The sequence below is a fragment of the Lacerta agilis genome, chromosome 17 (assembly GCF_009819535.1).
Source record: "Lacerta agilis isolate rLacAgi1 chromosome 17, rLacAgi1.pri, whole genome shotgun sequence".
In the NCBI taxonomy this organism is placed as follows: domain Eukaryota; kingdom Metazoa; phylum Chordata; class Lepidosauria; order Squamata; family Lacertidae; genus Lacerta; species Lacerta agilis.
The window spans coordinates 37,861,969-37,932,941 of NC_046328.1; the positions used below are offsets into that span (position 1 = coordinate 37,861,969).

Genomic DNA, 70,973 nt, shown 5'->3' on the forward strand with positions numbered 1-70,973 from the left:
TACAGGGCCGTCTTAAAGGGATCGGCCGCCGTGGTGCGACGATCCCTCGGCGCCCCCAGCGTGCCGCCTCTCCGCCCGCCTCCCTCCCGCGCTGGCTGCCCCTCGGGAGGGGGGGGTGGGCGAGCGGGGGATGAGGGGTGTAGCGCTGGAGTGGCAGGGGGGCTTTGCGTGCCCTTCCCAGCGCTCCAGCTGGGGCTCCGGAGGGCGGCCGGCTTGCAGCTTGCCCGCCCGCCCACGGGGGCGGGGGCGGGTTGGGGAGGGGGCGCCCGGTATGCCGATGGGCTCATGGGGGCGCCCCTGGGGGGCCGGCGCCCTGGCGCACTGCACCACCCAGCCCCTATGACAAGATGGCCCTGGCTGTGTACATGTTTACAAAGCATTTTGAGGATAAAATCACTTGCGCCCGCTCTGGTCCATGGGGTCACGAAGAGTCGGACACGACTGAACGACTGAATGACAACCATACAGTCGTACCTTGGATCCCAAACGCCCTGGAACTCGGACGTTTTGGCTCCCAAACGCCGCAGACCTGGAAGTGACTATTCCGATCTGCAAACATTTTTTTGGAACCCAAACGTCCGATGGGGCTTCTGTGGCTTCTGATTGGCTGCGGGAGCTTCCTGCAGCCACTCAGAAGCCGCGATTTGGTTTCCGAGCATTTTGGAAGTCGAACAGACTCCCGGAACGGATTCCGTTCCACTTCTGAGATACGACTGTACTGTCTTTGAATCTGGAGCCAGGCATGGCATACAAACTGGTGGTTTCCTGAGGCGGAGAGTTTCATCCGTTCTTTATGCATTGCATGGAGAACTTCCTTTTTCCTGTAAAAATAAAAAGCTTGCAAAATAATAATGGCAATGAAAACAATAAACAATAAACCAGGGATGACAATCCTGGAAGGACAAAGTCAGTATCTTTCCACTTATCTATCTGCTGAGTAGAATCTTGCCTGCACACTTGTCTTGATCATGCAAAGGACTATAGAGACTTATTTTTTAATTGTTAAAAAAGGGGGAAAGTTCAGAATTTTGGGGCAGGGGCCTCACATGGCTAAGTCCCCTGGCAAGAGTGCAATCCAATGCTTCCTGCTGGGTGCTTTGCACAGAAAACAATGAGATCTTTGTGTTTAAACCATCCGTTTTATTGAGAAAAAAATAATATACGAAGAGAGGTTCGCTCGCTTTTCCGTGTCGGATGTGGCTTGTGTTTTGGGGGGATTCACAGACGTGCTAGATTTTGGAATGTTTGGGAAGACATTGGTCTTGGTTCGGAAAGGCCAAGAAATGGGGGTGTTTCATGGTTTCGGGGGGACGCCAGCGGTGGGGGATGCCAACACCTGGGTGTGGCAAGCCTGGGCAAGGCCGCCAATGAGGTTCAAGAACTCGCCAAAGTCCAGCTGTCCATCGTTGTTCATGTCGAGCCTCTTCATCATGCGATCGAGGACGCCTGGGTCTTTCTGGTTCTGAAAGGCAGGGAGGAGTTTTAGACGAGGATTCACTCCGCATAAGGCTATGCACCATAGCTGTCAAGTTTCGGATTTGAAAATAAGGGATCAGCAGTCTCCCCTATCCCGGGGACAGTCACATGTCAGTGGTGGGCGGAGCCAGAAGCAAAAGTGGGCGGAGCAGCAATGTAAACTCCAAGCGGGCTCGGGGCTCGGAGCGGAGCAAAGAGGAGGGCAGCCAGCAAAGAGGAGGGCAGCCATGTGCTCCGCGCGATGGAGCCCCATCGTCTTCTTGTCTGATCCCATTAAAACAGGACAGGAAGCAGCAGCTGCTCAAAGGCAGCCAGGCTTCGCCCGCCAGCTAACCCTATTGGCCGGCTGAGGGGCTCTGCGGCAACGGATAGAGGCTGATGCAGGGGGAGGAATACACCCCCCTGTAAGCACGGGAAACGGCTCCCACTTGCTTTGAGGGCTGAGGCTTTTCTCTCCAAGTAGGCGAGGTCTTCCCACCCAGTCCCTGGCCAGCAGGGGAGGAGCTGCTTCCATTAAAAACGGGAAATTTAAGGGAAATAAAAAATAAGGGGGAGCAGCAGGAAACTGCTTGAAATAAGGGAGAATCCCAGGGAAAACGGGATACTTGACAGCACTGCTATGCACACCCACACGCGATGCTACGATAAACAGTCATGGCTCCCCCCAAAGAATCCTGGGAGTTGTAGTTTGTTATGGGTGCTGAGAGTTGTTAGGAGCATAGCTGTCAACTTTTCCCTTTACTTGCGAGGAATCCTATTCGGAATAAGGGAATTTCCCTTTAAAAAAGGGAAAAGTTGACAGCTGTGGTTAGGAGACCCCAAATCCCCTCCCAGAGCTACAGTTCCCAGAGTTCCCCCATGAAGAGGGACTGATCGTTTAACCACTCTGGGAATTTCATACTCTGGGAGTAGAAATGACCTTCGTGTCCTGCGCCTTTCTTGAGCGATGCAATCTGAGTTCCAGAGTATTCCTGCATCCTCAGTTATTTTTGGTGTGTGTCCCCCCTGAGTTCTTGGATTGCTTCTCGACCTTCCCTCCCTCTCTGGCTCCTTGTCTTTACTGTGGCCTGTTTCTACTTTCTCGCTGTGGGAAAGTTGCAGACAGACCTGGAGCTCCATTGGTTTACAAGTTTTGACACCTTCCCAAACCATGGATGCTGGTAGGCTGGAAGTAAGGGAGCCCAGCAGTAGGTGGCGCCACAGTGCCACAGATGGCAGACAAATCCTAGTTTTGCTCCCACCCTCCTCCCTGTTCAGTTCTAGAAGGGGTCAACGCTGAGACTGAGGAGGAGGAAACTGATAGCCAGCCCCACCCGCTGGGCTGTTCATAAGTCAGAAGGCAGGAGGGGGTTGTCTGGGGGCAGGCTGAGGTTGGCGAGGCAATGCCCAGGGGCGTTCTTAGCCCCTTGGCTGCCGGGGGCGGGAAGCCAAGAGGCACCCCTGGGGGCGGGGCATTGCGGTGCGTGCGTGCATCATGACATCATGACACACGCGATGCCCCACTCCCGGGGGTGCCGGGCGGCGGCTTCGGGACACTCCCGAAGCCTCCGCCCGGCGGCGGCACCCCTTCGTGCTGCGGCTGCTTGTGCCTGCATGAGTAGCTGCTGCACGAAGGGGTGCTGGGAGGCGGATTCGGGAGTCTTTGAGGGCTGCAAAGACTCCCGAATCCGCCGCCCAGGCTCCCTTGGTGGAGTGCAAGTCGGGGCAGGGAGGGGGACGGCCCCTCTCCATGCCCCGGCTCCGCAAGCCAGCTAGCAGCGGAGCTCGGCAAAGAGGCAAGGGGTGGGCCAGCCAGGAGGGGGTGGCACCCCACCTGGCTGGCCCGCCACTTGCCTCCATGCCGAGCTGCGCCGCTGGACGGGGGGGGGCTATTTTCGGCGCTGCTGGGGCGGAGCTGCAGGGGCGGCCAGCGAGGGGGGGGTGACACCCCTCCTCGCTGGCTGCCCCTGCGGCTCCACCCCGGCAGTGCCAAAAATAGCCTAAAAAGAATTTTTAAAAAAAGTTTAAAAAGTTGTTTAAAAGCCCAGTGGGCGGGTCCGCCCCCCCGTGTGTGTCACCCCTAGCAGGGGCGCTGCCCGGGGCCCCCCACCCCCTCCGCCCCCCTGCGACGCCCCTGGCAATGCCCCATTCACCCAAAGAGACCAACCTTCACAGCTCCAGAACCTTTAGAAACCATACCTTGCTGAAACTCGCCAGCTCGGTGTTCATGAAGGTCAGGAACTCTCTTTTGGACAGTGAACAGGCGTTGCCATCCCGGCCAGCATAGCGCTGGAAAACGGCGAGGAGCGACTCGATGCAGCGCTCTGTTTCCGTGGGACCGACGGGATACTTGGACGACTGCAGGAACGAGAGAGCGATTTGTATTTAACAGCCTTTCTTTCACGGTTGCAATTACTTAATGCTCCAGAGCAACCCGTAACCTTTTCCAAGTAAACTTTTTTAACTGGGGGTTTCCCCGCAGTTTGGTTGTCTGGTGACTGTTGAAGCTGGTAGGGTAGAAGGCGGGGAGCCCGGCAGTAGGGGGCGCCAGAGAGCGGTGACCACTAATTCTAGCTTTGTCCTCCTGCTCCTCCTCTCTGATGAGTTCGACAACAGCAATATCAAGGATAAGGAGGAGGAAGCAGACAGGCAGGGCCGCTCCCTGGGCTGGCTGTAAGTAAGAAGGCCGGCAGATGGGGGCAGACGGGGGCTGCTGTCGGGCAGTTGTTCCCCATTTACCCTAATGAGAGCAGCCTCCGCCGCCAGAGCTCCTGTAGACTGGTGGCTGGCTTTTCCATGTGTGTGTATTCTGCCACTGATGCAACGATAGTGTTTATTATGCTTTATTAGATGTTCTGCAAGGCTCACCCAGCGCTGTAACACGTAATTGCTGCCTGGAGGGGCTATAGCGCAGCAAACATAGAACACACACACAAAATATCTGTGGATGAACAAGTTAAAGGATTTCAGCAGGAAACCATGGGCCATGAGCTGATCAGAAACGAAGTAGGAACTTAATTTATTTTTAGAATAGTTGGATGTTAATCTGTGAATACTATATTTAGCTGCTAGGCACAGAATCAGAAATATTTTTAAAATCTTTTTCTGTTTTCTTTCCTTTTTCCTTTCTTTTGCTCTTTTTTCTTGTTAGATTAGATTTTAAAAGTATTTCTTTTATTCTGCCGTACAGTGGTACCTTGGTTCTCGAACTTACTCCATTCCAGGAGTCCATTTGACTCCCAAAACTGTTCAAAAACAAGGGTGTGGCTTCCGATTGGCTGCAGGAGCTTCCTGCACTCAAGTGGAATCTGTGTCGGACGTTCGGCTTCCAAAAAGTGTTCGCAAACCGGGACACATATTTCTGGGTTTGCGGTGTCCAGGAGCCGATTTGTTTGGGAGCCAAGCCATTTGACAACCAAGGTTCCATTGTATTATAAAAAGATATGGGTAATTCGTATTGGGCATGAACTTCTCTGTGTGTACAATTTTGCAGCCGCAAATGGTATTGAAAACAGGTTTGCGGATAACCATCCCGATATTGTTATCTTTAATGCATAATAAAAGGAACATCTGGAAGCAGCTCCCCCCCCCCACAACCCATAATCTGTGTTTGCATTGGATTCGAATCATTTGTAAATCTGAAGTTAGAATCATAGATTCATAGAATCATAGAATCCTAGAGTTGGAAGAGACCCCAAGGGCCATCCAGTCCAACCCCCTGCCAAGCAGGAAACACCATCAAAGCATTCCTGACAGATGGCTGTCAAGCCTCCGCTTAAAGACCTTCAAAGAAGGAGACTCCACCACACTCCTTGGCAGCAAATCCCACTGTTCGGAACAGCTCTTACTGTCAGGAAGTTCTTCCTAATGTTTAGGTGGAATCTTCTTTCTTGTAGTTTGAATCCATTGCCCCGTGTCTGCTTCTCTGGAGCAGCAGAAAACAACCTTTCTCCCTCCTCTATATGACATCCTTTGATATATTTGAACATGGCTATCATATCACCCCTTAACCTTCTCTTCTCCAGGCTAAACATACCCAGCTCCCTAAGCCGTTCCTCATAAGGCATCGTTTCCAGGCCTTGGACCATTTTGGTTGCCCTCCTCTGGACACCTTCCAGCTTGTCAGTATCCTTCTGGAACTGTGGTGCCCAGAACTGGACACAGTATTCCAGGTGAGGTCTGACCAGAGCGGAATACAGTGGTACTATTACTTCCCTTGATCTAGATGCTATACTCCTATTGATGCAGCCCAGAATTGCATTGGCTTTTTTAGCCGCTGCATCACACTGTTGACTCATGTCAAGTTTTAATGAAGAACATCAGAAGGCTAGGCCAATGGCCTGCCTAGTCTAGCATCCTGTCCTTGCCGTGGCCACATACCCCCGAGAACATAGGTCTCTGGATAGACTGCTTCTAGACCTGGAGGTTCCATAAGGACACCGGAAAACCCTGGCTGGATCAGGCTAAAGGCGGTGGGGGGCACCTAATCTGCCAGGACCTTAGCCCTCTTTCCACCCGTGGTTCCCAGCAACTGGGAAGCCTTCCTGCCTCCAAACAGGACTTTTGGCAGAGCAGGGTTCAGATTCTCGCTCGGCCATTGACCCTGAGGCCCGTCTCTGTCTCTCAGCCTAACCTACCTCACCAGGTTGTTGTGAGGATGAAATGGGGATGGAGAGAACCGTGCGTGTCCCCCCCCCCCCGCCCCTGGGAGGACAAAGGTGGAACGGTTACACAGAGATCAAATCCGAAGAAAAACAAGGTGCCCTCATTCCACCCTCTAGTGGCCTTATGTGTCCTGGCAGCCTCTGAGTGTGTGTGTGTGTGTGTGTGTGAGAGAGAGAGAAGCCCTGGGGCAGAGATAGGGTGGGGTGGGGTGGGGGGTCATGGGTGATGAGTCATTTTTGGGAACTGCTCCCGCGGTGACTCTGCCCTGCCAAGAAAGACTGTGTGAAACGGCCTGTTTGCTCAGAGCAGAGGAATGAGCGGACCGGGTGGGCGGAGGGGAAGCTTGGGCGTGCCCGGATGAAATTTGCGGGTTGCGTCTGGGGGGTGGGGAGGGGAGGAGAAGGAGGCAAATGATCCCTTGGGCCTCCTTTCCAGCCTAGCCATTTTTTTGCCCTTGTGTGACGAAAACCTGGAAGGCAGAACATACTGAGTCAGGCCGTCGAGATCTGCCTAGCTCAGTCTTCTCGGCACTGACCGGCAGCTGCTTTCTAGGGTTTTGGGCAGGGGGTAGGCACCTGGGGGTCAAACCAGGGACCTTCTGCATGCAAAGTGTCAGCCTTAGATATGCCTCTTCCCCCCAAATTAAAGTAAGATTCCAGTCCTCATGTTTCCAGGTAAAAGGGTTTTGAAGGAGGGGCATTTAAGATGTCCAAGTTTGTTTGTTTTTTTTGCAAGGGATGTAGGAAGCTGCCTTATGCTGAGTCAGGCCATTGGCCCATCTAGCTTGATACTGTCTACACTGGCTGGCAGCATCATTCCAGGGTTTCAGACAAGGGAGATTCCCAGCCCTACTTGGGTCCTTCTGCATGCAAGAGAGAGGCTCTATTCCCTGAGCTGTGGAATTTCTGCAGTTGCTAATATATGACTAGGGGTGTCGCGAGGAAATGAATAGGGACTCCTCAGTTGCGGTTCCTTCACTTCGGGTCCCTTCGAACTCTTAAAGTTCTGCGATTCTTTAAACAGGATAGGGGAAAGGACAATTCCTCATGGATTCAGGGCTCTAGGTCTTTCCCTGCCAGGTAAGGAACTTTCCAGCCTGTTGGGTTTCTGCCTGTCGGAAGCGCAGCTACGTTGCGAGGAAGTAGAAGTTGGCAACCCCTCGGATGAGCCATGCAGAGGGCAGGAACAGCTGGCACCATGGGGGGGGGGGAAGCATGTTTGAAAGGGAAGTATGACGAACAAGCAACTCTTCCTCATTCTTCCAGCCGCTATTGTCTCCTAAGTCCCGTTCCCAGGAAACGCACGTAGCTAAAATAAACGGGGCTTTTTCAGCTGAAGGTCGGAGACCAAGAGGAAAGCTGCCAGCTCCTCTCGGCGCTTCCGTAGTCCAATATCCTGGTGGCTCGAGCGAGGGTTGGGGGAGAGAACAGCAGGCTAAGATCACAAGAAGAGCCCTGAAATTGGATCAGGCCCCAAAGGGGCCCATTTGGTCCAGCACCTTGCTTCTGGCAGTGGCCAAATACACTATAGGAATCCCAGATAGACTGCCTGTGGACCTGGAGGTTCCATAAGAACATCAGAAAAGCCCGGCTTCCAGATCCGGTCTAATCCAGCATCCTATCCTCACAGTGGCCAACCAGACACCCCAGCGGGGAGCCTGAAAGCAGGATCCGGGGGGCAACAGCAACCCTCCCCACTTGGGAGTCACAGCAACTGGTATCGAGAGGCTTCCTGACTCTGAAGGTGGAGAGAGCATGGTTTCACTTGGGTGCAAAATTGCCACCCCCTTCGGAATAATAATAATAATAATATTTTTTTATTTATACCCCGCCCTCCCCGGCCAAAATCGGGCTCAGAGCAGCTAACATCAAGTGTACAACACATTAACAAAAAACCAGGCAATCAATTAAAATAAATCCTAAAATCAGATCAGGATTGGAATAAAATCCAATCAGATGGCAACCCGCAGATTAGGGTTGGGAACCTTAAATGCTCTGGGCTGGTCCTGTTTGGGGCCCAGAAGGAGTCGGGAATAGATCCATGGCGTTACGGTGCCTGGCGCAACAGCTCTTGCCAATTGGGCAATTTTATTTATTTAACTTTTTGGCTACAGCAACAGCAGACCGCTGAAAGGAGGCTTGGCCTTCTCCTGCATGTTCCAATAAGAACTTGTTCGAGGTAGAAAACTGAAATGCGGCACACTCCCGGCACATGTGCACCAAAGCAAGAGACAGACAGCTCAGTGCGTTGGTGTGGGAGATCCACCTTGGGAGAGGCTCAACAGGTGAAGCTTTTAACAGTAAGGCGGAAACAGCACCGGGGCAGGCTGTACCTGTTGAATATCTCTCGTTGCACAGATTAAATGGCGGATTGCCGCCCTCTCCTTCGTGGTAAAGGTGCCCATGCTACATGGCAGGCAGAAACCCAACAGGCCTTGCTGTGCACGCACGCAAGAAACGAAAGCTTCACCTGTTGAACGACTGCCAGAGTGGGAATCCTGCTACATGCTGATGCCTCCCTGACCTGGGATCTATGGCGCTTTGCTGGCCTCAAAATGCGCATTGTCTTCTACGGCGCATAGAGGCACACAAGCTGCTGTGCTGTGCGCGATGGGTGTGTGCATGTCTCAAGGTGGCGAATGCAGCCACGCCCTTACCTAGGTCTCCTTTGAACACAACTGAAACTAACCGGGAACGATTCCAGAGGTCTTTTCTTCTTATGAAAAGCCCTTCTCCTGATATTAGGCCAGTTTTTGAGTCCTACTCTTGAGTGGTTATGGTGGGATGAAGCCAAATCCCCTATCTGTGGCCTGAAGACCCTCAAGGAAGCCCTTAGAGGGAAGACATGCATCTCAGACGTCAGGCGTGCTCGCCATGTTTCAAAGTGTAAGGGAGGCGCACCTCTCTCCAAACATCAGAGCTCCCCCCCCCCCAGCTCACTGGAACTCCGTTCCGGCACCTCTCAGGCGGGGGCCATTGCCATTATAAGAGAACGAGGGAGGTGTTCACGGTGACATCTAGGCAGCTCATTTTCTAGAAAAACACCATGGCCATGCATGGCTCTCTGGCGCATAGCTATGCGCCGCCATGCGCCTTCCCTTCCCAATTGAAATGTTGGCTGCAGGGAACGAGCGGCGTCTTCCATGCGACAAACACGAACGAGCAAGGAAAACTAGAATTGGGGCCCGCAGGGTTGAGCTATGTGCCATGCGTGTCTTCCAGGAGCCTCTGCCGGAGAGCATGAGCTCACCTCTGGCCTGGCTCCTCTCTCCCCCCCCCCCCCAAGCCCTTTCCACTCCCCGCTTTGCCTTCCCACCAAACGGAAACTAAACTTTCCGGGCCTGCTGTCTCGTTAGAGAGAGTTCTCCCTCCCCCTGTCCCTGCGCACCGCGGCGCATAAATCCCGGTGCCCTCTTGCAGGAGTGCCAAGCGTCAGGGCGTCAACTTACCATAGCGCTGGAGAAAGAGTGTCAGTCGACAGGACGCAGAGACTTGGCTGGCTGGCTGGCTGGCTGCTGGGTTGGAAAGCTAGCTCTGAGCGAGGGATTTGATGCGCAACGGGTGGCTCTGTGGCCCCACCCCTCCCGGCCGACGCCCTGCTCCCCTCCTGTTAAAGAGACGCCCCCCCCCTTCCCCTCCTCGCTTGAGCAATTGCTTTGAAATGACAAAGCCAGACTTGCCTGTTTGGAGAGCATACAAGCGCCACCTACCCCTTTTCGCTCAGGAATGTGAGGCGGAGGGGGGAGGCAGAGAAAAAGTTTGTTTCTCTTGGCTTCCCTGTTATCTCTCCCCCCCTTCCTCCTTCCCTCTTTCTGTATATATAAATTTTCTGGTTGCTGCGCTGTGCAAGCAGGCAGGAATCCAACAGGCAAGGCTCCCCTTTTCTCAGAGGTTTTTTTTTTGGGGGGGGGGACGGGACTCTGAGATGCAACTTCTCAGCTGTAGCCTCCGTCCGGCTTGATCAAAATATTTTCCAAGTGACAACCCTTTAGATATTCAAAGTCAGCTCCGATGTTTTTGATCTTTTATATTTGTTTTATGGTTCTCTTTTTTAGGCTGTCTTGGAAATCTAGATTAATAAAATTACGTTGTTGTTGTTGTTGTTTTTTTTTAAATTAAAATAGATGAAACCAAAATGTCTACCCGTCGATGCTGCGTTGTTGTTTTTTAAACCCTGCCAGAGTTTAATTACTTGGTAACAATCATCTATATGTTTTTAGCTCTTAAAGTGAGGTACAAATAAATATAATTGTAGCAAAAGCAAGAATAAATTGAGAACGTCAGTATTTGAGATATGTGAACCAAGAAATTGCTATTTGCAGTTTATTGGAATTGTGCTAATAAAGGTTTTGAAAATATACCTGTGCCGGTTTTAAATTATTTACTTGTTGCATTTCTGTCTTGCCGTACCTCCAAGGAGCTCAGGCACATGGTTCTCCCCTTCCTTGTTTAATCCCCACAACAACCCTGTGAGGTTGGTGAGGCCGAGACTGATCCAAGGTCACGCCAGTGGAGATTCGAACCCTGGTCTCTCCCACGTCCTAGTCCAACACTCTAACCACTTCACCACACTGGCTCTCATGTGAGAACGTCCTTGACTGTATAAAGTCATGCCAAGGCACAGAGGCAGCGCGGTGCAGTGGTTAGGGCGCTGGGCTAGGTGTGGAATGGAGGCCTGCGTCCAAATCCTGACTTGGATATTATTTATTATTCATTCCTAAATTTTATACACTGCTTGATTGCAATGAAACACACACCTCAAAGTGGTTTGTAAAAAGCTGGCCAGGTGACCTTGAGACAACTGCTATATCAACAAAACGCATGGAGAGTTTTGGGACTACAGCTCCCATCATGTCTGACCACTGGTTCTGCTAGCTAGGGATGATGGGAGTTGTAGTCTCAAAACATCTGGAGGGCCGAGTTTGGCTACCGCTGGTAGCAGCTGGATCAGACCAAAGGGCCCCGATTCACAGGCTGAATAGGTGGCAAGCCAGCCCAGCAGTTTAGAGGCAATGTCAAAGCGACATTGAGACACCGTCCCAATCTCTCAGCGGCCCTCAAACTCCAGTTTTAGCTAAGGGCTGGAGAGGATCGAAGGAGACAGAGCTTCAGTATTTTGCAGGCGAAAGAGGACATTCCTCTTGAGTAACTGGACTCCTCCTGTCATCAGACCAAGAACAGTTTCCCCATCTCCACTTTTATTACCCGTTGCCAAAGGCTCTTGGTCGCCTCTGCTGTGTTCACGCATTCTGCAATAGCCAGTTCCTTATTATGTTGCCAAAAAAAGAAAAAGATGTGCGCCGAAACAAAAAGTTGCAGTACAACCTCTTGCCTATCAGAAGTGCTGGAGGCTTCTGGACAGCCATTCCTTCCAAGCAGGGCTTTCCCCTCTCTCCCCTCTCTCCCCTCTCCAGTTTCCCTCTCCCCATTTCCCCCCTTTTCAGTCAGATACCCAACATTCAGGGTCTACTGAGCATCATGGGTCATATGGCTGTGTGTGTGTGTGTGTGTGTGTGTGTGTGTATTCCATTCCTTATCATTGTGAAGATCAGCGGAACGGGCAGTCAATGAGTGTTCCCATTGTGATGGGTAGCAATTTCTTCCATTCTCATCTATAGCCCACCTTTCTTCCAGAGAAGGACTTGGGTGTGAATCAGAATTCTTTATTGTTTTGTCTTTATCTTTAGTGTGTGGCCATTTATTTAAAAGGTGTTACTTTTAAAAAAAAAATTCAAAAAGTGCATCATTAAACACGTATGTGCACTAAACATGGCGAGGCGTAAATAAAAGAGAGAAAAAGAAGAAGAGAAACAGAACCCCTGTAGAAGGGAAAATAAAGGGGGGGAGGGGGAAAAACCCCCAAAACTGTATATTTTACAAGGTTGTTATTGTACTTCACCAGAACTTAACCTGTTTACAGTCTTTCTAAGAATGGATTCCAAATATCATTGAATTTGTCTGTGTTTATATGCAAGTTATTCGTATGTTGCAAGTTTGTATAAGTCTTCAATCCAATCACAGAAGGCAGCCGAATTTTTATTTTCCCAATTTATCAGCATCAGTATCTTTGCCGTGGTAAGGGCACGGAGCGTCCACTCATATTGTCCTTTTGTAAGGTTCCACGTGCAGGGTATATCTCAGGTCGGGGACAGAGAGTGGTGCTAGGGAGGGAGTTGTCGCCGTGACACTCCTTGGTGTGTGGAGTTCCGCAGGGCGCAATCCTTTCCCCGATGCTTTTTAATATCTTTATGCGCCCTCTTGCCCAGATTGTCCGGAGTTTCGGGCTGGGTTGTCATCAATATGCTGATGACACCCAGCTTTATCTACTGATGGAAGGCCGCCCTGACTCGGTCCCGGACACACTGACCATGTGCTTGGAGGCTGTGGCTGGACGGATGCGTGGGAGCCGGTTGAAGTTAAACCCTTCGAAGACAGAGGTCCTCTGGCTGGGTCGAGACGACATGGGGTTCGGAGGCCAACTCCCATCTCTTGCAGGGGTGCAATTAGTGCCAGCGCCTTCTGTCAGGAGTTTGGGTGTAACCTTTGACGCCTCACTTTCTATGGAGGCGCAGGTTACAGCTACAGCAAAGGTGGCATTTTTCCATCTCCGCCGTATTAAACAGTTGGCCCCCTACCTCTCTCGCCCTGATCTGGCCACTGCGGGAGGCAGTGGGAGACAGGAGTGCCTGGCGTGCTCTGGTCCACGGGGTCACGAAGAGGCGGACACGACTGAACGACTGAACAACAACAACAACAACAACAATATTCTGCTTTTACAGGCTGTTTGTAAGGAAGACCTTAAAAAACAACAACCAAGAGTCGATATCTGGTAGGCGTCAACTAGCGGGAAGTCTTTGCCCTCCCCGTGACTTTTTGGGATTTGGTCACTTTGCAGAGGTCCTGCTAAGATTTCTTACCCTGCAATGTGCCCAGACAGAAGATCTTGTGGTTGTGACGCTGTTCCTCCCAGGGCAAGAGTCTTGCAAATTTCAGAAGAAATGATGAAAGAGGCCCTGGTGAAATTCAAAAGCCCCATAACGTTCTCTAAACGGAGAACCTCTATGTTATACTTACAGAAACAATGTAATGAAATGGACTCACTAGCAGGTTTTGATTAAACACAACTGCCAAAATAGACACAGAAAAATATATACAACGATGTTCAAATAACAAGAGGATAATAAGAATTAAGAATAACAAAACAAGCAGGAGAAATCAATATGTACAAAGCCAGAAGAGGAAGTTGAGGGAAGTTGTGGGCAGTGGGGGGGGGGCAAATGGGAATTGTATTTTTCTGTTATGTGATATGACATTGTGATGATAAAATTATGTAAAATTTTATCAAAATTATTTATAAAAAAGGGGGAAAAAGAGTGGAAAATTCTCACTGCCCTGGGAAAATTTCAGACATTTTTCTTTTAGCTCAACCTTCGATGTAGGGCTGGAGATGCGCCATCTGAAATCCCAGAGAGCCGCTGCCTGTCTGTGTAGACAGTATTGAACTAGGTGGGCCAATTGTCTGACTTCATTGAATATCGATTGTTCTGATGGGTTTGTTCTTTGCTTTATTTGTGTTCTGCTGTGTTTCATACGATAGCAATTGCAACTTTTTAAAAAAATGCTATTACGATTATTGTGAGCCAGATCCAGATATTAATGTGGTTTAATACAGATATTGAATCGAACCAGTGTGAAGCCACTTCTCCTTTAAACCAGCCCTTCTTAAGGACAATGAGAACTGGAAACTGGATTTATTTTCAGGGGAAGGGCCGCAGTTCAGCCTGAGATCCCGTGCTCTGCATGTAGAAGGTCCCAGACTCAACTGGCGGAGTTGGGGCGAGGCTCTGCCTGAAACCCCGTGGAGAGCTGCCAGTCAGAGTCTGGGCAGCGTAGGCCGAGATGGACCAATATTTCAGTATCCTGTGTTCCTGTAGGGAAACAAAACAAAAGAAAAACAAGTCTCTGCACCTGGGATACCTGGGCAGATTCCAAAAAAACATCGTGGGGAAAACGAGGGAGTGCCTGGCGACTGGGAGGAAACAATGGCTTGGTTTCAGAACAATGCCAGGGAGTTGGTGGAAGAAGCAGCAGGGAGACCAATTGCAGCATGAAGGAAAAGTCAAGCTACACACCCAGGAGTGTGCAATTGTGTGTGTGCGCTAGGCTGTTCTCTTGTGCATTTTTTTTTTTTTAATTCTCCGTTCCACGAGGGCAAGTCCCAGCAAGAATGAAGGGGGAGAAATCAATAAACTTCACAAAATCCCTGTGCAAACTTTCCAGTGACTCATGCTGTGAATCATCGTCTTCCCGGAGGCAATTACCGTATTTTTCCGTCTATGCCTCCTCTTTTTTGGGACTCCAAATTGAGAAGATGGGGGGTGGGGGGAATTGCCCCCATGTATTAAGACAACCCCAATTTTTAAGCTTAATTTTTCAAGAAAATAACCTAGTCTTATACACCGGAAAAATACAGTAACCAGCTGTCAGATTGTTGACTTTCTGACTCCACCTGGTGGCCGAGAATAGCCATCTCTACCGGCTCCTTTCCCCTATTATCCTTTCAGGTGGATTTCTCGTTTCTTGCCCATATCTGCATTGGATTTGAAATTGTTCTTGCGTAGGATGATACCTTTGTAAAGCGTTTTTTTAAAAGAAGAAGTTATAATTGCTTTTATGGATGAAATGCCCTCCCACCAGACGTCAAGGAAATAAACAACTATCTGACTTTCAGAAGACACCTGAAGGCAACTCAGGAAAATTTTAATGTCTGATGTTTTAGAATTTTTTATTTTTATTTTTTTTATAAGAATTTATTGACATTTTTACTTATAACAACATACAACCTTAACCACACCTACATTTATACACATACAAAACAAATACAATTACACATCTAATACAAAAATTGCCATGATTTTTCTTCTTAATTAGACATCTCAAAAAAAAAAAAAAATTCCTTTTCCCAATCTTGACAGTTGACTTCCCCTGCCTTTTCACCTTCGAGTTTATATCCATAATCTACTTTTTAACCTCTTCATTTAAAAAATTAAACTTAATTATATATATAAAATAAAACATTCATCTTAATCTTCATCTTAATCTTAATCGTCTTAATCTATAAACTTAAACCACTTAAATTGACTTTATTTATACTACATCCTCATAAATCCTCACAAATCATCCTCATCAAATCTATCTCTTCTATCCTTTGGACTGCTGCTAATAACATAGAAACTTGAAATATCTCTTTTCATGTTCAAACAAATAATAAAACAAACTATTGTTGACAGTGTTCACCCTCCGATTTCAAAATACCATAACAGATTGCTTTAGATTTTACTTAATACTTCACCCCACACCCCCTCTGTCCATTCTTCTTCTCCTGGTGGCATCAGCACTGAACTTCCATGCAACTTCCCTCTCCCAACGTCCACAGATCCAGGCACAGTCCAAAGCTCTCCTTGCCACGAGCTCCGAGGTATCCAACTCTCCCTCTCTCAGCTTCTCCGGTTCTTTGTAGCATTCCTTTTCTTCTTGTAAATACCTTAATTCTCTGTCCCTGGCCCCCGAGCTCACACCTCGGGGACTGGATATAGCAAATCTTGACATCGCCTTGGGGCTGCCACCCCCAACAAGCGAATTTCTTCTCCGAAGTAGCTCATTCATTTCTTCCCATCTTTCCATCCATCCTCTCAGCTCTTTGACAAGATTTTCTTCCAAAGTGTCAAAAGTTTTGTTAGCCTCCTCTGTGGGCAGTTGGTTCCATTTCAGACCCCCACACAAGACTTTAACTTTTCTGTAAAGTAGTTCCACCTTCAAGGCAGTGAGCCTTTGTTCATCTGTTAGTCCAGAGTTCAATACCAGTTCAAGGACGAAACCCAGCATACTGGCAGAGGAGGAGGAAGTGGGTATCATATTTCTTCCCCTGTCTCTTTGTTCGTCGCCATTTTCCTAAGCTGGAGCACAAACACCGCAACTTTAAATAGAGATATTTTCCGCTAGTTAGCTTCCCAAGAAAAAAGTTTGCCAGTCTCATGTATCGATTTTAGATACTTTATAACCAGTTCTGTGGCAGCAATCCCTCAAATTGGTTAAATTCTTAGGCTCGAAGGGAGGGAGGCAGGCTGCCTTTCTCCTTCCCCCCGGATCGTTCCAAAAACACGATTTCTGGCAAGATTGTTTACTCACGACCACCGGGTTCCTTTAGCTCCATTCTTCACAGGTAGAACTTAGACGCTCACCGCGGGCTTTGCCGCCGCATTTGCATCCCGGTTGGGGCATATCCCCGTAAGCCCGGCTCCGTTGTCCCTTCACCCCCACTCCCCCTTTACAGGGGGGCAGGGGAAGGGTTCGGAGCCTCCGCGGGCGCAGCCGGGGAGCCCAGGGTGCGGGACGCTCTTCCCGCACCCCAACCGGAGCCGCGCGCTGCGGTAGCGCGGCTCCTAACCCCCGGGATGGACAAGGCGCTTCAGACCCGAAGCAGCCTTCGACCACCCGGCGATGGCGTCGCCGCCGGAAGTCCCGTTTTAGAATTTTTTAATGTGCTGTAAGCTGCCCAGAGTGGCTGGGGAAACCCAGCCAGTTGGGTGGGTATAAATAATAAAATTATTTATGATGTTGGACATTGTTTTGAGAAAGTGAGGCATTGGGAAGGAGTGGCTAGTGGATGATCTGCACATAGCCAGTCTTGGAAGCCACACAGGCTATCTATAAAACCAGAGAGTTTGAAGCTTGTGCACAGACTGATCGGCCGCAGAGCTGTGCAAACTGGGGCTACCTGGGGGAGTCGCTTCTCCGCTTCTTGAGCGCTTCCACACGGCAGATTGAAATGCTTTCTTGGTATGTATACAGCGGCACCACGGTTTTTGAATGTAATCCGTTCCGGAAGACCGTTTGAGTTCTGAAATGTTAGAAAACCGAAAACTCAATAGCTGACAGCTAGGCCTCAGGATCTTGCCGTCAGCCAAAGCTGCGTGGCATGTTTGACTTCCAAGGTGTGTTCGAAAACCGAAGCATTTACTTCCGGGTTTACGGTGTTGGAAAACCGAAATGTTCGTCAATGGAGACGTTCGGAAACCAAGGTGCCACTGTACGTTGCTTGCTGTTTTAGAATAAAATAATCTCACTCACTTGTGTATTTTGCATTGCTTCTGAATCTCATTTTAAAAAGAAGCCCCTTGCCTTGGGCAGCCAAGACAGCCTCTTCTCAAGCCGGCCAGGTTGGTGGCAGTCACAGCTTCCTGAGGCAGTGAGTTCCTTGGTTTAACTATATGTTTAATTTTTCAGAAGGAAAGGCGCCGGCTTCCTCCCGATGGCCCTAAAAGTCTTCCAGGCAAAACCTCTAGCCCAACTCTTGTATGGCTCTCAAATTAACCTTTCTGCTAATTTCAAGATCCTCGAAATCGTACAATCAAAATTCTTAAGATCTTTATTTGGTACCCCAAAGAGTACACCTAATTCAGTGTTAAGGCAAGAGGCAGGACCCCCCAGAGTGGAATTAAAGGTATGGGAACAAGCAATATCCCTCTGGTTGAAAATCCATTACAACCCAAAGGGATTGTTACCTCACTTCCTGGCCACAGTCCCCTATCCCCCCTGGCTTATGCAAATAACTAATAAGATCAAACAAATTGGCCAGAACCGAGAATATCTTCTTAACGGAACTTTAAATAAGGCAAAAATTACTATTACTCAGAGACTTCATGATGTCGAATTACAACAAGAAGTTGCCTTACTCCCAGAGAAGTATAGATGTTTAAAATCTTGGCCTAACTTTGCAGCAGCCCCTTATTTAACTAATATCACTAACGAAGCCTATAGATGGGCCTCCTCTAGAGCCCGTTTCGAGACAATGCCTTCAGCAGTGCTGTATGGCAAATTTAGGAAGGTCCCAATGCATGCGTGTCTCTGCCCCTGCATGTCTAACAAGGTAGAATCCGTTACTCACATCCTTTTATTTTGCGAATTCTATAGTGAAGAACGTGCTCGATTTATTTTACCCCTTTTAACAAAGTTTACACCCTTACAACACTATTTGGAATCCTTCCCTGAAATTTTACGAAAATATCTTCTGAAGGATTCTTCAAGTCTAGTATCATATGATGTGGCTCAATTCTGCACTATTGAGAAGCGTAAATCTCTTGTATTGAATAACACACTGTAAAGCTCCTTTGTGTAATTGTTTTATCTCTGGTGATGTTGTTGCCGATTTTTCTCTGTTTGGATTTATGATTTTCTGTGCTGCTGGCTTTTGCCGTAATAAAACTGACTGACTGACTGACTATATGCTCCACAAAGAAGGACTTTCTCTGATCTCTCCTGAATCCCCCAACATTCAGCTTCACTGGATCCCCACAAGTTCTAGCAGGAGAAAAACATTTCTCTGTCCACTTTCTCCATGCAGTGCATTTTTTAAAACAAAAAAACCTTATGCAATATCTCCTCTTTACTTGCCTTTTCTCTAAACTAAAAAGTCTGAAGTGTTGCTGAAGGAAAAGAGTTTTATTTTCTAGTATATTTTCTAAGCTCTTTTCATTATGCTTTCTTGGATGTTAAGTTTTCTCTGTATACCTCGATCTGTAAAAGCAGTTCCTAAATTGGCGTATTGTTAAGTCAGCAAGACAAGAGGCCCCTCACTTGCAGTGCAGAAACATCTGCCAAATGTCTCAAGGTTAAGATAAGGCGAATGCACTCTGTCTGAAGGGAGGTTGAGACAGAGAACAATGCAGCTAGTTTAATGAGTCAAAAATAGACTGGACACTCTGACAAGAAGGGAAAGAGATTTCTCTTTCTGCCCGATGTATTAAGCTTCATATTTTAAGTTAGCTTTATATTCAGTATTAGCCAAATCATATTGTAAGCATCAGGCTAGATATTCCATTGAAGTTCGTTAGGGTATTTTAATTACGTTAGTATGTCCCTTTGCTATGCTCTTGTATTCCCTGCTTGGTGCAATGTTTTGCTCATACCCTGAATGGTCTCCAGAAGTTTCTTGCTAGTTAACTGAAGTCATGCTTTCTTGCTTTCTTGCTGACTGGTAAGCACAGGTGCAAATATAAATAGACCTGAGCGCTAAACCTTGAACAAACAATAGTGGATCTTTGTGCTCATAAGCCAGACACACACATAAAATGATTTCTGTGTTGCCAACTTGTAGGAGGCTTGCCAGGAAACCCCCTTCACATTCTTATGTGATGGACAAGAAGGTGGGCTCTGGGGGAGGCTTGAAGGTCGATTTCCCAGAAAACACGTGAATTCTCGTAAAACATGTGATCTAATTATGAATAAGTTTCGAATTCCTATAGTCATGTATAAAAGGATGTGCACACCAGTTCCTAGGTGTGCAGTTGGCGAATTATTGCCCTGCACCTTTTGCCTTGCATATGCAATCCAAAATAAACCTGTTGTATCCTGCATGGTGTTTTGCCTCTTTGTGTTCATGATCCTGCACTCAAGAGCACAGAAAGGTCCTACATTGCAACCTTTCCTCAAAGGGGGGTCGCTCCACCCCCTTGACCATCTAAGTTGAAAAAGAGAGAATGAAACAGAGGAGTCAATGCTTTCATTCTAGAGCCGTTTATTGTGAAACATCGCATAATACAGAAGATCTATAGCTGCAAGCCCTGCCTTCGTGCCCCTATAGCATTCAAACTCAACCCCCTTGCAAAGGAGGTCAGAGCCAAGGCTTCTGTTGTTCATCCAGCTGCCGAAGGAGGGGTGTTGCGTCCGAAGGGGGCAGAATCTAAGAGGCAGAGCCATTTAATCACAGTCCCTCTGAAGCCACAATCACTATCCCCTTGGCAGAAGCAGGAAAAGAGTCGGGCTGCCACCCGATTCAATCAACGTTAGCAGATTAATCATATATGTTTCAGTCGTGATTATTGAGTGATTATTCGATTTTCGTAAATCTGCAGAGGAGTACAAGCGTTAGCTCTGAAGGAGAAAAGCAAAATTCCATTGTGCTTACATGATCCCTGATTGGCTAGGATCAATGATGCGTGTGGGTGCCTGCATGGTCCCTGATTGGCTGGGAGAACTTTGGGAATGATGCATGTGGGGTACTGGTACTGACTTGGCCCTTGTTTGACCACATGAATGATGCTGACTGGGGTCACCTCAGGAGGAACACCATTTTTAAAAACTTAAATGGCACCGAGGCAGCAGATTATCAACAGAAACAGATGTGACCTGGGACAAACACCTCTGCAAACAAAGATAAAGAAGGGGTGTTGGTGTGTCTCTTTTTTTTGCCCCTCAGGTTTTTGCGGGCAAAAATTAAGCACAGTCCCAATTACAGGTAGTCTAGGTCCTTAATTTAGAACATTTGTTTATGCCAGGACCCAGTCCATCCTGATGTTTCAAAGCATACATAATCTGAGTTGGCTCTGCTGAATGTAGTAGGGCTTACGTCAGAGTAAACACGAGTAAGATTGCGCTGTAAGACAGAAGTGTAAGCCATGAACCACTATGCTTTTCAAGTAGGGATGCTCAGCGTACATATATGGTAGCATGCTAGCATAAATACCAATTACGTGAAGCAAAGGGCTGATTTAGAGCTGATTAGAAGAGCTGATTAGAAGAAAATCCATTGGGGGGAAACAGGCAATCTAAAATAATGGCTGTCATCTAAGAGGCCAGGGGCACATCAATGGTGTGCTCTCCCTGATTGGTTGGGACCACTGACGTAGGGCTGATGAGAAGAGTGGATGAGAACCCAGGAGGGTCATAGACAACCCAAAGCAGGGCTGGGGGACACCTATGGCCCTTCAGATCTTGCTGGACCCTGACTCCCACCAGACTGTTCATTGGCCATGCCAGCTGGGGCTGGTAGAGTCCAACAACATCTGGAGGGCCACAAATGTTACCCATCCCCGATTTCGATTGCACACGTGGATGGACAGATGGCAGAGGTGGTGGTGGTCTCAGCCCGAATCTTTCCTGGGTTGCCTATGGCTGCTCTTGCTTCTTCTGGGCCAGGAGATATTGATAGAGCGGGTTGCAAACCAGCGGCACTTTGTCGCCACACAGAAAACCCGGCTTCTCCTGGGAGCCGCCAGCCTCGCTCGATTCAGGGTTTCTCTCGCTCACGGCAGCACCTTGTGGCCTTTCTGTGCCAGGCTCGCCCACCTCCTCCAATGGCGGTTGGGCTTCTCGGGCCTCTGGGCTGCTTCTGTCACCCTCCTCGGACTGTCGTTCCATCGACCCAGGGCAGCCACTTTCTCCTTTGCAGGATGCACCCTGAACTGGGTTTGGCCGTTGTCCGGCCGCCCTGGACTGTTGTTCCCGAGCCCCTTCTCTCTCTTCAGATTTGCCCTCAGCTCTGGGTTCTGTGCTGGGTCTTCCTCGCTGGCGCTCCGTGGCCTGCGGCTCACGAGGCTGGGAGGTCTTGCCGTCAGTGGATCCAGGGTCTTGAGTCTGTTGCCTCCTTGAGTCTCCTTCCTGGGGCCCTGGTTGACGTGGCTGTGGCTGGCTTCTCTCAGCCCTGCTCCGTTCTGGGCCACACAGGCCTCTTGTGGGCTGCCTTGGCTCGGGCCCATGTGGGCGTGCTCGGCCCTGCTCCCCATCGCTCCGCTGAGGCTCACGTGACTGGGCTCTCTCCCTTTCACTCTCTCTTTGTTGAGTTCCTCCAGACTCAGCCGCCTCCTGCCTTCCCAGCACCCTCTCTGCAGGTTCCTGCTCTCGTGGCCGTGGCCTCCTGGCCGTGTCAGCACTGGGTGCAACCTCACTTGGGGGGGCTCTGCTCCCCTCAAAGTCTTGCGCTGGTGGCTCAGCTTGTCGGACACTACTTGGCTGAGCCACTTGGGTTTCTGGCACAACTCGCCTCCTCTGAACGTTGTCCCTGGGTTCAGAATCACGGGGCTGTTGTCGGGACACCCCCTGCTCAGTGTCACGTGACTCAGTTTGTCTTTGCTGCTCTCTCTGTCTTGAGCTAGCCTCACTGGTCTGGGTTTGCCTCTGGTCACCGTCTATTAGTTCAGTGTCATGTGACCGCGTTCTCCTCTGCTGTTGAGCATCTCTCGAGTCAACGTCATGGGTCTGAGTTCTCCTTTGCTGCCTGCCGTCTCTTGCGGCAGCATCCCTGGCATCCACATCCCTGTGCAATTGATTCTGCCTTTGCTCTCCATCTGTTTGTTCAGTGTCCCGCGACTGGACTCGACGCCGCTGCTCATCGTTTCTGGGGTCAGCGTCACGTGTCGGTGTTTGCTTCTGGTCAACACCTGCTGGTTCAGCGTCATGCGATTGGGGTCTCCTTTGCTGTTCACCTTCTCTCGGGTCAGTGCCACGGGCCTGGATTTGCCTCTGGTCAACACCTGTAGCATCGGTGTCCTGTGATGGTGCTCTTCTTTGCTGATCATCATACCTTGGGTCCCCTGAGCGGGTTCTTCTCCGCTCGCCATCTGTTGCATCGCTATAGTGTGACTGGGTTCTCCTCTGCTGACTGTCTCTTTGTTCAGTGTCATGCGACTGGGTTTGTGTTCGCTGGTCGCCACGTCTTGGGTCAACCTCATGAGTCCGGATTCGCCCTTCATTACTCCCTCTAACATCAGTGTGCCTGGACAGGGCTCCCCGCTGCTGCTCACTATCTCTTTGGTTAGTGTCACGTGTCAGCCCTTGCCTCTGGCCACTGTCCCTTGCATCAGTGTCATGTGACTGGGTCCTCCACCGCTGCTCACTGTCTCTTGGCTCAATATCACGTGACTGGGATCGCCTTTGCTCAGCATCTTCAGCATCAATGTCACGCAATGGGGTCCGCCTCTCCTGTCCATCATCACTTTGGTCAACATTGCGCCTCTGGCTGCGCCTCTGGCCATCAGTGTCACGTGACTGGGTCCCCCTCCGCTGCTCACTGTCTCTTGGCTCAATATCACGTGACTGGGATTGCCTTTGCTCAGCATCTTCAGCATCAATGTCACGCAATGGGGTCCTCCTCTCCTGTCCATCATCACTTTGGTCAACATTGCGCCTCTGGCCATCAGTGTTACGTGACTGAATTCTTCTCCACTGGTCACTGTCTCTTGGCTCAATATCATGTGACTGGGATCGCCTTTGCTCAGCATCTTCAGCATCAATGTCACGCAATGGAGTTCTCCTCTCCTGTTCATTGCTATTTTGGTCAACGTTGCGCCTCTGGCTGCGCCTCTGGCCATCAGTGTCACGTGACTGAATTCTTCTCTGCTGGTCAATGTCTCTTGGCTCAGTATCACGTGACTGGGATCGCCTTTGCTCAGCATCTTCAGCATCAATGTCACGCAATGGAGTTCTCCTCTCCTGTCCATCATCACTTTGGTCAACATTGCGCCTCTGGCTGCGCCTCTGGCCATCAGTGTCACGTGACTGAATTCTTCTCCACTGGTCACTGTCTCTTGGCTCAGTATCACGTGACTGGGATCGCCTTTGCTCAGCATCTTCAGCATCAATGTCACGCAATGGGGTCCTCCTCTCCTGTTCATTGCCATTTTGGTCAACATTGTGCCTCTGGCTGCGCCTCTGGCCATCAGTGTCACGTGACTGAGTTCTTCTCCGCTGCTCACTGTCTCTTGGCTCAGTATCACGTGACTGGGATCGCCTTTGCTCAGCATCTTCAGCATCAATGTCACGCAATGGGGTCCGCCTCTCCTGTCCATCATCACTTTGGTCAACATTGCGCCTCTGGCTGCGCCTCTGGCCATCAGTGTCACGTGACTGGGTCCTCCTCCGCTGCTCACTGTCTCTTGGCTCAGTATCACGTGACTGGGATCGCCTTTGCTCAGCATCTTCAGCATCAATGTCACGCAATGGAGTTCTCCTCTCCTGTCCATCATCACTTTGGTCAACATTGCGCCTCTGGCCACTGTATTCCTGTCGCCTGCCCTGATCGCACTCTCTTCGGCCACCCACGGATGGGTAGTACCTGTCTTCTCTTGGTCTAGAAAGGGACTGTCTTGCCTGGGGCCTCTCCCTCTCATCATCACCGAAGTCAGCCTGCTCAGGTCTCCTTCTCTCATCTTCCCAGGACTCAGAATAACGTGAGTGCGGCCTCCTCCTGCTCACTCTTTCTTGGGTATCAGGGTCAGAATACTGCTGCCTTCCTCGGCTACGCTCTTGTCGAGCAGCTTCTTGGGCTTCTGGCATCCTCCTCTCAACATCTCTGTCCAAGGGCTCAGGGTCATAATACTGCTGCTGCCTCTGACCATCACCTCTTGGTTCTTGTTCATGTCTTTGAGGCCTGTGGGACTCAAGCTCACCAGACAGAGGTCTCCTCCTCCTCAGATTCTCCTTCTCTTGGGCCTCATCCTGATGGTACTGCTCCCATCTCCTGCCATCTTCTGGGGTTTGTGCACGTCTTTGGGACCTTCTCCGGTCACCCTCTCTGAGCTCTGACTCATGAGATTGGGGCCTTCTTGTCTCACCGTCTGTAGGTTTACGTTCGTAAGGATGGAGCCCACTCCACTGACGCTCACTGTGTTCTGGATCACGAGACCCTCGCTGGTCTTCCAGCTCTGCTCTGGTGGTTGACTCACGTGGATAAGGTCTGGCCCACTCGTCTTGATCCACAGGCTGGCGCCTCCTCCGTTCAGATTCTCTTATGTCAGGCTCATGGAGCTCAGCCTCTCTAGACTGAGCTGTGTATCGACGCTGTCTTCTCTGGTCATCCACTCTGTAGTCAGGATCACTAGACCTGGATCTCTCTCTGTATTCTTCCTCAAGCATCTGAGACCTTCTCTGCTCTTGTTCTGCATCACGCGGCAGAGATGTCCTCTCGCCCTCTCTAGGAAATGAGTGGGATTCATCATCAAAATCTACTGGTTCGCTGGCAGATCTTTGATTCCTGCGTGCATCTGATACACGCTGGTCACGTCTGCTAGACCTCCGCTCAGCTTCATGTATGTAATCCTCCCTCCTTCCATCTTCCCATTCTCGGGGTTCACCGGCTGGGCGAGATCTTCCATAATCCGATCTGATTTCGTGTGCTGCACGTCGATGGTTGTGGCTTTCTTCATCTATCCGTGGTCCAGACACACGTGGCCTGCTCATGTTCTCCTCCTCCAGTTGACGCTCAGTCTCTCGTGCTTGATATCGCCTCTCACCTTCGTCTCTTTGTGTGGCCTCTTGGGAATATTGCTTACTTTCATCCCCTTCCCGTAGCCGAGGATCACGTAGCAGAGGACGTCTTTCACCATCCTCTCTCTGGACATGCTCCCACGATTGGCGCCGGTGGTCCTCTTCCATCTCAGGTTCTCTACGTCTTAGTTGACGACGGCCAGCTTCACTCCTACGTGGCTCATCTCCAAGAGGCTGGTGACGAGTCCCCACATCTGCCTGCTCTTCGGACTTATGTGGCCAGTCTTCGTGCTCATTTTCCGAATCCTGAGGCTCACGGGATGGATGGTCCCTCCCACGATCATCCCTCAACTCCTGATCACGAGCATGACGGCTCCTCTCAATTACTCGGGCAACAGCCTCCCGTGGAAAGGAATCTCTTCTCCCCTCGTCTCTAGTGGCAGCTTCCAGCTGACGAAGTCGTGTGCGGTCAGAGTCCTGCCTCTCACGAACATAGCTTCCTTCCCTTTCATCCTCCCTTAGATGGCGGTGGTCTCGTCCTTCCCCTCGAGGTTCCCCTTCACGTGAGGCTCTGCGGGCTTCTCCCTGCTGAAGGAGACATTCTCTGGGCTGCAGGTGGCCGTAGCAGGCCTTGGCCACTCTGAAGATGAGCAGCAGGTACTCGCTGAAGTCCACCAAGCTATCCCCATTGATGTCCAGCAGCTGGAAGGTCATCTCAACCGTCTCAGGGTCACGAGGGTTCTGAAAGATGGAGAAGGCAGAGGGTGTTACCCTTTAGCTCTGTTGAAATCCTGTTCATCAGCAAAGGTCCTGGTATCTCTAACCTTGGTCATGTTAAATATGTTTTTGGAGAATTAGATCTCAAACTTAAACAGCTGTTGAGCCGCGGTAGCTTAGAACTGGGACACCTTGCAGAATTTGCATACTGAGCAGTGACATGGAAAAGGTTGACAAAATGCTCTTTTAGATCAATCAACACAAAAGGGGACAAGAGATAAAGGGCCCATTTGAGAAAGGGTTTATTGACTATACAAGTTCAAAGGTTAATGCCTCCAGGGACCTTTTGAGTTACCTTCTTCACCTCGAAAATATACACATGATGGAAAGTATTACGATGATCTGTGCATACTGAACTGCCTTGAGCCTGTCGCGTCTGTTTTCTTTGTTTCATTTATTTATTACTTCCTAAAAATTACACACAGCTTGACTGTAACCCCCCAGACCCTCAAAGCAGTTCACAAAAAAGGTAAAACAATAGATTCATCAATAAGAAGAATGAATAACAATTTAAATATTTCCAAAAAATGAAATAAGTATAGACTAAATAAGTATAAAGAGCTGTTGGGAGAATATCAAACACAGTTAACTAAAGAACTGGGGCCAATTAATTTCCAGTCAGGGAAAGTAGATAGCAACAAACCAACTGGAAATAAAACCCAGCCTAATATCAAAGAAAGGAAAACAAGTAGAGCTAAACTAGGCCAGGGGAAAATACTGGCCACCAGGAAACCTTCATTAAAGGGAAAGAGCTCAACGCACAAGAAGAAGCCGAAGAATGTTAAAATGGGACGAAAGGCTAAGCTGCCCTCTCGGACTAGGAAAATGAATTTATCCAAGTTATAGACTAAAACTAGGTTAATTTGGAATTTTGCACCTTCGACAGAGTGCAATAAAGGTTTATTCATTTTTTTAAAATAAGAGGAACAGTCCTGATTGCACTATCCCCCCCTCCATTGGTGCATGTCTCTCCATCAGAACTCCCGCTCACCTTGATGACCTCACCAAACTCCTTCAAGATGAGCCGCTTCATCTCCCTCCTGTTCAGGGTGGAGCAGTCGCCATGCCGCTTTGCATACTTGTAGAAGACCCCAATGATAGTGCAGATGCTGCCCAGGAGGTAAGGCATCTTCACAACAGTTCTGCTGGGACTAGTCAGAGAAAGCGTCACCATTAGCACAGGACACTCCCCCCCTCCAGCGCCCCTGAGGGCTGAAACACATGGCTTAATTTAAAAAAAAAACAAAACATTTTTTTTTGAATTAAATAAATAAATTCAACAGCATACATGAATTTGGGTGGATGTAATAATGGAATCGGACCCAGGTGGCGCTGTGGGTTAAACCACAGAGTCTAGGGCTAGCTGATCAGCAGGTCGGCGGTTCGAATCCCTGCCACGGGGTGAGCTCCCGTTGCTCGGTCCCAGCTCCTGCCCACCTAGCAGTTTGAAAGCACATTAAAGTGCAAGTAGATAAATAGGGACCGCTCCGGCGGGAAGGTAAACGGCGTTTCCGTGCGCTGCTCTGGTTCACCAAAAGCGGCTTTGTCATGCTGGCCACATGACCCGGAAGCTGTCTGCGGACAAACGCCGGCTCCCTCGGCCTATAGAGCGAGATGAGCGCTGCAACCCCAGAGTCGGACACGACTGGACCTGATGGTCAGTGGTCCCTTTACCTTTACCTTAATAATGGAATACTCAATTGTTTGTTTATGTAAAATATGCAGGGACAAAATTAACCATGAAAATAGAGGAAGGGAAGTCATTGATATTCCAAGGTTGTTTAAATGAATATTTTAAAATGTAAAACAGAAAACTTAATAAAAAATAAAAATAAAAAACCTTTTTTTAAAAATTGAGATAGACTTATTGGGGGAAAATATCCCATAAACTTAAAATCTCTGTTCAGTCCAGTGCAAATGACAGGTTTTAGGCAAAATGAAAGCCTACCAAACCCTACTTAGCTTTGCAAATGTGCTAGCAGTTTTATTGCTGCACCACTAGGAGTTTGGTTTGCTTTAATATCATTTATGAATAAGGAGGCATATGGACCGAGGGTCAGTTCAATTTATGCTATAGAATGGGCTACATGAAAAGGCAATTGATAAGATACAATACACCCATGCTCTCTTATTTTATCAGATTTCATTCTTACCATATCTCTGTCTATATGGTGTACACATAATAAGTAGGCAAGGGAATTAGGATAAACATTTTCGTTTGATCCACCATGTGTTCAACATATCAGTAAAGCCCTCTGCATTTTCTTTCCCAAATACTTGTTAAATCACAACAATCATTGACCACTAATAATGAAACATATGTTGTATCAACACTTATTATGCTATTTTTGTGATACACAAATGACATGAGAAAATTTGGTATACTTATTTGTATAAGTATAAAATAATAAAATAAACTAAACATTATATATGCTGCCTTCATGTTCCATGTCTGCATTGATGCTACATAGTGATATTATTCTGGCACACACACCCCTTCTCATTCTTATTTTCCTCTGTAAGTTTCTTTTCTTTTCTTATCATTGTAAAAACTTCAACTTTTGGTTGACATGGGAGATATGTCTGGCTAATTTACCAGGAATCCCATTCCTCCCCAATTCAGAACAGGGTTAGAACAGGCATGTGGGGGTTGTGTGTGGCCAGGCAGTTGTGGTCCTCCAAGTCTGCCTATCTGGCTCCCAGAAATATCTGTAACCTCCTGTCTGTCATAGGCTACTCCCGCCACGAACCCTATTTCACACCCTCCTGGCATGCTTTTGCCTGACCAAAATGTGTCAGACTTTGGGCTCTCAAAATCCAGTGGCACCCTGTGTGATGCTAAAATTTTGCAACCTCTTGCCTCTTTCACTTCGTTCCACAGCATTGTTGTGACTTTGTGTTGTAGCTAAGAGGTCTTCTCCTTGCCTGGTTGGAGATGTGAGTCCAACAATATTCAGAGGGCCTCACGTTTTCCCCCGTGCCTGGTTTCACAACATAGATTCAGTTGACCTATTTAAATGGCGATCGACTCCCAGTCTTTGGAACCTAAGCCCGATCCTTTCCTATTTAATTTCCTTTGGGAAAAGGAGACCAGCTTTTGCTTCCAAATGGGAGCTTTTCAAAAAGTGTTTGTTCCCGTCTGCACCCCTCACTGCAGAACATATTACGTAGTAAATTTGTGTACCCCCCCTTCAACAGTCAATCGCATAGCAAAAAAACACACAGATAAAACCACATTGCATACCCCTCCCCACCATCTCACTATATATAAGGGTCTGGTGACTTCTGTTTCAGTGTATCTGAAGAAGTGTGCATGCACATGAAAGCTCATACCAAGAACAAACTTAGTTGGTCTCTAAGGTGCTACTGGAAGGAATTTTTTTTATTTTTTATTTATTTTGTTTTGACTATGGCAGACTAACACGGCTACCTACCTGTAACTCGCCATGTCGAGTGTCCATTTCGGGAAATGTCCACGGCAAACCCAGAAGTACCAGAATGAATGCTCACGCATGCACAGAAGCAAAAGTGCAAACTGCTCCGCGTGCATGTGCAGAGCGGCGCTTTGTCGAGCGTTCCTTTTGTCGAGCGTCCGGGGCTCCGGAACGGATCGCGGACTCAAAACAAAGTACCACTGAACTCCCAAGATACACACACACTCTTTCAGAGGGAGTGTTACCCCACCAGGTGCAGGCAATCTGAATTGTATTAGTTCCCCTGCTTCAAAACAGTTCACGAGTGCATTAAATCAGTGTTTTTCAACCTTTTTTGGGCAAAGGCACACTTGTTTCATGAAAAAAATCACGAGGCACACCACCATTAGAAAATGTTAAAAAAATGTTTACAAATTTAACTCTGTGCCTATATTGACTATATATAAAGTAATTTTTCAATTTTTCCCACGGCACACCAGGCAACATCTCGCGGCACACTAGTGGTTGAAAAACACTGCATTAAATCTGCATGGATAGGCATGGGAGATAAAAACAAATGCTCTGGACAACACCCCCAACCCCTCCCCCCATACACAGCAAACATGGATGTCTCACTATCACCATCATTACCAACAAAAACATCTAAACATAAGAAAATAAGATACAGGTAGGTAGCCGTGTTGGTCTGCCATAGTCGAAACAAAACAAATTCCTTCCAGTAGTACCTTAGAGACCAACTAAGTTTGTTCTTGGTATGAGCTTTTGTGTGCATGCACACTTCTTCAGATACACGAAAGCTCATACCAAGAACAAATTTGGTTGGTCTCTAAGGTGCTACTGGAAGGATTTTTTTTATAAGAAAATGAAAAGAGCATTGGTTCTCGATCAGGCCAATGGCCTACCTAGTCCAGCCTCCTGTTCTCACAGTGGTCACCCAGATACCTGTGGGAAACTTGCAAGCAGGATCTGAGCCCTAGAGCCCTCTGCCCTCCTGTGGTTCCCAGCAAAAAGATTTGTCTGCGAAAGATTTCAGCATTTCCCAATAGCTTTGTTTAGGAACCGCTTCATTTCAAGTGAGATGAATTTAGGCCTAATCCACGCATGCAATAGGAGTGAATGGGCAGCTTCCGCTCGCATGAGGCACATGACCTTTTGCATCCTGCCCAGTTTGCCGCCCAACAACGGCAGATGAATCAAGCTGAGAGACTGTTCTGTTACTAAGCAGGATAAACATACGTTCAAGAACACTAATTAATGGTTGTAGCCAGCTTAAGTTCTACTCAGAGCAGACACATCGGAATGAATGCACACGGCTAATTGTGTTCAGTAGGGCTACGTGGAGTAGATCGTTGTCGGCTACCACCCTAAGACCCTCCTTGAAACCCCAGAGAGCTGCTGCCAGCCTGTGTTGGCAGTACAGTCGTACCTTGGATCCCGGACGCCTTGCGTTTCGAATGTTTTGGCTCCCGAATGCTTCAAAACTGGAAGTGAGTGTTCCGGTTTGCAAATGTTCTTTGGAACCCGAATGTCCAATGCGACTTCCGCAGCTTCCGATTGGCGGCAGGAGCTTCCTGCCGCCAATCAGAAGCTGCGCCTTGGTTTGCGAATGCTTTGGAAGTGGAACGGACTTCTGGAACCGATTCCGTTCAACTTCCGAGGTACGACTGTACTGAGTAAGGTGGGCCAGTGGTCTGTATAATGCAGCTTCCTAGATTCCTAACATTCTAAAACCTTTTCTGAAATGGAGTTCCTATTATTATTATTATTATTATTATTATTATTATTATTATTATTATTATTATTAATTTTATTATTACAGGTAGATAGCTGTGTTGGTCTGCCATGGTCAAAATAATAATAATAATAATAATAATAATAATAATAATAATAATAATAATAATAATAATAATAATAATAATAATAAATTTATTATTTATACCCCGCCCATCTGGCCGGGTCTCCCCAGCCACTCTGGGCGGCCTCCAACAAATAACAAAATACAATACAAAGTCACAAATTAAAAACTTCCCTAAACAGGGCTGCCTTCAGGTAAATAAAAAATAAAGAAATCCTTCCAGTAGCACCTTAGAGACCAACTAAGTTTGTTCTTGGTATGAGCTTTCATGTATCTGAAGAAGTGTGCATGCACACGGAAGCTCATACCAAGAACAAACTTAGTTGGTCTCTAAGGTGCCAATGGAAGGATTTATTTATTTTATTTTATTTTATTTTATTTTATTTTATTTTATTTTTTTATTTATTATTACAAAAACTCATCTAGAAACCATTGAATGTACAGTGGTGCCCCGCTGGACGAATGCCTCGCTAGACGAAAAACGCATTCGTCTAGCGGAAGGCTGCCTTGCAAGACGAATTTTTTTTTTTGTCTAGCGAAAACCGCGATTTGCATTGGTGCTTCGCTAGACAAAAAAATCGCTAGATGAAAATACTCGCAGAACAAATTATTTTCGTCTATCGAGGCACCACTGTAATTAGAAAAAAACTGAGTGATAGCCAACGAAGGCCACATTTGCACCATACATTTCAATCGCTAGGACACCACTGTAAACAGTCATGGCTCCCCCCAAAGAACCCAGGGATCTGTCAGCTGTTAAGGCTGCTAGGAGTTGCTGGGAGACCCCCTTGCACCCTCCTCTCTGGGCTACAGTTCCCAGAGTGGTTTAACAACCAACCCCTCTCCGCAGGGAACTCTGGGAGTTGTAGCTCAGAGAGGGGAATAGGAGGGGTCTCCTCCAAGCGAGAGAAGGGATGCGTCTCCAGCCGGGGTTGAGAATGTCGCTGCTGCCCCCTTCCCCCCCGAGAGCCACTAGCAGTCAGTGTAGACAACACTGAGCTAGAAGGACCAACAGGGCGACTCAGCAGAAGGCCCCTTCCTACGTTCCACGCAGCGGAAGTTCTTTCCAATGTCCCTGCTGTCCACTGATTTCCCCCTCCACCGTTCAGGCTATGACAAGGCTACTCACCTGGCTCTGTAAAATCAAATGGTTCAGAGGCTTTGGGGAAGTAGCTTTTGTTGCCCTGTGGAGCTGGTCCCTTTTTATACGGTTCTTAATTGTGCCGGCAGAAGGGAGGTGACACCCTCCTGCGATGACGGTCTGATTCATCTCCAGCCCAGCCCAGCCAGTTACACCTTTGTCGCCTCCAAACGGGTTGTTTAGCTTTATATATATATTCCTATATTTTCTGGCTCTTCTAAAACCAATCTATCATACACACACACACACACACACACACACACACACACACACACACCTAAAATAGCACCATTTGCTCTGTGGCAACAACCAGGGAGAAATGGAGACCCCCCTTCCTCAGTGAGCTATTGGACTAGACATACCCTCAATCATAGAATCATAGAATCATAGAGTTGGAAGAGACCACCAGGGCCATCCATTCCAACCCCCTGCCAAGCAGGAAACACCATCAAAGCATTCCTGACAGATGGCTGTCGAGCCTCTGCTTAAAGACCTCCAAAGAAGGAGACTCCACCACACTCCTTGGCAGCAAATTCCACTTCACAGCGTAGGTTTGGGTGAACAAGGATGGGGTGGACCATAAAAACATTATGTCTGCTGGATCAGGCCAAAGTCCAGCATCCTGGATGACCAATTGCCTGTGGTAAGACCACAAGCAGAATCTGAGCAACTGGCAACCAGAGATATACTACCTGTCAGTAGCCATTGATAAACTTATCTTCCAGAGAAACCATCTAAGCTAGGAAGTGACCTTCCAAATCAGACCAAACGTCCATTTGGGCTGCCATCCCATCTCCAATTGCAATCATCTAGAGATACCTCTTGAGGTTCTCCAGCATAACATGAAGGTATAGTTCCTCTGAACACGGAGTCATAGTCATTGTAAGAACCATGGATAGTTCCATCCACTTCCATCAATTTGGTCCAAGCGGCATTGAAAGCCATGAAAACTAGACAGTGCCAACACTGCTGTTTCATGATAAGGAAGTTCTAGAATTCATGCTTTCAGGTTTCCCATTGGGTCATCTAGTTGGCTTCCATGAGAACAGGATGCTGGACTTGAGGGGCCTTTGGTCTTATGTACCCATATATGTTATTATGTACACAGAGGGAGGGCTCTTGCCTTCATCCCCTTCCTGGGGGTTTCCTGAAGGACTCTAGTTGGCCACTGCGAAAACAGGGTGCTGGACTAAGATGGGCTTTGGGTCTGATCCAGAAGGCTCTTCTGAAGTTCTGAGGCTCTGCATTCTCCCCTCCCTAACAATTGGGGGCAGAATCTTGCCCTGTAATTTCTCTACCCTCCCCAGGTTTGCTGTAGCTGGGTTTGGATGTGTTTTCCCCCCAAGTCTTGCTGATCGAGTTTGTCTACTTCGATATGCATTTTGTTTCCATCACGGGGAGGGGATACCATGCCAAATTGAGCTCCGTAACAAACCAATCAAGGTGGGTCTTTCATACGCTTGTCATGGCTGTCGCAGATCAACAGTTGCTATTTGGGGCCGTGTTGAAGGAACAGCAGCAAATCTTCCCTCTAAGAGCCCAGATTTTACAAGACAAAATCATGTTAAACTTCAACCACTGTGTGATCAGTTCAGGGTAAAAAGGCATCGTTTCCCCCTCTGCCCTATATGCATCGCTGTTTCCGCTCTGCTGCAGTTCGTCTTCCACAAAAATGAAATTCCGTAACTTTTGTGTTACAGAAATCATGTATGTTACATTTTCATCATGTTATTCCACCACATTCATTTCGGTGCAACAGAAACACAATGCAAATTTGCCTTACATGGGTAGCTCAGTTGGTTGGAGCATGCTGCTGATAAGATCAAGGTCACAGGTTCGATCCCCATATGGGACAACTGCATATTCCTGCATTGCAGTGTGTGTGGGGAACGACACACAATGATGCTCAGGTTCCCTACCAACTCTACAATTCTATGATTCTACACGAAGTCTCGCTCGGTATTTTAAACACCGCCTAGCAGTGGCTTCTCCAGAGTCTCAGCCACAACTCACTCCCAGTCCTGCCTTGAGATGCCACCAAAGATTGAACCTGGGACCTTCTGCACACAAAGCAGATGCTCTACCACTGAACTACGGCCGTTCTCCGTATCACTTGCAGACACAAAGGACCACCAGCAGGGGATACTGAATGTATTTGCTGAATTAATTTCCATTCCGGACGTGAGATGACTAATTAAACGCCAGTGATTTCTGCCCCTGTTTTGGTTGGAATTTTCTGATATGTCTCCAGTCTCCCTCAGAATTCTCTCTTTGTGTGTCTCTGCCAACATGAATTAACAATCCAGGCCCAATTCAAAGTGTTGGCTTTGACCTATAAAGTCTTATGCGGCTCAGGACCCCAACATCACAAGGAACACCTCTCCCCACATGAACCGACCCAGATCCTGCGGCAGTCCTCTGAGGCTCTTATTCATTCATTCATTCATTCATTCATTACTTAAGCTTCCCCACCAAAACCAATATACAAAATTTAACATCAAATACCAAGCATTTTTCACACGAAAACTAAAAGAGAGAAAATAAAGGGAAAAGAAGCGGGGCGGGGAGAATACTTCTGATTCTCCATCTGCTATATGGTAAAGGTAAAGGTAAAGGTAAAGGGACCCCTGACCGTTAGATCCAGTCGCGGATGACTCTGGGGTTGCGGCGCTCATCTCGCTTTACTGGCCAAGGGAGCTGGCGTCCAGCTTCCGGGTCATGTGGCCAGCCTGACTAAGCCGCCTCTGGCGAAACCAGAGCAGCGCATGGAAACACCATTTACCTTCCCGCCGGAGCGGTACCTATTGATCTACTTGCACTTTGATGTGCTTTTGAACTGCTAGGTTGGCAGGAACAGGGACCGAGCAATGGGAGCTCACCCCATCGTGGGGATTCGAACTGCTGACCTTCTGATCGGCAAGCCCTAGGCTCTGTGGTTTAACCAACAGCACCACCCATGTCCCATCTGCTATATAGACTTATGCAAAACCCTTACTCCAGAACAGCATCCAACTCTTCTATCCATAAATCAACCTTTTCCCATTCTTCAAACCCAGATATCACGAGCTCCTTTTCCTTTAGGCGCAAAAAGTCCGTAAGGGGTTTGCAATCATTAATAAATGCCGACATGATTTTTCTCTTGTCAACCATCACAGCCAGATCCATCAATTTCTATAACCATTTTTACATAGTAGGTAAGAGTAATTCCTTGCATCGGAGGGTCTCTTCTGTGTGCCCCTCCCATGGGAGGTCCGGGGGGCAACACAAGAACAGGGCCTTTTCGGTGGAAGCTCCCCATTTGTGGGATGTTTCGCCTGGGAGTCTCCCCTGATGTCATAATTACATACCTTCAGACACCAGGCAAAAACAATCCTGTTTCATCAGGCCATTGGCTTTTAACTGTCTATGGCCCTTCTGCAAGGGTGACACAGTTGACAGGAATCCAAAAAAACCCAAAGGAACAAAAAAAGTCAAGTTGAAATTTGCAAATGATTCACATGTGCCCAGATTTCCGGTTTAATTATTCAGAAGTTTTAATTTGAATATTCAGATGTGTGTTGAATGCCAAATTCCGTATAATTGTAGAGTTGGCAGGGTTCCCAAGGGTCATCTAGTCCAACCCCCCAGCAATGCAGGAATCTCAACTAAAGTATCCATGACAGATGGCCACCAAACTCTTCTATAAAACCTCCACCATTTCACTTCAGTTTTTCAAACTCAGCTGATGTAGGTTTATCAGCTGTTCTGGATCAATTCGCCGGGTGTCATATATGAAACCCCAGGAGGGGTAGGTGTCAGATGCTCAGCACCGCTGCATGTTAGTTCTTGGCGACAGAATGAAACCATTGCGTGTCAAGTAGCAAGTACTGAGATAAAAATAAATAAAAGCAACACCAAGATTGAAGCACAGATTTCAAACATTTTGCAAAGAACCTGTTCCCTAGAACAGGGATGGGGAACCTGTGCCATATGGACACTGTTAGACTCCAACTCCCATCATCCACAGTCAGCTATTGCCAGGGAGATGGGAGTTGTAGTCCAGCAGCATATGAACTGCTTGCACTGCCCTAAATCTGGTGCTGCCTGTGAACAGGGAGAGATTGCTAAGCCGTGCCGAAAACTGTAGCTTTGTGAAAATTGCACTTCTCCACTGAAGGTTCTCCATCCACCATACAGCCATACACCATACAGTTAAAGCACCACAAAGCCACTTTAAACAGCTCTGTCTTCTCCCAAAGAGTCCTGGGAGCTGTAGTTTCAGACCCTCCAAGTGTCTCTATTTTCCAGCGACGTCCCTGATTTAGAGAAGCCTTCCCAGTTTTTTATTTGATCCCGGAATGTCCCACTTTCCCCTAGGACGTCCCTATTTCCCTTGGAGATTTTTTTTAAAAAATAATATATTTATTAAATTTTATAAAAACATTAGAAACACACTAATACAAAACAATACAACTATGATAAACAAAAAAACAAAACTACAATACAACTATAATAAACAAAAAACAAAACTACAATAAAAACCAAAAAATTACACTATCCTTAATCTCTATCCTTAACATTGTATCCTGACTTCCTCCTGTCTCCACTTCCTGTGTTCCTTGTGAATCATCTTTAGTAATTTCTTACCATCTTAAAATACCTTATTTTACTATAAAAAAATCATTAAACTTATTTAATATCTCGACTCACACCTTCTCATTTCCTACATCATCACCAAACCCTGAATCTACAGTCTAGCTTTTCTTCCAAATTATATCTAATTTTCTATCATACAATGGTTTTTTTAAAATATAATTTAAATTTCTTCCACTCTTCCTCCACCGCGTCGTCCCTCCGGTCACGAAGTCTCCTGGTCATCTCAGCGAGCTCCCTTGGGGAAATTTTGGAGGGTTTGGAGTTATCCAACCCCCAAGCTGTCTGAAAGCAATCCTGCATAGGGAAGGCTTAAAAAAATATTTAATGTTTTATATGTATCGGGAGCCTCCCAGTGTGACTGGGGCAACCCAGTAAGACATGGGTAGGCAAACTAAGGCCTGGGGGCTGGATCTGGCCCAATCGCCTTCTAAATCCGGCCTGCAGATGGTCTGGGAATCAGTGTGTTTTTACATGAGTAGAATGTGTCCTTTTATTTAAAATGCATCTCTGGGTTATTTGTGGGGCATAGGAATTCATTCATCCCCCACCCAAAAAAATATAGTCTGGCCCCCCACAAGGTCTGAGGGACAGCGGACTGGCCCCCTGCTAAAAAGTTTGCTGACCCCTCCAGTAAGATGTGTGGGGTATACATAGTAAAATTATCATTATGGAATGGGACGTCTCTATTTTCATGTGTGTAGTTACAGGTGGGTAGCCATTTGTTGTTGTTGTTGTTCAGTCGTTCAGTCGTGTCCGACTCTTCGTGACCCCATGGACCAGAGCACGCCAGGCACGCCTATCCTTCACTGCCTCTCGCAGTTTGGCCAAACTCATGCTAGTAGCTTCGAGAACACTGTCCAACCATCTCATCCTCTGTCGTCCCCTTCTCCTTGTGCCCTCCATCTTTCCCAACATCAGGGTCTTTTCTAGGGATTCTTCTCTTCTCATGAGGTGGCCAAAGTACTGGAGCCTCAACTTCAGGATCTGTCCTTCTAGTGAGTACTCAGGGCTGATTTCTTTGAGAATGGATAGGTTTGATCTTCTTGCAGTCCATGGGACTCTCAAGAGTCTCCTCCAGCACCATAATTCAAAAGCATCAATTCTACGGCGATCAGCCTTCTTGATGGTCCAGCTCTCACTTCCGTACATTACTATGGGTAGCCATAGTCGAAACAAAATAGAAAATTCTTTCCAGTAGCACCTTAGAGACCAACTGAGTTTTTCTTGGTATGAGCTTTCGTGTGCATGCACACGAAAGCTCATACCAAGAAAAACTCAGTTGGTCTCTAAGGTGCTACTGGAAAGAATTTTCTCTTTCATGTGTGTAGTTTGCTCAGAGCACCGGGATTTCTTAGGCGACCCCTCATTCCCCTCTCAGAGCTACAATTCCCAGAGTTCCTTGGAAAGAGGGATTGATATCTATAAACCACCATGGGAATCTGAGCTCTTGAGAGGCGAATGGGGAGGGTGTGTGTGTGTGTGTGTCTCCTAACAACTCTCAGCCCCTGTCACAAACTGCAGCTCCCAGAATTCTTTGGGGGGGGAAGCTTTGACTGCTTACAGTGGTACTGGGGAACTTCAAATGTATGGGGCATCAGTCTTGACGTCGCCCCACGGCATGCGATGGAGCAAACGCTGGCTGCCTCGGGTGTTGCAATACTCAAACCGGAGCCCTCCAAGAGCCCAGGATTGGTTGAGGACGAAGCGCTGTTACTAATCTCCCTTCTTTTGTTTTGAATCAAATCTTGCCTTGGAGATAAATGATCCTATGCGCAAATTACACCCCACACCCCTAGACTAATGATACCTCTCCTGGGGCAGTAATTTCATGTTAGGCATGCAACACAGGGACAAAAGACATCCTATAGGGGCGGCTTCTGGGGGGGGGGACTCTGGAAAAACCTCTTCTGTGGCGGGGCAAAGACGCCACCTGTGGAACCACCCTACACAGCCCTGTGGTTAGGAGTATAGTTAGGAAAGCACCTTACACAGAGTCAGGCCACGGGAAACGGCTGCATACTTGGCTAGACCCTGGGTCCATCTAGCTCAGCATTGCTTGCCCTGACTGGCAGCAGCTGCCCGGGGTTTCAAGCCGTGATCTCCGCCAATCCTACCTGGATATGTTGGTGTGGGGCTGAAGCTGGGGCCTTCTCCACACAAGGCACAGGCTCAACCTCTGAGTCACCGGATTCTGCGCAAGTGCCACTTCCCAGCCACAATGTCTCCTGTTAAATATAAGCATTAAATATAAAAGTTATTTTTTTATTTTTAAACACAGTACACCTGGGGGAAAAGCAACGACAAACCTAGACAGCATCTTAAAAAGCAAAGACATCACCTTGCCGACAAAGGTCCGTATAGTTAAAGCTATGGTTTTCCCAGTAGTAATGTACGGAAGTGAGAGCTGGACCATCAAGAAGGCTGATCGCCGAAGAATTGATGCTTTTGAATTATGGTACTGGAGGAGACTCTTGAGAGTCCCATGGACTGCAAGAAGGTCAAACCTATCCATTCTCAAGGAAATCGGCCCTGAGTGCTCACTAGAAGGACAGATCCTGAAGTTGAGGCTCCAGTACTTTGGCCACCTCATGAGAAGAGAAGACTCCCTAGAAAAGACCCTGACGTTGGGAAAGATGGAGGGCACAAGGAGAAGGGGACGGCAGAGGATGAGATGGTTGGACAGTGTTCTCGAAGCGACTAGCATGAGTTTGGCCAAACTGCGGGAGGCAGTGAAGGATAGGCGTGCCTGGCGTGCTCTGGTCCATGGGGTCACGAAGAGTCGGACACGACTGAACAACAACAACATACCTGAGACACGTTACACAGGATTCCATCTGTGACATTACGCAACAGAAGATATGGGAATCTTTGTCTGACATTATTCAGCGCCATAAAGGTAAAGGTAAAGGTACCCCTGACCGTTAGGTCCACTCGTGGACGACTCTGGGGTTGCAGTGCTCATCTCACTCTACAGGCTAAAGGAGCCGGCGTTTGTCCGCAGACAGCTTCCGGGTCATGTGGCCAGCATGACTAAGCCACTTCTGGGCAAAACAGAGCAGCGCATGGAAACGCCGTTTACCTAGAATCATAGAGTTGGAAGAGACCACAAGGGCCATCCAGTCCAACCCCTTGCCAAGCAGGAAACACCATCAAAGCATTCCTTCCCACCGGAGTGGTATCTATTTATCTACTTGCACTTTGACGTGCTTTCGAACTGCTAGGTTGGCAGGAGCAGGGACTGAGCAACGGGAGCTCACCCCGTCACAGGGATTTGAACCGCCGACTTTCTGATCGGCAAGCCCTAGGCTCTGTGGTTTAGACCAGTGTTTTTCAACCTTTTTTGGGCAAAGGCACACTTGTTTCATGAAAAAAATCACGAGGCACACCACCATTAGAAAATGTTAAAAAATTTAACTCTGTGCCTATATTGACTATATATAAAGTAATTTTTCAATTTTTCCCACGGCACACCAGGCAACATCTTGCGGCACACTAGTGTGCCGCGGAACAGTGGTTGAAAAACACTGGTGTAGACCACAGCGCCACCCGCGTCCCTATTCAGCACCATACCTTAATGCAAAAAAGAAACAGGCTTTTGGGAAGCAGAGACCGGGGAGAAATGGATACTTGGATGGGATGGTATATCCTGCCTTAAAGAAGGTTCCATTCCTGGTATGAAATGTGTGGCAGGGAGATGTCACACGCTCACTGAGTTTCTTCCAATCACTCCAAGGGCTGTTAGTGAAAGTTTTCCTGCTGCCTGGTATTGAAGACACAGGAGCCCGATCTAGGTTGCCAGCTCTCGCTCTAAGGTGTCCTTGTTGTTTTTAAGAATTGATGTGCTCGGCAGATCTGAGCTCCATGAGCCATACATGCCTCAAGAACGCACCTGCAATGGCCCACCAATTCGTGCGCACAGCTAATGGAGCGCATAATGGAGCAAATGCATGCTACAGTGTCTGCAGAAACTATGGCACTATGGTTTAACATTAGGGCTGGCTTGCGGCACTGTACCTGCCGTTCCAAAGGACCTTTCCCAAACATCTGGTTTGCTGCCTTGAACTAGCAGCCAGTGAAATAGCTGAACAGATGTGCCACAATGCTACATGCGCATGTATAGGTGGTCCTCCACAACACAAGGTTTATCAGAAAAGCACAAGACTAACATTGGCAAAAAGTGACGCAGACAACGTAGAGGAGAAAGGATGGGGGCCATTTGTTCATGTACCGTACATCACTCAACGTTTGGTTACTTGCAGCTAAATATATAATGTGTATTATGTATTTTGTGTATTATTCCCAGTAGTAATGTACGGAAGTGAGAGCTGGACCATCAAGAAGGCTGTTCGCCGAAGAATTGATGCTTTTGAATTATGGTGCTGGAGGAGACTCTTGAGAGTCCCATGGACTGCAAGAAGATCAAACCTATCCATTCTCAAAGAAATCAGCCCTGAGTGCTCACTGGAAGGGCAGATCCTGAAGCTGCGGCTCCAGTACTTTGGCCACCTCATGAGAAGAGAAGACTCCCTGGAAAAGACCCTGATGTTGGGAAAGATGGAGGGCACAAGGAGAAGGGGACGACAGAGGATGAGATGGTTGGACAGTGTTCTCGAAGCAACTAGCCTGAGTTTGGCCAAACTGCGGGAGGCAGTGGAGGATAGGCGTGCCTGGCGTGCTCTGGTCCATGGGGTCACGAAGAGTCGGACACGACTGAACGACTGAACAACAACAACAACAACATAATGTGCTTACATGGAAAAACCCCCAACAACATTGTGTTTGAAGTGATGTTGGGTGAGATCAATGCTCTGCTTGTGACGCGACGGCTCTTTCTCAGACGCAAGTCACCACGGAGTTCTGCACTCATGGAATAATGAGCATGCATGTGTCAACTGAGCTTTTAAGAAACTAACTGTAACGCCATACAAGGATGGCTTCTCACTAATGTTTCCTGTTGACTCCACTCTGAACAAGCAGATTCCATTCCGGCTACACTTGCCTTGACTCGGCCCCCAGCCTCAGCGCTCTAAATGTCTGATTTGCACAACCTGTTTGCCGAGAGACGTCTCTTTGCTGCGCTCAGAGTTCCTAGGAAAGTAGGCATTAGCTGTGTGCTTCATCAGGCCTTGATCCATCTGGGTCAGTATTGTCCGCACTGACCGGCAGTGTCTCTCTGGGATTTCAGGCAGCGATCTGTCCCAGTCCACCCGGAGATGCTGGCGATCGAAACTGGCACTTTCTGCATGCAAAGCAGGTGCACGACCCCTTAGCTGTGGTCCAGCACAGCCCATAGTAACACAGGATGCTGTTGCGTGCTTCATCAAGCTCCTTGGTCCATCCAGCTCAGTTCTGTCCTCACTGACCGGCAGCAGCAATTTCAGGCGTTGATATTTCCCAGACCTAGCTGTAGATGCTGGGAGGGGGAGGGATTGAATGTGAAACCTTCTGCATGCAAAGCAGGTGTTCTGCCACTGAGCTTCTCCCACTCCTTGAAAAAGAATAGCAAGCTTCCAGTCCTCATTGCTCTGCATAAAGGCCCGATTTAAAGAGGAACAAAGGTCATGCTATGGGTCCAGCTAGCTCAGTACGGCCCTGATTGGAATAAAAGAAAATTATTATAAATTAATTTGGAGATGGTCTTTAACACCAGTCAGATTAAATCAAATAAACAAGGAATATTTGGTGTTGTGTTGGAGGGGATGCCGGGAAACAGGGAATTACGTTCACATGTGGTGGGGGTGCAAATATGTAAAAAAAATATTTTTTGGCAAAGGGTGTTTATGGAGATAACAGAAATCACGGGGTTAAAGCTGACCAAAAGTCCAGAGGTAGCATTAGTATCAATTTACAACGGGGTGGAAGGTTCACAGGCCGTGAAGGAATTGCTCACAAATTTATTGACAGCTGCACAAATTATTATAGCTAGGAAGCGGAAGGTGTTTGTAGAATTTGTACTGTTAAAACGGAAAGAGAAGTGTTGAAATTTTGGGAGGTTGGATAGTTACAATGGAATGGTCTCGGTGGTGGGGTGCGCATTTTTATTCTTATTTGTTTATGCTTATTACTTTGTCAATAAACAAACAAACAAACAAACAAATGTAAAAAAAAATGTTAAAAAATGTATAAAATATAAATACAGCCATACCTCGGGTTATGGGCGCTTCAGGTTGCGCGATTTCGTGTTGTGCACCGTGCCAAACCCAGAAGTGCTGGAATGGGCTACTTCCGGGTTCGGCACTTCGCGCATGCGCAAAAGTGCTAAATCGCGCTTCGTGCATGCCCAGAAGCCCTGAATCTTAACCCGCGCATGCGCAGAAGCGGCACTGCGGATTGCAAACGCTGCGGGTTGCGAATGTGCCTCCCACACGGATCACGTTTGCAGCCCGAGCGTCCACTGTAAAAGAAATAAAATAATAATAATAATAATAATAATAATAATAATAATAATAATAATGTCCATCACCCCGGCTCGCCACTTTTGATGGAACGCGTCTCCATGGCTGAATGGCTGAGCCTTAGTTGACCAGATAGACCCAGTGATCTCTGAGAAACCTTGGCAGGTGGTTGCCATTCCCAACGGAAGTCAGAACATGACTCAGGATGAGTGTTGGAAATAAATGTCCCTTAGCCCGTGTCTAACGGTTAATTCACCCAAGTTGTGAACTCCTTTCCAAGTTAAATGGGATATAGTTTACCACATCAGGTCATGGGTTCATCTGGCTACATATGGTCTACACCAGGCTTCCTCAAACTCAGCCCTCCAGATGTTTTTGGCCTACAAATCCCATGATCCCTAGCTTACGGGACCAGTGGTCAGGGATGATGGGAACTGTAGTCTCAAAACACCTGGAGGGCTGAGGTTGAGGAAGCCTGGTCTACACTGACCAGGAGTGGCTGGCCAGGATTTCTGATGGGACCTTCAAAGGCCTACCTGGAGATACCAGGGATCAAACCTGGGATCTTCTACCTGAAAGGGAGTTGCTCCACCACTGAGTTATGGCCCTTCCCTTAAAGAAAGAACTAATTTAGAAAGGAAGTGGCCTTATACAGACTCAGACCATTGGTCCATCTACCTCTGTGCTGCCTACAGAGTAGAGTTTGGTTGGCCGGGACCCAGGAAGGATATTATGGAACTGTAGGAGGTTGAGAAGAAAGCAACCGGAACTATCAAGGGATGCAAAAACTCCTCCATGAGAAAATAATACATTTGCTGCTTTTCAGTTAAGGGGAAAAAATGAGTAAGGATGGATAACATAATAATAATAATAATAATAATAATAATAATAATAATAATAATAATAATAATAATAATTTATACCCCTCCCATTTGGTTGGGTTTCCCCAGTCACTCTGGGCAGCTTCCAACAGAATGTTAAGATACAATAATTTATTAAACCAGTGTTTTTCAACCTTTTTTGGGCAAAGGCACACTTGTTTCATGAAAAAAATCACGAGGCACACCACCATTAGAAAATGTTAAAAAAATTAACTCTGTGCCTATATTGACTATATATAAAGTAATTTTTCAATTTTTCCTACGGCACACCAGGCAACATCTCGCGGCACACTAGTGTGCCGCGGAACAGTGGTTGAAAAACACTGTATTAAACATTAAAAGTTTTTTCTCTTTGATATCTGGTGGGAGGGAGTTCCACAGGGCGGGATGCAATACAGATGTATACAGTGCTACCTTGGTTCTCAAACTTAGTCCATTCCGGAAGTCCGTTCCAAAACCAAAGCGTTCCAAAACCAAGGCGTGCTTTCCCATAGAAAGTAATGCAAAACGGATTAATCCGTCCCAGACTTTTAAAAACAACCCCTAAAACAGCAATTTAACAAAACCAGACTGACCTCACTGTAACACTCAAAAGGGAAGTGTGGCACTCGAATCGGAAGCGTAGTAACACTCAAAACGGAGCATGTTTGGCTTCCGAAAGAAGTTCGCAAACCGGAACACTTACCTCCGGGTTTGCAGTGTTTGGGTTCCAAGTTGTTTGAGAACCAAGGTGTCTGAGAACCAAGGTACCAGTGTAAACGAAATAAATCAAAGATACAGAGCATAAAGAAACTATTACAGCAGGATGAAAGCAGCTTACGGTTGGACATTATCATTGAACTCATTGTTCCAAAACATTACCAAAAAATACCCATTTCCCCATAAACCTGTTAGGCTGGCTTTCGTTACTGCTGTTCTTGTCCTGGTTATTACGTCTGTATTTTATTTTCTCCTGCCTGGTACAGTTTTACTTTGGTTCTCGTGGTTTAGGTGTTTGCCGAATGCCCTGGAATTGCTTTGCACCTGCCCTAAGACCCCTTAGAATCCTAGAATCCTAGAGTTGGAAGAGACCCCAAGGGCCATCCAGTCCAACCCCCTGCCAAGCAGGAAACACCATCAAAGCATTGCTGACAGATGGTTGTCAAGCCTCTGCTTAAAGACCTCCAAAGAAGGAGACTCCACCACACTCCTTGGCAGCAAATCCCACTGCCGAACAGCTCTCACTGTCAGGAAGTTCTTCCTAATGTTTAGGTGGAATCTTCTTTCTTGTAGTTTGAATCCATTGCCCCGTGTCCGCTTCTCTGGAGCAGCAGAAAACAACCTTTCTCCCTCCTCTATATGACATCCTTTTATATATTTGAACATGGCTATCATATCACCCCTTAACCTTCTCTTCTCCAGGCTAAACATACCCAGCTCCCTAAGCCGTTCCTCATAAGGCATCGTTTCCAGGCCTTTGACCATTTTGGTTGCCCTCTTCTGGACACGTTCCAGCTTGTCAGTATCCTTCTTGAACTGTGGTGCCCAGAACTGGACACAGTATTCCAGGTGAGGTCTGACCAGAGCGGAATACAGTGGTACTATTACTTCCCTTGATCTAGATGCTATACTCCTATTGATGCAGCCCAGAATTGCATTGGCTAATGGAGGGTGCTTGTTAGGTACTAAGTTGGCTTGTTAGATGTAGATTAAACCTTTGGTGGGTACTCTTTTGAGGCACTTTGGAACTCCCTGCTGTTATACGCCAGACAGCTGCCATCTCTATAGCCTTTCCAGCACCCATTGAAGTCTTTCTTCTTTCAATGAGCTTCCCAAAGGGGTGATTTCCAGCCCAGTCATTAGGGCTGGGTGATACCTGATTTGGTTAGATGCCATTGTTTTTGCACTTCTCTTGTTTTAAGACTGCAATCGTTTTATTTGTTTGCTAAGTGTATGATTACACTGGCGCGCTCTGGTCCATGGGGTCACAAAGAGTCGGACACGACTGAACGACTGAACAAAGTGTATGATTTATACACTTAGCAAACGAGGTTTTATTTTTGTATCGCAAAGTCACTTTGAGATGCTTCCTATTAAAAAAAAAGGCTTTCAAAGGAAATGATCGCACCAACAGTGCAAGTATTTCTTTTTTTAAAAAACCTTTAATAAACTGAGTGCTCACTAGAAGGACAGATCCTGAAGTTGAGGCTCTAGTACTTTGGCCACCTCATGAGAAGAGAAGACTCCCTGGAAAAGACCCTGATGTTGGGAAAGATGGAGGGCACAAGGAGAAGGGGGTGACAGAGGATGAGATGGTTGGACAGTGTTCTCGAAGCTACCAACATGAGTCTGACCAAACTGCGGGAGGCAGTGGAGGATAGGCGTTCCTGGCGTGCTCTGGTCCATGGGGTCACGAAGAGTCGGACACGACTGAACAACTGAACAACAACAACAAATTATCTCCATTATTTTGTACTTCTCTAGCAAATCATTTCCCTCTTCTTAACAGTGCAAGTATTTCCGGTTGTCTGATGAAACTCCTTCCCCTCTCCTCTCCCTGTGCACTGTTTTTTGGGGGGTTCTCCCAACCGCCCCAGCACCAATTTGGGGGGCAAGGTGGAGGGGAGAAAGCCCCGTGGCACTAGCTAGTGGAAGAGTCCTTCTGTAGAATTCCGCTAGTGGAAGCATTCGTTTATTCATTTGTTGTGTTTCTATCCCAACATCCCCCCCCCAGGAGCTCAAGGAGATGTACGTGGTTCTCTCCTTCCTTATTAATCCTCCCAAGGCCACCCAGTGGGCTTCATTGCAAAGTGGGGATTCGAACCCTGACCTTCCAGGTTCTGGTCTTACACTTTAAACCAGTCACAGGTAGGTAGCCACGTTGGTCTGCCATAGTCAAAACAAAATAAAAAATAAAAAAATCCTTAGAGTAGCACCTTAGAGACCAAAAAAGTTTGTTCTTGGTACAAGTTTTCGTGTGTGCATGCATACCAAGAACAAACTTAGTTGGTCTCTAAGGTGCTACTGGAAGGATTTTTTTATTTTTTATTTTGTTTTATTTTTTATGCTATTTTTTTATTAAAGATTTTCTTGGTTTACAAAGTGTGTGTAATGTCTCTTCTATTTTTCCATAAAACATTTTTAGAGATCAATTTTAGTTGTTGAGACATTAGGGAGAGAGGGGGGGAAGGAAGTGGGTGGGATGGATGGGAGGGTGGGGTGGGGTGGGGAGATGATGTTTCTATTTTCCTTAATATATGTAGGATTTGGTATCAGCGTCGCTTGTGTTGGTTCTCTGTTGTTTGCTTGTGTTTCTTTGACTTTAAACCAGTGTTTCCCAAACTTGGCTCTCCAGCTCTTTTTGGACTACAACTCCCATCATTCCTAGCTAGCAGGACCTGTGGTCAGAGATGATGGTCATGGTAGACCCAAAACAGCTGTTTGGGAAACACTGGTTTAAACACTACTTGACACAGACTTGATCGGGACCATTGGGTCTATTCTGAGTAAGGACTAACACTGGCTACAACCCTCCAGGTAATAGCAAACTCAAGAGTGAGTCCATTGAAACTAATGTATCTGAAGAAGTGTGCATGCACACGAAAGCTCATACCAAGAACACACTTAGTTGGTCTCTAAGGTGCTGCTGGAAGGAATTTTTTTTATTTTTTATTTTGTTTCAACTACAGCAGACCAACACGGCTACCTACCTGTAATGGAAACTAAGGGGGCCGAAATTTGTCATGCGGTTTTATTTCAATGGGTACGGCTAACATTTGATGCAGTCCTCTACCCACCCAGGGCCGGATTTAGGTTTGATGAGGCCCTCAGCTGCTGAAGGTAATGGGGCCCTTGATATGTCCAGCTGTCCTTTGTCCACAACAAATTGTTGCTGTTTTGGGTGTTGAATATAGGCTATATGGTAATTTATGAACCTAATGGCCATTTGCACATGTTGCCATGCAAGCAGTCCATGCAGAATGTAGGCACCCTATATATAGAAAGGAGCAAACCAGTGAAATTTTAGGGAGCAGGCTAGCAGGCGGGGTCCATGACTTATATCATAGGAGCCTACACAACACAAAACACTGTTGCTGTATGTAGGTTTTATTTTATCTTATATTTTGGAAATGTACATCCAGTTTTTCCCTTTAATTTTTTGGGGGTGGGCCCGCAAGAGAGTGGGGCCCTAAGCTATATCTTGTTTAGCTTATATGTAAATCCGGCACTGTATCCACCTACTGTCTCTCTTTGGGAGAGGCCAGTTTTCCAAGTGCTGGTCCTTATATAGCTATAAGATGGGGTTGGGATGGGCGAAGGAATGGAGTATCCCAAAAGACGGCTCAGCTGTCGGCAGCTCTGGACAGGAGTCCTCCAGGCTGCAGCGACTCGTCACAGGTCACCCTCACATCACAATGGTTATTAACAGCAAAACACGTCAATCTGCAAATGGGTGGCTGTCACCTCCAACAGTTCCGTTGGCCCTGAAATATCCTTTGCACCTCGTTCGCCAGGGACCTTTCGAGAGCCCCTTCCCTGTTGCAACACGACTTTTCCAAGGTGACTCCAAGTGACCTCAACGTTAATAAAAATGTGTATTTTGCTGTTGGCAGGAACGGATGTGAGCAACTGTGTTTGGCGCACACCTGACTTAGCCTTGTATACCCAGCTGGGCTCTAATTACAGCCTTGACCCTCTGGGCTAATGATATCTTAAGTGATCGGGTGGTTAATTTTGGACCAGGCCCTTCTCCAAAGGCTGGGACACCAAACCAATGATGAGGAAAGAGGATCCGTCCTTACATAAGGTAAGGAAGCTGGTCGGACAGGGATGAGCTTGCGTGAGAGAGCAGCATACACCCATCGGGAAAGAATGCGGTGCCTAATTTCCTTTCTTTCTCGGCAAAACAGATCCGCGTTTTGTGACGGTTTCCATACTGTAAAACATCCCCACCCTCCTCTCTCGCCAGCCTCCTCCTTTTCAAAGAATACTTCACACCCAGCCTTCTCCAAGTCATAAATTGTTTCGTCATGGGGCTTAAGGGCTGTGATTTCAGGAGGGTTTGGCTGCAGGTACGTCGTGCGATGGATCCAGGAGCAGAGGTAGGGAGGGGAGAGATATGGCCTGAGGTGGCTCCATGAGCCCTGGAGACTCCCCAGCCCGTTGCTGGGATAGTGGGACAAAACCCCCAAATAAATCCTTTTGGTGGCGTTCCAATTTTGGCAGCTGTGGAGCAGTGTGCTGCGGTCGCAGGGTCTGTGTGCGTCAAAGACCCACTAGCATTGCTGCAGGAGAGCCCTGTCTCCCATGTCCTCCATGTCTCAAGGCAAACACAGAGGCTTTGTGGCATAGTGGTTAGAGTGTAGGACTAGGACCTGGGAGACCAGGGTTCAAATCCCCACTTTGGCCATGAACCTTACTGGAGGGTGACCTTGGGCATCAGTCACTCACTGTCAGCCTAACCTACCTCACAGGACTTTTTGGGAGCTATTTAGGCACTGAGAAATGGTCTTAAACCACAGAGCCTAGGGCTTGCTGATCAGAAGGTTGGCGGTTCGAATCCCCATGACGGGGTGAGTTCCCATTGTTTGGTCCCTGCTCCTGCCAATCTAGTAGTTTGAAAACACGTCCAAGTGCAAGTAGATAAATAGGTACCACTCCGGCGGGAAGGTAAACGGCGTTTCTGTGTGCTGCTCTGGTTCACCAGAAGCGGCTTAGTCCTGCTGGCCACATGACCCGGAAGCTGGACGCCAGCTCCCTCGGCCAGTAAAGCGAGATGAGCGCCGCAACCCCAGAGTCATCTGTGACTGGACCTAATGGTCAGGGATCCCTTTACCCTTTATATTGTAACCAAAATCTTTAGACCATTGGATCATCACTGATTTAATCTCTTACTCTTTCACCTCCCAATCCAACAGGAGCCTATACATTTTGGAAAGTAGTTTGTCCTTGCTATAGAATCCTAGAATCCTAGAGTTGGAAGAGACCCCAAGGGCCATCCAGCCCAACCCCCTGCCAAGCAGGAAACACCATCAAAGCATTCCTGACAGATGGCTGTCAAGCCTCCGCTTAAAGACCTCCAAAGAAGGAGACTCCACCACACTCCTTGGCAGCAAATTCCACTGTCCAACAGCTCTCACTGTCAGGAAGTTCTTCCTAATGTTTAGGTGGAATCTTCTTTCTTGTAGTTTGAATCCATTGCCCCGTGTCCTTTTCTCTGGAGCAGCAAAAGACAACCTTTCTCCCTCCTCTAGATGACATCCTTTGATATATTTGAACATGGCTATCCTATCACCCCTTAACCTTCTCTTCTCCAGGCTAAACATACCCAGCTCCCTAAGCCGTTCCTCATAAGGCATCGTTTCCAGGCCTTTGACCATTTTGGTTGCCATCCTCTGGACACGTTCCAGCTTGTCAGTATTCTTCTTATGCTGAAGAGTTCAGGGAGAAATGCCTGGAACTCTCCATCTCCAACCTTTCTCCCTCCTCTAGATGACATCCTTTTATATATTTGAACCTGACTATCATATCACCCCTCAACCTTCTCTTCTCCAGGCTAAACATACCCAGCTCCCTAAGCCATTCCTCATAAGGCATTGTTTCCAGGCCTTTGACAATTTTGGTTAGAATCATAGAATCATAGCTATGTTGTAAGTCTTTCTCAACTTTCGATGTTTCAGTAGCAAACCCTTTTCTTTTGTCTAATTTGAATATACCATTCAGTTGACGGAACTGTAACCAGTCAGTTAAATGATTTCTAATTTCTTCAATTTATTTTCAATGGTCTAAATCCCGAAGACCTTTTTAATGGAACTCTGAATAAGGGAAAAACAATTATTACCCAGAGACTTTCTGACGTCGTATTGCAAAAAGAAGATGCCCCTCTCTCTGAGAATTACAGGTGCCTGAAATCTTGGCCTAAATTTGCAGCTGCCCCTTATTTATCCAATATTACTTATGAATCATATGGATGGGCTTTCTCTAGAGCCCAATTTGAGGCGATGCCTACAGCTGTATTGCACGGCAAATTCCTGCGGGCACCAATTCATGAGCGCCTTTGTCCATGCATGTCCAATAAGGTGGAATCTGTTCCTCACATTCTTCTATTTTGCGAATTTTATAGTGAAGAGCGATCTCGACTTCTACTACCCCTTTTACCCCACACCTCATACAGCGATCTTCTTATTACGTGGCTTAAAAAACCTCTGTGAAAAGTGGGACATTTTGGGATCGAATCAGAAACTGGGACGGCATCCATTGATCTGGGCCTGTCCCTGGAAAATAGGGACACTTGGAGTGTCTGGCATGGACCTATGGGCTTACTCGGTGCAAGGCAGCTCCCCATGTCCTGAGGGCAGTACAAGCCACTCAAGTTCCCAAACCAGCCACTCATTGCCACACCGTCCCCGTACCCTCAACCGAGGCAGAATTATACCCTTGTTCCCATGAACCAAAAAAAGACTTGTTCTGGTTCCAGGCTCCTCCTCCTCCTCCTCCTTGTTCCTGTTCTTGCCTACTTGAACATGAAATTACCACCCCAGATAAGGTATTATTAGCCCTGAGGGTGTGGTGTAATTAGCAGAGTGTATCATTTGCCTCAAAGGAAAGATATATTTTCAAAGGGAGGAACAACCCTTCACGCTTATATATCTCAGCGCTCTGATGGACTCCGTCAACAGTGATCCACCTCAACTCTGAGACATCTGGTCGCTCAGATGGGATGCCATGCTGGTCCTTCTTGGAGAAGCCATGGCTAGCTTAGGTTCCTTAGTGGGCTGCATCCATTGCGGCACTCAGTAACTTGCTCTGCTGGAGCTGGGACCTTCTGCATGCAAGGCAGCTTCTCTGCCTCGGAGCCAGGGCTCTTCCTTTACAAATATTCTAGTCCTCACTGTCCTAAATAGAAGGCTGATTTGCACAGATCTTTGGTGCACATAGCTCAGGATTGTCGCCACTGACCAGCAAAAGCTCCCCAGGGTTTCAGACAGAGGACTGGACATGCAAGGAGGACTGAAGTCGTCACCCTTCTGCTTGACAAGCAGCAGGTGCCATTTACTGGAAGCCAATGTCCAAGCACACCTGGCTGGGGGGTTGGGCAGCTTCCCCCTCCCAGATTTGAAGGATGAGCTTGCAACCCGTTTCTAAGTAACAAAATAGAATGAAGAAATTGTGCTCTTTGCTTTGTAGAGATGGTGTTCCTTGCTCAACAGTATCAGCCTAATGACATGACCCACCTTGTGAAACTGGAATCGATACGGTTTCCCCTCCTCCTGGTGACCAAAATAATTATAATAGTGTTTGGAAATCACCAAACATGGTGGACAAGGGCAGGGCAGCAAGAGATTCCCCCCCCCCAACACCTCCCAGCAAAGCTGGAGGGAGCAGAGAACATTCAAAGGGAAGGAACACGGAGACAAGGTGTTCCGAGAAAGGTGAGTGGCATTTCTCAGGGCCGTTCTGTGATGATAGCCAAAAATTGCACCTTGTTGGTTCCTCCCAGTGGGATGAAGGATGGAAGGCAGGCAGGCTCCTGCAAAAAAGCAACATTGCTTCAACAGTGCTGAGGCTCCCTCTGCATCCTTGGAATTACCTTCAGGTGGAGAAATTTGATTGGGAGAAGAAGAAGAAGAAGAAGAGGAGGAGGAGGAGGAGGAGGAGGAGGAAGAGGAGGAGGAGGAGGAGGAAGAGGAAGAGGAGGAGGAGGAGGAGGAGGAGTTCGGATTTGTTATCCCGCTTTACCACTACCCTAAGGAGTCTCAAGGGACGTGGGTAGTGCTGTGGTCTAAACCACAGAGCCTAGGGCTTGCTGGTCAGAAGGTCGGCGGTTCAAATCCCCCACGACTGGGTGAGCTCCCATTGCTCTGTCCCAGCTCCTGCCAACCTAGCAGTTTGAAAGCACATCAGAGTGCAAGTAGATAAATAGGTACCACTCCGGCGGGAAGGTAAACGGCGTTTCCGTGCGCTGCTCTGGTTCGCCAGAAGTGGCTTTGTCATGCTGGCCACATGACCCGGAAGCTGGACGCCGGCTCCCTCGAGATGAGATGACTCTGGGGTTGCGAGATGAGCGCCGCAACCCCAGAGTCGTCCACGACTGGACCTAATGGTCAGGGGTCCCTTTACCCTTTAAGGAGTCTCAAAGCGGCTAACAATCTCCTTTTCCCTTCCTAACCCCACAACAAACACACTGTGAGGTGAGCGGGGCTGAGAGACTCCAGAGAAGTGTGACTAGCCCAAGGTCACCCAGCAGCTGCATGTGGAGGAGCGGAGACGCGAACCCGGTTCACCAGATTACGAGTCCACCGCTCTTAACCACTACACCACACTGGCTCTTGTGTTGTCGTCCTCTGGACCTCCCCTGGAGGAAGCACAAGGGAAAGGCCCTCAAATGATGATTTCAGAGTCTGGTTTAGGATTGAACCTGGGGACTTTTACACGGAAAAGCAGGTGTCCTGCCACTGAGCCAGGGCAGTCCTCCTTAAAGTGAGATACCGGTCCTCTTGGTTCAGGAAAGAAAGAAGGGATGCTTTGAACAGGAGCAGAGGAAACTGTGTTAGGCTTTCTGGCGTTTGGGCAGGATTCTCACCCAAGCCTACCTGAAGATGAACACTGGACCTTTTCCATGCAAAGCATGGTACAACCATTTGTGGGAATTTGACAGCCAGCAGACTATTTTATGACAATTTAGCTGGCCTAATACGAAGTATCGGCCCTGATATTGAAAAACAGGGGAGCCAACCATCCCTATTTTTCTATATCAGCCCCAATCCCGGTATTTTCATGTGCGGCAGACATAACTACCTTTTATCTTTACTTACTGGACAGTATACATTCAAAGCACTATGATAACTCTATAGCAGGCAGGGCTTCCCCCAAAGAATGTTGGGAACTGTAGTTTGCTAAGGGCACTGAGAGTTTTTAGGAGACCTCTTTATTCTCCCCCCACAGAGCTAAAAATCCCAGGGTTCCTTGCGAAGAGGGACTGGTTGTCAAAGCAGTCTGGGAATTGTAGTCCTGGTTGGCATAGGATTAAGAGTTCTCCTAACAGCTCCCAAGACTTTTAACAAACTACAGCTCCCAGGATTCTTTGGGGGAAAGCCATGAGGGTTTGAAGTGGCATCATAGTGCTTTAAATTTATATTGCAGGTGGAGCCTAATATGCAAATTGAAACAGATCTATCTATCCTTTGAAATGTGCACTTGTGTGAGGCCCTTCTCCAAAAATGCATGTCTTACAGCGCATGAAAAATGCACCTATCAGTGCAAGCAAAATGAAAAAAAGCCATTATGTTATGGAAAATTGTTTGCAAAAGTGTGTGCATGAGTTAAAATTCCATACAAAAACTTGTTTATTCGCAGAAATCCATCCTAAAAAGCTGATGAATTTTCAGGACTTTTTTATTTTTTATTTTAAAAATGGCAAATTACTGCAGAAATGCAGAAACTGGGTCTTCTCCCCCCCCCATGGGTCTACTCTGAGCAGGACCAAGGTTGAATACAACTCTCTGAGTTCACAAAGTGACAGGTATAGTGACGGATTGGAGGTGTGTAGGAGAGAAAGGAGTTGAAATGTCCACTTGTAGGTGCTGAAAGTACAACAGGCTAGTCTGGATGCGTGCATCATTTGAGGAGGGTGCCGCCTTCCCCTGGGATAAGCAGCCACTGTATAAAAAAGGACCAGTTCCACACATTTCTCCAACCCGCTACTTCGAATCCAGTGAGCTGTTGCATTTACCGACTCTGGTAAGTTGAAATTTCCACGCTTTCTGGCAATCGGCCGGGGGGGGGCAGAATTTGGTGGATGGTGGAGATGTTTAGAAGGAGCCCTGGTTTTTCATTTAATTGTTTTGATTTTTTTAAAATCAATCAATCAAAACCTAATTGCGGTCCAAAGACCCACAAAACAATTTCAAAACTAGATACAGTGGTACCTCGACTTACGAATTACTCGACATATGAATTTTCGACTTACGAATGGACATCCGTTGGCGGTTTTAGGTGGGGTTACTCGACTTACGAATTTTAGATGCGGTTTACTTGACTTACGAATTTTTCCGAATTTTTCGTTTCCAATGCATTCCTATGGGGAAATCGCTTTTTTCGACTTACGAATTTTTTGACCTACGAATGTGCATTTGGAACGGATTAAATTCGTAAGTCGAGGTAGCACTGTACCGTTAAAATAACCAGACAGACAGATGGAAAGAAACCAAGGCAGTCATTTTGTTTTATCTAGGGGCATAAAGATCTTTGTTTCATATAACCGCCGAAAGAAACTTTGCCACGGCCAGTGTAATGATTATTATTTTTTAAAGAATACATGCCGGAGATGGAAAATAACGTGTGCCTTCTCTGCTATGAAAGGCTTAATGGTTGTTGTTATTTTGAGAGAGGCAACAATTCAGATGAAGAGGCATTGGATGCAGTTTCTAAATTTGTAAGATCTTGAGAGATTAGGGGATGGAGGGGAAACAGCCTCAAAGAGGGAATGCCTCAATGGTATTAGAAGAAGCATTCTCTGCTGTGGAGGAGAAGTGGTCCTGCATCACAGCGGAATCAAAGACCCATTATTGTTTCTGCGGGAGGGTGCCAGCATCCTAGAGGTCCCCCCCCAAAAAAAAAAACCAGTACAAAGGAGAGGTTTTTAGCCACCAAGAAGCAGACTTTGTGCCAATTGGAACCGATCAGAAGGAAAGGAGGTTGAGTTGGCCACTGAGGATGGGCTCCGAGGGTCACTCTGAAGATGACACGCAGGAGGAACACTGAGAAGGAGCTGTGACTGGTGACTGGGAACAGCCGCTGGGACCATAAAACAGCAGTCCTGAAAGACCTACATTGGCTCCCAGGACGTTTCCGGGCACAATTCAAAGTGTTGGTGCTGACCTTGAAAGCCCTAAACAGCCTCGGTCCTGTATACCTGAAGGAGTGTCTCCACACCCATCTAGGGTTGCCAGGTCTGCTTCCAAAAAATAGCGGACAAGTGGGTGGTGGTGGTGGTGTTAAATTAAATTAAATTGTATATTTTCTTACAAACATTTTAACACGTATTAAAATACCATTTCATCATAAAGCTTTGGAATTAAAAAATGTCCACTATTTTGTGGAAAAAAAATAGTGAACATAATGTGATAAAAGTGGACTGTCGACTCAAATAGTGGACACCTGGCAACCCTACCCCCATCGTCCAGCCCGGACACTGAGGTCCAGCTCCAAAGGCCTTCTGGTGGTTCCCTCACTGCGAGAAGCAAAGCTACAGGGAACCAGGCTGAGGGCCTTCTCGGTGGTGGCACCCTCCCATCAGATGTCAAGGAAATAAGCAACTATCCTACTTTTAAAAGACATCTGAAGGCAGCCCTGTTTAGGGAAGTTTTTAATGTTTAATGCTGTATTGTGCTTTTAACATTCGACTGGGAGCCACCCAAAGTGGCTGGGGAAACTCAGACATATGGGTGGGGTATAAATTATTATTATTATTATTATTATTATTATTATTATTATTATTATTATTCTATAATCTTCTATGATCTTAGAAGAGAGATTCCACACCGCAACAAGGAGAGGGATAAACATCTCTCCTAGTGTGCTATTACCATTGCATCCTGCATGAAGGACAAAGGAAGCACCTTCCAAATCACATTTCTCATTAAAAAATAAATAAATGTTTTCAGTTGACGAAGCGGCTTGGAAACATTACAGTACACGGAGACGTTGGCCCTGCGCTAACCACAGCTGTTACCCCCAACAGGTCCCAGCAGAACCTTCTGAAAGATGGCTCATCTCCTGGACAAAATGTGCACCATCATTGGTGTCTTTTACAAGCACGCCAAGCAACGTGGAGACTGCTGCGCCCTGACCAGGAGGGAGATGAAGACGCTTCTCCAGGAGGAATTTGCCGGGGTCATAGAGGTGAGTGGAAGCTGCGATGGGGAACAAGCAGAGAAGGGTGAGGGGGTCTCGGGGTGGACACTCTTACCAGCTGCGGTGGTGCTACCCATGGAGACTGGCAGGGTGGAAGGCAGGGAGACCAACGGGAGGTGGCAACAGAGCCAATGACAGGCAGAGGCAATTAATTGTGTGCTAAGAAAAATATTGAAAAGGTAAAGGTAAAAGGACCCCTGACAGTTAAGTGCAGTCACAAACTAATAATAATAATAATAATAATAATAATAATAATAATAATAATAATTTATTATTTGTGCCCCGCCCATCTGGCTGGGTCCCCCCAGCCACTCTGGGCGGCCTCCACAGATATTAAAATACATTAAAATATCACAGGTTAAAAACTTCCCTAAACGAGACTGCCTTCAGATGTCTTCTAAAAGTCTGGTAGTTGTTTTTCTCTTTGACATGAGATGGGAGGGCGTTCCACAGGGCGGGTGCCACTACCGAGAAGGCCCTCTGCCTGGTTCCCTGTAACTTGGCTTCTCGCGGTGAGGGAACCGCCAGAAGGCCCTCGGCGCTGGACCTCAGTGTCCGGGCTGAATGATGGGGGTGGAAACGCTCCTTCAAGTATATTGGGCTGAGGCCATTTAGGACTTTAAAGGTCAGCACTTTGAATTGTGCTCAGAAACGTATTGGGAGCTGCAGCGCTCATCTCGCTTTACTGGCTGAGGGAGCCGGCATTTGTCCACAGAAAGTTTTTCCGGGTCATGTGGCAAGCATGACTAAGCCGCTTCTGGCGAAACCAGAGCAGCGCATGGAAACGCCGTTTACCTTCCTGCCGGATCGGTACCTATTTATCTACTTGCCCTGGCATGCTTTCGTACTACTAGGTTGGCAGGAGCAGGGACTGAGCAATGGGAGCTCACCCCTTCACGCAGATTAGAACTGCCGACTTTCCTATCGGCAGGCTCTAGGCTCAGTGGTTTAGACCACAGCACCACCCGTGTCCCATAGGAGAAAAATATAGGAGGGCCCTAACAGACCAGACAACTCCTTGGAAGGATTATAAGTCAAAAAGAGGAGGGTGGGGACTGGCTGAGGTTCGTGGGGCAGTTCCCCTATTTGCAGTCTACATTGCCTGCAGGAGACCAGGTAGAAGGCAACCAGAGCTGCTTCTGATGGACAGCATCTAACTGAAGCTGAAGGTTCACTCTTTGTGCTTTCCTCATTCTTCAGAACCCTCGTGATCCTGACACACTCGAGCTGACCTTCCAGCTGCTGGACGTCAATGAGGACTGCTTGGTGGACTTCAATGAGTACCTGTTCCTCATCTTCAGAGTTGCCAAGGCCTGCGACAGCCACCTGCGGCCCAGAGAATGCCACGTTCCGCGGGGAGAAGCCCGCAGAACCCCACATGAAGATGAACTTCGAGGTGAAAGACGAGACCACCGCCAGCTACGGGAGGCTGGAAGGGAAGGGGGCTATGTCTGTGAGAGGCGAGACTCTGACCGCCCACGGCTTCCTCAACAGGAAGCTGGCACTAGATGTGAGGGGAGAAGAGATCACTTTCCACGGGAGCCTGTTGCCCGATCAGATCAGAGGAGCCGCCAGGCTCGTGATCAGGAGTTGAGGGATGATTGTGGGAGACACCGTCCATCCCGTGACACCCAGGAATGGGAAGGTGACTGTGAGGACCAGCCACATGGGAGATGTGGAGATGTGGAGACCTCCCAGCAGACTCATGAGTGTGAGTCACAAAGGGATGAAGCTGGTCGTCGTCAACTAAGACGAAGAGAACCATCAAGGGAAGAGGAACATCAGCGCCAGTCATGGGAGAGAGATTATGATCAAAGAGATTGTCTTCCACGTGGGCCTCTGCCACGGGGAGGAGGCGACAGACAGCAACATTCCCAAGAGGCCACACAAAGAGGAGAAGATGGGAGGCGACGTCAACCAAAAGTGACTGAGTGTCAAATGGAAGAGGAAGAGGACCTGAGAAGGCCACGAGTGTCTGGACGGCAGGTGGATGAAGAAAGCCACACCCGACGATGTGCAGCACAGGGAATCAGATCTGATTATAGAAGATCTCGCCCATCTTGTGAACCCCAAGAACTGGAAGATGGAGGGAGAGAGGATTACGTATGTGAAGATGAGCGAAGGTCCAGCAGACTTGACCAGCATGTAGCTGATGAGTGCCGGGACCAAAGATCTGATCGTAAACCAGTAGATTGTGATGATGAGTGCCACTCATTTCACAGAGGTGGAGAGAGGAGATCTTTGTCCTGTGATCCAGAACGTGAGCAGAGAAGGTCTCAGAGGTGTGATGCAGAACACACTGAGAGATCCATGTCTGACTACAGAGTGGATGAGCGGAGAAGCCAGGGTCAGTACAGACCTCAATCCAGACGGGCTGAGATCCGTGAACATGATGTAAGAGAATCTGAACGAAGGAGATGCCAGCCTGTGGATCAAGACGAGCGGACCAGACCTTATCCACGTGAGCCAACCACAAGAGCAGAGGCGGAGGACCAGCGATGGTCTCATGTTCTAGAATGCAGAGAACGTCAGGGGACTGGGCTCCATCCATCTGAATGTACACCTACAGATGGTGAGAGGAGAAGGCCCCAATCTCGTGAGTATGAGCCCAGAGAGGGTGACCGGAGAAGGTCCCAAAGACGTGCACAAACGCCAGAAGAAGATGGCTGGAGACGGGAGCAGTGCCATCGGGATGAGGCCCAAGAGGAGGAGAATCTGAGGAGGAGGAGACCCCTGCCTGGTGACCTTGAACCTCGTGACTATGAATCCTGCAGGCCTCAAAGATGTGAACAAGAACCAAGAGGTGATGGTCAGAGGCAGCAGCAGTGTTATGACTCTGAGCCTTTGGACAGTGATGTTGAGAGGAGGATGCCAGAAGCCCAAGAAGCTGCTCGACGAGAGGGTAGCCGAGGAAGGCAGCAGCGTTATGACTCTGGGGCCCTAGACAGCAGAAGAAACAGGCCCCAGTCATGTTATTCTGAGCCCTGGGAAGGTGAGAGGAGAAGGTCTGAGCGGGCTGACTTCAGTGATGATGAGAGGGAGAGACCCCAGGCAAGACAGTCCCTTTCCAGACCCAGAGAAGACAGGTACCACCCATCAGTGGGTGGCCGAAGAGAGTGTGATCGGGGCAGGCGACAGGAATACGAGTCTGAGCCCAGGGAAACCGAGAGGAGATCACGTCAGCTACGTGAACCTGAGGATTATGAGGAGAGGAGGCAAAGCTATTGCACACCAGGAGCCAGAGAGCAAGAAGGGAGCAGATCCCAGCCATCACGTGACACTGACCCAATAGGTGTTGACAGGAGGCGAAGCCAGACTCAGGAGGTTGACCCAAGAGAGCAGCAGAGGCGAGCCCGGTGCCGTGACACTGAACAAAGGGACCGTGAGAGGAGCCAGACCCTGAGATGTGATGGTGAGGCAAGGCAAGGTGACCAAAGGAGGAGCTGGTCCCGTGACACTGACCGAAGGGATAGTGAACATCAGAGGAGGACCCAGGCTTGTGTTGATGATGTTGGAGATGCTGAGCCCAGGAGAAGAGGGGTGGACCTGAGGATCAGTGAACAGCAGAGAGGAGGCACATCACGGAGCTCTGGTGCTGCAGATGACGACCAAAGGAGAGTCCAGGCACGTGAAGATGACCCCAGGGAAAGTCAGAGGAGGAGGGCCGTGCCTCGTGGGCTAGAGCATGGAGCATCTCAACAGCGTAGACCCCACCGCTGCGACTCTGAATCTAGAGAGAGGGAGAACAAGAGGCAAGAACGCAGTTGTGAATCTAGAGCAGGCAATCGGCGTGTCTCCAACCCACGTCACACCCAATCGTGTGCATTTTCTTGTAACTAAGGGTGTCATTCTGGCTCGACGATGGCTGCATACACACCATACATTCAAAGCATGTTCCTCCCCAAAGAACCCTGGGAACTAGTTTGTTGAGGATGCTGGGAATTGTAACCTCGTGAGGGGGGGGGGTAAACTACAGACCCCAGAATTCTTTGTCGCCGGGAGAAATGTGCTTTGAATATATGGTGTGTATGCAGCCTGATGGCATGGTTTGATGTTGGACAGTTCTCGAGTGATCTTTAATCCAGAACATCCTTGTATATCGCAGGGGTAGATCCTGCGGCCCTCCAGATGTTGTAAGACTCCAACCCCAACCTGCCCCAGCCACCTAACGTCAGGGTTGATCAGATTTGGGGTTTTTCAACATCTCATGGGTCAAGGGGAAGGTCTTTTGTTAGATTAGGAGAAGGAAAGCAGCTGCCCTCCAGGTGTTAAAGGTAAAGGTAAAAGGACCCCTAACCGTTAGGTCCAGTCGCGGACGACTCTGGGGTTGTGCCGCTCATCTCGTTTTACTGGCCGAGGGAGCCGTCGTACAGTTTCCGGGTCATGTGGCCAGCATGACTAAGCAGCTTCTGGCGAACCAGAGCAGCACACGGAAATGCCATTTACCTTCCCGCCAGAGCGGTACCTATTTATCTACTTGCACTTTGACGTGCTTTTGAACTGCTAGGTGGGCAGGAGCAGGGACCGAGCAACGGGAGCTCACCCCGTTGTGGGGATTCGAACTGCCGACCTTCCGATCGGCAAGCCCTGGGCTCTGTAGTTTAACCCACAGCGCCACCCGCGTCCAGGTGTTATTGGGCTCCAACTCCCAGCCGGCCTGGTCAATGGCCAAGGATGATGGGAACAGCAGTCCAGGAATATTTGAGAGGCCACATACTTGCCACCCCTGATGTACACCATGAAGGGCAATTTTAAAAATAAATAAAATTATATGAGGCATCCTCTGTTCCTCCCTGCAAGGAACATCATAAAGTAATTTTCGAGGATATCAGGGCCTGTAATGGGTAGAAAAAATCAAATGAGTTCAGTTCAACAGACTTCTAAAAAAACGTATGCAAATCCTCATTAGCTTCTCTGACTTCAAATCACTTTTCTGCGGCCTCTCATTGGCCTCCTGCTTAGCCTTCTTTCTGATTGGGTGAGCAATCCTTTGTCCCCTTCCTGGGCCAGCTTCTTAGTCTTAGATATTTCCGGCACAGCATGTTCCCCGCTTCTATCTCTGCCTCTAGACGAGAGACGTGGTGCGGTGGTTAGAGAGTTGGACCCGAGAGACCAGGGTTCAAATCCCCAACTCACTCATGACGCTCACTGGGTCACCATGGGCCAGTCCCTGTCTCTTAGCCAAGCCTACCTCACAGTACGCTGCCTTGAGCTTCTTGGAGGAAAGGAGGGGTAGAAAGGTGATAAAGAACCCGTAGATCAGTTGACTAATCGCTTTGTTGCTTTATCAGTGTGTTTGTGTGTGCAGGGGGAATATGCTGTAATCTGTGGGGCTCTGTGGACCATTCTTCGTTGCTTAAGGGAATTTGGGTTCTGGTGTGTGACTGCAAAGAAATAAAGACAAACTTCCTTTCAAACAATGAGTGGTACTTTCTCTTCACACAATTGCAATATATGTAAAGGTGGAATTTCTTATGGTCACCTCAGGAGGAGGAGGAGGTGTGCAGTTTCAGGTCTCCCAAGATTGGGGTGGGAAGCCCTTTTAAGACTGAGGGATATGTTCCCTTCTGGGAATGACGTGTCCGGTGCTGGGCGGGACCAGAGGCAAAAGTGGGCGAGCAACGGATGCAAATTTTACCTTTGTGCAGTAAATAGTCCCTGCCCACACTTCCCTCCCTCTATTCTCCATCCAGACAAGCAAGAGGAGACATGCCAGCCAGGCAAAACCTCCCCAGTTGCAGAAGCAGGACCAGTGAGGAGTGCGGCCTGAGGAGAATTCTGAGGGCCAGGTAGAGGGGTCTGGAGGGCCACATTGCAACCAGCACCCCCATGGCAATAATGGTCACCAATGTGGATGGCTTTTTAAAGAGGATTAGAAAAATTGATGGAGGATGAGGCCGATAATGATAAGAATAATATTAAGCTCCCATCCTTGCCCATTGTCCACTCTAGGGCTGGCGAGAGCTGGAGGTCAACAACATTTTGAGGGTAACCGGTTCCGCAAACATTGCAAGGAAGGAAGGTGCTTAAATGAGCCATACGGATTTATGAATGAACACTTGCAAAAGTGACAAGGACTGGGGATAAACGGATCTGTTCTTCCAAGAACAAATAATAATACTGACAAGCTGGAACGTGTCCAGAGGAGGGCAACCAAAATGGTCAAAGGCATGGAAATGATGCCTTATGAGGAACGGCTTGGGGAGCTGGGTATGTTTAGCCTGGAGAAGAGAAGGTTAAGGGGGGATATGATAGCCATGTTCAAATATATAAAAGGATGTCATATAGAGGAGGGTGAAAGGTTGTTTTCTGCTGCTCCAGAGAAGCGGACATGGGGCAATGGATTCAAACTACAAGAAAGAAGATTCCACCTAAACATTAGGAAGAACTTCCTGACAGTGAGAGCTGTTCGGCAATGGAATTTGCTGCCAAGGAGTGTGGTGGAGTCTCCTTCTTTGGAGGTCTTTAAGCAGAGGCTTGACAGCCATCTGTCAGGAAGGCTTTGATGGTGTTTCCTGCTTGGCAGGGGGTTGGACTGGATGGCCCTTGGGGTCTCTTCCAACTCTAGGATAATAATAATAATAATAATAATAATAATAATAATAATAATAATAATAATAATAATAATAATATATCATTTGTACCCTGCCCATCTGACTGGGTGTCTCCAACCACTCTGGGTGGCTTCCAACATACACAAGAACATAATAAAACATTACACCTTAAAAAACTTCCAAATACAGGGCTGCCTTCATATGTCTTCTAAAGTTATATAGTTAGTTATCTCCTTGGGATGGCGTTCCCCAGGGCGGGTTCCACCACCAAGAAGGCCCTCTGCCTGGTTCCCTGTCACTTCGCTTCTCGGAGGGAGGGAACTGCCAGAAGGCCCTCGGAGCTGGACCTCAGGGTCTGAGCAGAACGATGGGGTGGTGGTGGTGGAGATGCTCCTTCGGGTATACCGTGCCTTTTAGGCCGTTTAGGGCTTTAAAGGTCAGCACCAACACTTTGAATTGTGCTCGGAAATGTACTGGGAGCCAATGTAGGTCTTTCAGGACCGGTGTTATGTGGTCTCGGCGGCCGCTCCCAGTCACCAGTGTAGCTGCCGCATTCTGGATTAGTTGTAGTTTCTGGGTCACCTTCAAAGAGCACATTGCAGTAGTGCAAGCAGGAGATAACCAGAGCATGCGCCACTCTGGCCAGACACTCTGCGGACTGTGTTTATCCTCCACTGGGGAGAGTTGCTGTTGCTCTCAGACCCTTCTTGTGGGCTTCCCCATCGGGGCACCGGTGAGAAGAAGATGCTGGAATAGATGGGGCACCAGCCTGACCCAGCAGGACTCTTCTTGTGCTTCTACAAGCGAGTCATGGTGGAAAGTAGGGAATGGAATTCCTCCACACCCAGATTCTCACTCTTCACTTTCGCTCAAGGAATCTAAAGGGCTTGATACCATCATCATAGTCTGCCTGGAGGCTTAGTTAGGCCTGTTAGTCATAAATTGTATCTTGGAGACAGTGCTGCTGAATACACTTTTCATGATGGCAACATCACAGTTTGAAGGGAAGGGCGTTCTGCTCAAAAGCCATCATTTGAAGGAGTGTGTGGCAGAACGGCATCTTGTCCCATAGAATTCAATGGGAATCACTGAGGACCCAATCTGTGCTTCTCTCCTAGGGATGGGGGAGGGGGGGGAAAACTGGCCTTTGTTTTAATTTCAATGAGAAATCACCTAATTTTCACTTCTTGAATTAGCAAATGAACTGAGACCAGATGCTCACTGAAATTTGCACTTCCCTGAACTTTGCAACCAAGCCGCACAATGTGTACAGAATGCATATATCTGAGGGAAGTATGCATGAAAATGGATGCCACACAAAAACACAGCAGGAAAATGCAATATATAGCATGGAAAATATGTGAATTAGTCAAAACAGTGCACAAAAATATTTACGGTATATTCAAAGAAATTCATTCTAAAACACTGACAAATATTCATGACTACCCCCCCCCACCAATTGCTGAAGAAACATGAAGAGCTAAATTTAAGATTGGGAAAATGAAAAATCACCCATCCACATTCTCTCCCCGCTCTTCCCTGGGCGCTGACCTTGGTTACGTGAAAGTATGACAGAATGTCTCAAGAGTTGTGGGGGTGCACTCAAGGCCAGTTTCCTAAATTCCATGATCAAGAGAGAGACAGGTAGAAACTGCCAATGACGCTGGCTGTAACTTTAAGGACTTGCACTTGAGCTTTGCTTTTTCCTCCTCCCTCAAGTTCCTTCTTCCTTGTGTGCTGTGTCTTCTTAGATTATGAACCCAAGGGCCAGGGCTGGATTAAACATTAAGCAAAATAAGCATGTGTTTAAGGCGTCAATAGAAGGGGGCACCACAGAATGTTGCCACGGCTGGATTTACCATGAACCATATGGTGCAGCTGAAAATAAAAGGTCCCCTTTTTTAGTCCTTTTCGTTTGGGATAATTCAGATGGAAATTCCCAGGTGTCAAAAAAGGTTACTTATGTATGCCACTACTGTGGCCCATGTTTTGCTGAAGGGGTTAATTAGCTAACCTGTATATATTTACCTGAATGTATTGTTAGTCCAGAAGTATAAAAGTGCCTCTGTTAAGCTTTTCTTTATGAAACCTCTCTGTAAAGCTGTGAACTTTGATCTGCATTGCACTTCTTTCTGGCAAGCTATGACTAAGAGTCCCATCATCCCTGACCATTGGTCCTGCTAGCTAGGGATGATGGGAGTTGTAGTCCAAAAACAGCTGGAGGCCCAAGTTTGGGAAACCATGGGCTAGATTGTTGTTGGGGACAGATTACCGCCATCCCATAACTCCAGTGCTAAATAGACTCCGAGTTCCAACGTTATGACAGAGGGAGGAACCAATCCTCTCTCTACAAATACAGTGGTACCTCGACTTCCATATTTTTCGACTTCCGAATGACTTCTGGAAGCGGAAAAATGGCCGCCGCTTCCGAAATCTTTGACTTGAGAAGGGAAAGCAGCGGCACGATACCTCAACTTACGTAAATTTGAATGCGCTTTTTTCGAATTTTTTCCCTATTCCGAGATGGCACCTTTGATTTACGAAGATTTCGACTTACAAGCGTGCCTTCAGAACGGATTAATTTTGTAAATCAAGGTACCACTGTACTTATAAAAATACTTCCTCAAATGATTCCTAAAAAAAAATCAGAGGGGTTTACAACAATCGCATTGGCAGTACTACAGGTGTCTCATAATCAGTGGTAACTTGGTTCTCAAACAGCGAAAACCTGGAAGCAAGTGTTCCGGTTTCCGAACGTTTTGCGGAAGCTGAACGTCTGATGCGGCTGTCAGCTATTGTTTCCGGGGCGCCTGCACCAACCAGAAGCCGTATCTTGGTTTTCGAACATTTCGGAATTCAAACAGAACCAAATGTACACCCAGGGTTTCTTTTCCTTTAATTTTTTTTGGGCCCCCCCACAGAGAGCGGGGTCCTAAGCTGTAACTTGTTTAGCTTACACGTAAATCCGGCACTGGTCGTCACATACATAAATAATTCTCTCTGTTCCTCAAAACAAGGAATTTCAACTCACACAGGTCTGTAAGTGCAACGGCTCAGAGAAGCAGGTTGGAGAACACCACAGAGCTGGTCCTTTTTTTCTACTTTTCATAATTGCGGGAGTGGAAGGCAAACACCCTCCTTGGGATGACCTGATTCACTTCCACCCCAGGCTACCTAGACCAGTTGGCTACACTTTCTCCACCTCCCAACAGGTTGCTGGGCTTATGCTATCTGCCAACCCCGCTACTTCAGTGCTCACTGTCACAATTCTTGATGTCCAGAAATAGTATCCTGTAGTTGCCACAGGGAAACTACAACAAGCAATCGGAATACCACTTCTTTCTTTTTTTGAGGTTTCTGTTCTCACCGGTCTCCTTTATAAACAGGAAGCTTACATGTAGCCAGTGCTTTTTTCCTTAAAAAAATGTTTAGGGGTGTAAGGACATTCAGTGGTTGCTCATGAGAAATCAGCCGAACGCAGCACTTCTAAAAACTAAGTTCTTTATTGTGCAAATATTTACAGTGGAGCAAAAGTTCAAACGTCCATCTCATCCCTCTGCAGAATCCGGGAATGAACCCTTCCGGTTCTTTGTCCAGCAAAAGAGGCGCGGGATTCTGAACCCCCGCCTCCCCCTTCCACGTCTTTCCTGTCTGTGACCTCGGAGCGTGGGAACCTGTCCCTGTTCCCCGCTTCTCCCTTGGTGCTCAGGCTCTGTGATCCCTTCACAGCCCCTGCGCCGACTTCCTGCTTCCAACTCCCCCTTCCCACTGGAGGAATGGTCGCTTCCTCCTGAGGAGGGGGATGACGAACTGGTGAACAAAGGGGGTGGTTCCTTGTACTGCAAGCTCTCCCAGGGTGCTACCTGCCTTGGGGAGGGGGGTTTCCTGACAAGGGGTCTTCTTCTTCTTTGGTTATCACTCGTAGCCAAGTAAGATTGTCTTCCATGAACACGGTTTTAACAGTGAGTCTGTAAGTGACTGTGGAGGCCGATTCTGGGTCCAAACGTCCTTCATAGAATCATAGAATCTTAGAGTTGGAAGAGACCCCAAGGGCCATCCAGTCCAACCCCCTGCCAAGCAGGAAACACCATCAAAGCATTCCTGACAGATGGCTGTCAAGCCTCTGCTTCAAGACCTCCAAAGAAGGAGACTCCACCACACTCCTTGGCAACAAATTCTAATTTCCAATGTCCCCTTCCATAGTGAGGACATTGGTTTCTGGGTGGGAGCTGATCATGGTGAGGGTTTGCCAAGCGTGCCTTCCTCTTAGCTCATTTCTCCCTTGTGTCCTGAGTTCAAGTGTCTTCAAAGCCCATGACACCTTTGGTAAAGGCTGTTCTCCAACAGGAGCGCTCACAGGCTGGTGTTTCCTAGTTTTTAATGTTTGATGTTTTATCATGTTTTGAATATTCTATTGGAAGCCACTAAGAGTGGCTGCGGCAACCCAATCATATAGGAATAATAATAATAATAATAATAATAATAATAATAATAATAATAATAATAATAATAATAATTCACATACGCCAAGACGATAATCAAGAGGCATTATGATCGTTCAAGGTCACATTCTAGTCAATCAAAAGCATTCAAGGAGGGCACAGAGTAGGGCTGACAAGGAGCGTGGCCCAGAGAGAGCCTCAGTGGCCTCACCTCCAGCCTCAAGGGTCTCATGGAGTACAGCTGAGATGTCATGATAGCCAGTCCCAGCCCAACATGGCCGCATGTCTGTTTTGAAGCAGGGAAGAAACCATCTCAGTTGCAAAGACAAAAGACACGACACTAAGTTCTGGTTGCGATTTCTTTTATTGACTATCAAAGAAGCAAGAAAGCATTCCTTCAGACTAATCTACGCAGACAAGAAGCCCACGTGTACCATGTTGCATCCTGACAGCCCCGAACCCTCAGATCCAGTTGGCTTCCTCCCGGTCCCTCCATTGTATGAGTGGGGCATCAGCCTTAATAGAGTGATTTGGAGCCAATTCTTGCATTAACCTAACACAGGGATGGAAAATTCATGGCCCAATAACCCCAAACATTCTAGCTGGGTCTTACAGCATCTAGAAGGCCACAGGTCCCTCATCCTATCCCTTGAGCTCATCTGAGGACTAGACAGGAAGTAGGTGAGAATAAATATTTTGCTAGCTGGCCGGGGTGAGGGCCAACATGTCTCTTTCAAAGGAGCAGCAGTGGTACATCAACTAAAAAGCAAAGCGGCTCAATGATTCTCATACCCAGATGCCCACAATTAAGCCTGACACCATCCCTGCCCTACTAGCGACCCATGAACCTAAATATAGCCAGCCAGCCACTTCTCCTTGGCAATTGCTTGCACACACACCTGCCGGAGTTTGTGGGAAACGAACAAAAGCCAGGTGCTTTCCAGCTCATGTGAGCCACCCACCCTCCTCTCTCTCTTTGGATCACAATCCTTTATACGTCAGCTTTTCGGTTTCATTGGGGAGGCTTTAGTGCTTTGGGGACCATGGAGAAGGGAACTGCAATGCTCTGCGCTGTTGCTGAGGCCAAGTGGGTCGGAAGGGCTGCCTAGCCAAAGAATCTCTCAGCCCCTGGGAAGCTGGACTCTGCGCCGGCTCACAGCTCCCTTCACTCTCCGATGTCTGAGATTTCTTCTCCTCTTGAGGGGAAGTGGCCTGCTCTGGTGCCAGAGGCCGGCATTCATGAGGGCGATATTGGATCTGCCCAGAGTTTTGAGGTTTCCCCTCCTCTGGGTGAGGCTGATGCCTTGCTGATGAAGACTGACTTTTCCATTGGCCAGTTGTGGCCCTTTCTGGAGCCTCTGTCTCCCAGCGGCTTGATTCTTGCTCTTGTTCACAAGGCTTTGTTTCCTCCTGAGGGGAAATGCCCCGCTCTGATTCTGAAGACTGACATTCGTGATGATCTTTGCTCCATTCGTCTGGGCAGGTCTGGCTTTGTTCTGATGTTGGAGACTGGCACGCGTGGCCACCAGATGTGGCTTTCCTTGGAGTCTCCACGGACTCACAGCTTGCTTCTCTCTTTGACACCTGCGGTTTCGCCTCCTCTTTAGGAGAAAGAGCTTGTTCTTGCCTCAGAGGCTGAGATTCTTGACAGCGATGTTGGCCCTGCCTTGGTCTTTGAGGGTTTTGTTCCTCTGAATGGGATTGGCATCGTTCTGATGGTGAAGGCTGACATGTCCGACCACCAGATGTGGCCTTGCTTGGAGTCTCCACCGACTCACAGCTTGCTTTCCTTTCTGATATCTGAGGTTTTGTCTCCTCCTTAGGAGAAAGAGCTTGTTCTTGCCTCAGAGGCCGAGATTCTTGACAGCAATGTTGGCCCTGCACTGGTTTTTTTGGCTTCTGCTCTTCTATACAGGGTTGGCATTGTTCTGATGGCTGACCTCTAGATGTGGCCTTCTCTTGAGCTTCTGGTGTCTCACAGCTGGCTTCTCTCTCCTGTGTCTGAGCAGAGGGGACCTGCTTTGGTGTCCGAGGCTGGCATGCATGACCGAGATGTTGACCATGCCCTGGCTTTTGAGGCTTACTCTCCTCTGGACAGGGTTGACGTCTTCTTAAAGGTGGACATTCGCAATGGGCAGTTGTGGCCTTCTCTGGACCCTCTGCTTCCTCACTCTCCTGTTTCTGAGATGTTGTCCTCTGCTGAGGGGACGGGCCCTGCTCTGGTGTCAGAGGTGAACATTCATGACTGCAATATTGACCCTGCTCTATATTTTGAGGCTTACTCTCCTCTGGACAAGATTCATGTTGTCTTCTTGTCAAACGTTGACCTTCACGACAGCCAGTTGTGGTCTGCTCGGTACTCTCTGTTGGCTCACCACAGCCTTCCTTCTCTGATGTCTGAGGCTTTGTGTCCTCTTGAGGAGAAACGACTTGTTCTGGTGTCAGAGTCTGACATTCACGGCGGCAGTAATGGCTCTTTCCAGAGCGCTGAGTCTCCTGCACGTCTTGATGTGGTTGATGTCGTACTGTGGTCAAAGGTTGACGCTCATGACAGCCAGTTGGGGCCTCCTCTGGGGATCGAGACTCTTGCTCTTCTTGGCCAGTCAGGGCCTGCTCATGACTTTGAGACTGACATTCCTTCTGGTGAGTCAATTGCTTTCCATGTGTCAGAAGTCCACCATCTGGCTTGCAACTCTGAGCCTGTTCCGGTTCTTGAACCTCCTTTGTTGGCTGTCGGCAAGAATTATGCTCTTCTACAAGTTTACAAATGGCACCTTTTCCCCGTGTCTGGGGCTTACATTCCTG

At 47.9% G+C, this 70,973-nt stretch overlaps 3 protein-coding genes across 3 annotated transcripts in view; all 3 read right to left on the reverse strand.

Moving 5' to 3' along the window:
* Positions 1-1,119: 1,119 nt before the first annotated feature.
* On the reverse strand, positions 1,120-9,716 carry S100A11 (S100 calcium binding protein A11). The gene is made up of 3 exons (XM_033136307.1): positions 9,569-9,716; positions 3,655-3,813; positions 1,120-1,462 (listed from the first exon to the last, which is right to left on the reverse strand). Exons 1-3 carry the CDS (start codon positions 9,569-9,571, stop codon positions 1,295-1,297), a joined length of 330 nt encoding a protein of 109 aa, XP_032992198.1. The 5' UTR covers positions 9,572-9,716; the 3' UTR covers positions 1,120-1,294.
* An 11,486-nt stretch (positions 9,717-21,202) lies between these two features.
* TCHH (trichohyalin) lies at positions 21,203-27,126 on the reverse strand. The gene is made up of 3 exons (XM_033174290.1): positions 26,929-27,126; positions 22,058-25,901; positions 21,203-21,957 (listed from the first exon to the last, which is right to left on the reverse strand). The coding sequence occupies exons 1-3, from the start codon at positions 27,109-27,111 to the stop codon at positions 21,203-21,205; spliced, it is 4,782 nt and encodes a 1,593-aa protein (XP_033030181.1). The 5' UTR covers positions 27,112-27,126.
* Positions 27,127-70,075: 42,949 nt separating this feature from the next.
* Positions 70,076-70,973, reverse strand: part of LOC117061453 (cornulin-like) — a 4,209-nt gene continuing 3,311 nt past the window's right edge. The window contains exons 3-4 of the mRNA XM_033174291.1: positions 70,544-70,973; positions 70,076-70,278 (exon numbers count right to left, since the gene is read on the reverse strand). The exon at positions 70,544-70,973 is cut by the window's right edge and continues 966 nt beyond it. Coding sequence (XP_033030182.1) covers positions 70,076-70,278; positions 70,544-70,973 — 633 coding nt within the window. The remainder of the gene's footprint in view (positions 70,279-70,543) is intronic.

Coding starts and splice junctions, on each gene's coding strand:
- S100A11 (XM_033136307.1), bottom strand. Junction 1,463..3,654: donor AGCTGGCGAGTTTCAGCAAG/GTATGGTTTCTA, acceptor CCTGCCTTTCAG/AACCAGAAAGACCCAGGCGT.
- TCHH (XM_033174290.1), bottom strand. CDS start 27,111: ATGGTGACGCTTTCTCTGACTAGTCCCAGCAGAACTGTTGTGAAGATG. Junction 25,902..26,928: donor AGTTTGGTGAGGTCATCAAG/GTGAGCGGGAGT, acceptor TCCATCTTTCAG/AACCCTCGTGACCCTGAGAC. Junction 21,958..22,057: donor CCAGAGGCAAACCCAGACCA/GTGAGGCTAGCT, acceptor TTCTGAACCCAG/GGACAACGTTCAGAGGAGGC.